The 72,089-nt window shown below is 32.9% G+C and overlaps 1 protein-coding gene across 1 annotated transcript; it reads left to right on the top strand.

The window, feature by feature from the left end:
* The first annotated feature begins 23,065 nt into the window (after positions 1 to 23,065).
* LOC111032175 lies at positions 23,066 to 45,838 on the top strand. The gene is made up of 2 exons (XM_022312408.1): positions 23,066 to 23,147; positions 45,369 to 45,838. The coding sequence occupies exons 1-2, from the start codon at positions 23,066 to 23,068 to the stop codon at positions 45,836 to 45,838; spliced, it is 552 nt and encodes a 183-aa protein (XP_022168100.1).
* The last annotated feature ends 26,251 nt before the right edge of the window (positions 45,839 to 72,089 follow it).

Genomic DNA, 72,089 nt, shown 5'->3' with positions numbered 1-72,089 from the left:
GCTCAAGCGGGATAGTCGTGGACCAACGCTTTTCAATCTCCCTGTAATTTTAAAAACGGGGATAGAACCGATTAATACTACGTACTCCCGTAGCAGTTGCACAAACATTTAAGGGTGTTTTAATTATTGCCGTACATGTATTTTTCAATCCATATACATCTACCTTTGATTAAGTAACAAAAAGACCTTGAATTAACCGGTTTTAGTTTTGTTATCAAAGGTAGATAGAAATGCGAAATATAGTACCATTGTCCTCAACGATCATAAATTAATCGATTTCAGATCCGACTCAAACGTAACAAGGTGACACCAAATATAAGCAACGACGTAAAAACTTAAAACCCTTTATTTAAACTACTTAAACTTACACACATAGCAAAAACTGTTTGCTTTTCTCCCTCTATATTCATAGTAAAATAAATTGCCTCCCCGGTTGAACCTCTCCGTTTTTAAATTAGTAAAATACGAGAAAATCTAATATTCAATGTTTTTTTTTTTTTTTATAGGGATTGAAAGACTCTGACTCTGACTCTAACGTTACTACTGAGTCCTCACCACGATATGTATATGTGTGGAAGGACATTAAATCATTAATTGAGCCAAGTACCCCGGAATTAATGAAAGATACAATAACAAATTCGAAAAAATCCAGAATATATCACAACAATAATATTACCTATAATAACATAACCAATATTTACTATAATTGTAACCATTCGAAAAATAAGAGTAAGGTTAGGTTGGCCATTGCCAAGCGCCAGCAGTTGTATCGAGAATTCAGCAGCCGATGGGTCGTTCTGCAACGCAACTCTCATATTCGTAGTCAATTTCAACTTCTTGACATGCCGCCACAAAAACGACGAATTCAGGCATGCATTAAGTTCATCGGCAGCAGTAAATTTCGGGATGACGGGAAGTGTTTGACGAAAATCTCCGGAGAGCAATATCATTGCCCCACCAAATCGTCTCGAATTACGTGTATAATTTTAGACCATCGTCAAAACAAAGCTAATAGTGTATTATAAAAGGCTTAAAATATAAATATTATATAACACTAATTTCATTGAGCTCGGACTTTGGAGTAAGTATAATAATTAATATAAAGACTGATATCCGCAATAATATATTATAACATGCGAGAGGAACAAATCTGTAAACGACGAACAACCGAACACGACGTCGAGCGATTATCAGGCAACGATTGTTGAAATCGCATCATCGTTTTTGAAATAGAAGACAAAACGATTTTAGTCGATGCTCGCACATAGGTTAAAGTCGAATTCGCTCTAGCACTCTCGACACTCGATAATAAAATCCCGGAAACACGCCAAATTGTCAAAAGTATACTCGTATAGTACTAGTGATAATGTAAGAGTAGTTTGTGCACAAATTACGTGTCGAACGTGTAATAAAATAAAAAAATCATAATAACTTTATGCGTTATCTAGCTGTATCATACACGCAAACACCAATCCGTTTTTTGAATACCTAGTAGTATAGTATATTGTTAACGCGTGTTGTTAACGTTATGATTATTAATTATTATTAGTTTTGTCATTATAAGCATTTAATAATATTATAATGTTATGGGCGAATGAAATAAATTGTAAAAAAATCTATATACGAGCGTGATATCATATAGTTGAAGTATTTTGTACTGCAGCGTGAAATCAGACGGTAATTTTCACGGACAACTTAATTATGTCATCCGACGTCCTGCGGCTGAGGGACGTTTTTTTTTTTTTTTAAGGTTTATCGATTCGGGCCACCGAAAGTCGTATAATAAAATTGTATGTCTGTCCGTATGGTCGGACAAGTGCATCATTGCACGCGCGTGTTTACTATATATATAGTAATTAAATGATCGTGAGTAATAGCTGTAATATAGTGATTATTATATTATTCGAAAGACAATCACTATTATTACATGCGCAGAACAATCCATTAATCTTTATTGTTAATTAATCGTATATAAATCAATAAATACGAGTCTGATTTAATAAATCGCGCGAATAAAATTACGATGAGGTATTGAATGAAATAATAAATTGTTATTTCTCGTATTTATTATACGGTGTGGTGGTGTTTGTCGGAAATCTGTGTGTGAGGGGTATTTGGTGACTAGATTAAAATTACGGCTAAAACATAAGAATAACTCAAAATATTATATTGTATGGATTTTTGACCTTTTGATTTTTTGACCTATATTTACAATAATTCCAATGTATAGCATGTAACATTCTGATTTGCCTGCAGACAAACAATATTGACGAAAATACGACATGCCTATAAATTATATTGTTTTCAAATACAATTTTTTTGGTGATGTAGTGATAGTTGGATAATATAACGGCTGACATTAACAAACACAATTTAACGATATTCCCGTTGATGGAACGTATATTATAATATAATAATATATAGTCATGCGTTACCTATATACATTATACGTATATATATGTATATTTACAATATTTGCACAGTATAATTTATTAATATTCAGTACGTGTGCCAGTCATTGCCACCGACGCTTTTTTTTACAAAACCTATTTTGTGGCTTGCCGTGTGTATTTTGTAAGCTAGGTTCGGCGATAAGTGACTTAACGATTGGTTCAACGTACCTAAATATAATAAATAAATTACGTCAAAAAACAGATGCATATACCATATTATAGTTTTGTGTTAGTATTTAAATTATAATTTATAGGCGCAGTGTTACATGCATATATTGTACTGTACCACCCCTAAATATATGACGTACTATATTACACGACCCAATTGATTCAGAATTGAGAGGTGATGGAAATTCTTCAGTTTCCTACAAGTTTTCTCTACCAGCGATGTTCAATTATAACTCAAACCGTTTTACATTTATTACTACGCAAAAGCCTTTTAAAAAACATAACGGTCAATGTGTAAATAGATATCATATTATATGAATGCGTGAAAAATGATGTGTTTTGAGTAATTTGTTTTTCGCTCGCGGAATTTATCATCGAGTACTTCCGATCCGATTAAAAAATAAATATCACAATACAGCGACATCGTCTGCAAAAAATAAACATTTCGTGCTTCGTATTTAACCGTATATTTCTCAAACTACCTATATGTATACTCGTATCGTTTTCGTCCCCCGAACACGTGCCCGCGACCTGCCCGCGTATAACGCCTGCACTAAATACGGCCCTGCCAGTATATAATATGATATAGAATTATTATTATTATTACTCATAAAAATATCGGTTTGCCACAGAAGCGTCGTCGGCGGCGGTGGGGTGATAAAAATATACTCGTTGCAGGTTTTTACTGCACTTTTAGAAACCGACGACGAAGAAAATAAACCAGTGGGTTCGTCCGGAATCCGAGAGGGAAGATATTATAATATATTAATGTAGACAATACCTGTGTGTATAGTTAGTGTTACTTCTTCCATTTCACCGATCACACGCGTTATAAACGACTAAATTAGTTAAGTTATCATTGTTTTCCGTTCTAGACGATTTATGTGTGATTTTGAAAGCGGACCGTTGCAGGGTCGATAATAAACTAAATATTGTACACGGTGATTCATCACCTGCAGGCTCACAATATACTTTATTGTATTATTTTAAAAATAAACATTTCGTGTTTCGTATTTAACCGTATATTTCTCAATCTACCTATATGTATACTCGTATCGTTTTCGGCCCCCGAACACGTGCCCGCGACCTGCCCGCGTATAACGCCCGCACTAAATACGGCCTTGCCAGTATAATATAATATGATATAGAATTATTATTATTATTATTACTAATATTATACGAGCAAACGAGTAATAAAAGTTGATCCGAGGAATCGTCGCGCCGCGACAGTCCGGTGTGTAATTTATTCGACAGTAATTTATTATCTACGAGACGACGACGACGACGACGATATGTTATAATATTTTATATTATTATTATTATTATTTTATCCAGTGTTGTATACCATATCATACGGTTTATTCGCTCGACCGCGAGAACGGTATATAAAACATATATTACACACACACACACACACACACACACACACACACACACACACGCACACACACACACACACACGCGCACACTAACCTAGGTTTTACGATATCGGTTATTATACCTCTCTTGTGCACTGCAGTTTGACGTTTGAGCATCTCGCGGCAATATAACATATAACTCATAAGAGTTCGGATGCGTTTCGACGTGCGGTGCGCGTGTGCGGTGGCTCGCGATTTTCGACCCTTAAATGGTCATTATGACTTTCACCGTACTTTGATCCGTTCATGTCCAAATTCGGTATGTTGCCGTAATAACTCATTGGTGCAGCGTCTGAAAAATCTATAATAATAATAATAATAATAATAATAATAATAATAATAATAATATTATGTGTTTATGCGTATATCGGCCGGGGTACGCGACTCCGACGATTTCTCAAACATCCATAACGATATATAATATATTATTATATCGATCACGCGTCTCGATGTATTGGGCGTAGTTATTTTATTTTATTCGTTCGTTTTATTTGACCGGCGGCGGCAAAGGCCATTGGGATGTTCATACGATATTATAAATTATAAAAATGACGACAGCAAATAAAAGATTATGTTAGCCTATATGTACAGGTATTGTACATTAATATAATAATTAGCTTCACGATTTATTTATTGATTTTCACGAGATGGGGATTCGTCATTATAGTATTGTTACAATAGTGTGAAAACCTTTCAATTCCCACTGTTAAACAATACCTAGTATGATCGACGATATCTGTTATAACAATTTTAAAGATGTTAAATCTTTGCACCGAAGTTTAGTTGATTAATGCCAGGGAAAATTAAACACAGTAGTTATTGATTTTTTATCGATTTAATAACCGAATCTTTGTTTCTTTTTCTTTCGCGTGTTTGCGTGTTTATGTCGGATTGTCGTCGTCGTCTGTTATTCGTTTACAAAATTATACATCACCTTAATAATATGTGAAAAAGAGTGATGCGCCTCGGTATATATACCATATTTTCTAATATGTATATTAAATAATTTTCAGAGCGTATTTTAATACATTCCAACAGTTACTGCGCTGTCGTAACAACTACATTATATTAAGTTTATTATAATTTATAATATCGTGTATGTTATGCGAATACAAGTATAATATAACCTAATTATTCGTCACACCATATTATAGTACTTAACTCGATTTTTTTTTAGACGAAACGTTAACTTTGTTAGAAACATGCTATGTGCCGTGAAAAGTATAAATTGTAAAACATGCATTTCGTATAAAATACGCACCCAAGTGGCTGAGTCCATCCTAATAATATCAGGCTTATACGAATTTCGTATTAATTACGAAAGTTGCTACGAACCGTAAATAGTTCACTATTATTTTAAAAAGTAATCAATACCTCAAGATTTAAAAAGAAAAAAAATCAATGTACCGGTGCATTAAAACCCTATTTAAACTATGTACATGGAGTTCCTAAGCGTGAAACAAATCATATAATTAGATAATGTTTTACTTAAATTTAGTTTAAAGTTAGTTTGTTTAATCGGTAATCAAATGAAAAAAAATAGGTTGTATTTAGGATATGCCGGGCATGTACCGAAAATACACCAATTATTCACGAAAATTAAAAGCTGCGTACTTTAACATAATCATTCATCACCAAACACTGAAAATACGAGAATACAATAATTGTATCAGGATTAAGGATAAATAAAAAATAAAATAAAAACAAAAACAGCACATTTCACAAGAGGTCTTAGATAAGCCACTGGTCCAGGTTCCGAAATAGGATCTTCAATCAAAAATAAACTTAATTAATTTTCCAAAAGAAACAAGTAAACTACTTATAAAATTCAATTTAATTCAACCATAGAATTTTTGTTTAAAAAAATATGTAAATTAAAATATGTTAAAACCAATCTTGTGTAAATATCATAGTAATTGCTCATTTACTCAGAAGCCAATGTTTTTCTGATCAATTATAATAAAAAAAAAAAGTATTTAAAGCATTACGACTAAACAAAATTATCAAGTTTATCTGTAAATGGTATAATTAGCAGGAATCTACTAATTGATTATCATTGTTATAATATTATCTGTTCATAATTTTTAAATTCGTGAAATCTCGAATTTTTAATTAAATTCAAACATTGTATGCACTACTACTGAACATCCATGAAAAAATAATTAGTGAAGATAAAAAATATTAACAATATCTGTTGAATAGATATAAAAGTAAAAATACTACACGTTATTATGTATACCTACATGTCATTCTTCGATGTGTAATATATTGTTATATATCATTTATGAAACATGATAGGAATTATTTTAAAAATCCGGTTTTATCATTTATGCTGTTTTCTATAATAAACGTCGCCAAACGTTTAATATTATATTTTTGACCGATTTTGTACAAGACAATACATTATGTTATTATTTATCATCGGCATGACAATAGTGAAAAGTTGTATTGATTTATTATTTCATACTTCAAATTCACGGCAATGATACTTGGACCCAATTTAATTTTTTTTCTTTTTGTTCGAGATAAAATATATTTGCGAAACTATCTATTATGTGTGTTGAACAGATATATATATATATATCGGTAGCTGCAGGTGCCTGCAATGTCATATTATTATTTTTTTAATCTGTAGATTATTTATCAAGTATTATTTTATTGTTTATATAAGTAGAATATTTGAAATTGTGTTACAATTTTTTATATTAAAATGACGAAAAACGACGGTAGTCTGTGGCTTCATTCATAGTGTTTTTTTACGGGTAGAAATCGATTTCACATTATTTCAAGAACTAACTTGTTGTTGCTAATGCACAATGGTATGAAATATAATCTTAGCCCTTAGGAATTAGTAAGACTACGTGATACCCGTTTATATATAAGTATACTGTCTCCGTCCATCTAATGAACCGTAAACAAAATTTCCCTAAGCGAACTCGAAATTGAAGCGTCTATATTCTAGTATTAAAGTTCAAAGGCCTATTACCTAATTTGAAGTTGATATTATCTTTTTAGATATTTAATATAATTTTTTTTAAATAAAATATAGATAAATAGTACTATAGTTTTGGCGACGTGCACAGAAATAAATAATTACATTATGATATTAGAGCATATTATCTAAAAAAAATATTTTGTGTTGAGTACGATCTCAGATAAAATTGTGTAGGTGATGAGGTGAGTTCATTTCAAAACTAGCTGCAGCAACAGCATAATATACTGCAGAATCGATGGACTTTGCCCCTCCCCCTCCGCCACAGTAAAAATAATATTATTATATCGGCTGCTGGTATACCAAATTGTTTCTCCTTTAACTACGCACATTTTCCTTCTCAATTTTACAGGATTAGGACTGTCAACTTAAAAGTCAAAAATGGTTAAAAATGTGCGGTTATACGTGTTAAAAAAAAAAGAAATATAATTATAAAAATAATAAAATATAATATTATATGAAACAATGTTAAACAAATACATTATTTGCAGCGAATTTTTTTCGAATATTAAATTCGCTTAAGTTTCTCATTTAATGTACTCAGTCATACGGTTTTCCGAGTATCAGTAATTTTTTTCCCGTTTGCTGGTGAGTTTCCTCGCGTCATTACTTTGCAATTTAATGTAACGCCAATACAACAATAATTTATTGCCATTGTATTGTATAATAAGCTATGGAGTGTACATTCATATTTCGTACTAATCATACATGAATAATATGATGATTTACTATTGCAAAAGAATGCTCGGAAAACGAAAATTATTACTATTCGACCGCGGAACCCAACCAATTCGGCTCGACCTGCAAAAAATTACCCTTTTCGAACGGGAACGAATTCGGTCATACTCGCATCGTATCGTTGCCGTCGTCTTCCCGGTCGCTCGTCTTCCAACCATATAATAAATACTATTATACTCACCGCAGAGTGAACATATACGAGCACGTGTACCGGGCAGTGCTGATGGGTGTCGGAGGGTGGTCGGGCGACGACTACAAATTGTTTACGAGAGAGCTGTGCCCGTGCGGCAACAGTGTCCGGACGCATAGGTGCGCGAACCAATTACCTGGCAATTAATCTCGGCGGCTGCACTACTACCATGTATACCATAAATGAACGGTAGTTATACACGATATAATATGTATGTGTCTATAATATAATCGCTGTGCAGCCGGTGTACGCGAACGTGGCGATGGTTCCCAAACTGCGCGTCGGACCGACCGTGGTCAGCGCTGTCTACGGTGGTGCTGCAGCTATTAAAATAGGTATATTATAATTAATTAATAATAAATATTATGCGCAATACAGACACGACGTAATGTTATAATTATACCGTAATTATTTGTATAGGTACACACGAGAGCATAATACTTGTGGAACGATATGTAATCATTTCAGATATTGTTGACCGACAGTGTAACCAATAGGGGTTATACAATTTGAGGCTCTCCACTCTCGGAAACACCTGTAGTCAAACAGCCACGAATCCAAACCATTTAGAAAATGTTGAGTTACATGTAGTGTACATTGAGCTGCAGTAGTCCACTAAAGTATTATGTAAAATACAGGGTTATTCAACCCCCTTATTTCTCTTCAATAATGCAGTTATTCAAAATCAGTTATTTCTCTAATATTTTGAAATATGCTTTAAGACCGTATTTTCAAATGCTTAAGATTGTTTGTAATACTTAAGGAGTGTCCTGTGTACTTAAGGAGTGTTCTGTGGAGATACAAACTTATGTTTTTCAAATGAGAACACCTTATTCGACTATAAATTATACAGCAGATAATTTTTCTGAAATGTTTGACGTATCAGAATCAAAATTCGTAAGAGTAATTTTTGAGTTATTTAACTTTATGTTCTAAGGATAAAAGGTCCGTAGCTTATGATATATTATGTGGGCATGGTGATTTTGCAAAACTGCAGTCATTAATATTATAATCTATATCAATATTAATAATTTGTAAAACTGGCCCAAGTATAACAAATACTAGATCCAATTTTAAGTCTATTTTATACTTATGTAAAACCAGTGTTAAGGACTATTATTATCCTTAATACAGACATTTTAATAACTCAGAAACTACTCATTTGAATTTTGAATATGGTACCTACATTTAAGTTTTCAACAAAATTATACACTAATTAAGTTGCAGTAAAAGAGAGGGGGGGATTCTCATTTGAAAAACAGAAGTCTGTATTATCACAGAACACTCCTTATAAAGTAGGAACAAATTTAAGAATTTGAAAATATGGCCTTTGAGTATATTTAAAAATTCCGAAAATCAGAATTTGAATAAAATCATTATGAAAGGAAAAAATGGGAGTGAGCATGGTTGTAGAATCATCCTGTGTATTATAATAATATAATATATTATTTTAATTTAATTATTATATATAATACATATATATAGGAAAGCTAGTGTCAATGAGAATTACTGCGATAGGTTCGACAATATTATAATGTAATATACGTGTTTTTACATTTTATATTTTCGTAATCATTTACTTCCAAACAATACGAGCAATACGCATATCTAGACATTATCATCTTGGAGAGAGCCGGGAGGCTTGGAAACAAAACGGACTTGATAACTTTGCCTCTTCATGTTTCCTCGGGAGAAATTTCACATCCCCCCCCCCGTGACTATTCTACTGACTTCTTTAATATAATATGTATATTATATTATCAAGCGCGTAGACACTTAACAGCTGGTTTAGTGCATACCTATAAATAGTATATATATGACATATCATGTAGTAGATACATCAATATAATAATATTATACATTACGCATCGCGAGGTCTTGTTGGGAATTGTTAATTCAATATTCCGATATTCTCCTCGATGTGTCGTCGTCTCAGAGACGAAATAGTCGTACTCAATAAATACGGGTAGGTGCGTGTAGGTATATCGTTTGTAATTAATCTCTGCAGTGCACATCATGTCTCTCTTGTGTGCGCTGCAGTGATATCGGTCTCACACCATATATATATATGTACTATTAATATATACATAACACACAAGGTTTATGTAAATGCTTCCTCTGGACGACCACCTGTACAGTCTGCGGGCGAGGGCGAGGACGACCGCGGAGGTGTAATAAAAACTTCCTCGAACGAAGATGATTATCGACACCACAACATCAGCAGCATTGGTCCTGGCGAAGGACGAGGCGGCTGCTGCTGCTGCGGCGGCGGCGATAATACGGCTGATACAGCGCCGACAGCAGCCGCCAGAAAGACGCGTCGAAGTAAAGGGGGGAAAAAACGAGATTCTGGCGGCGGCGGTGGGCTGTTAACTTTTATTTAGACCGTAATATGTCAGTGGCCAAAAAAGCAATGACGAGTTTTTTTTTAATGTTTTCTCCCCCGCGGCCCCTTCCGACACTGGCACATGCACACACACACACACACACACACACACACACACACATTCACTCACTCACTCACTCACTCATATGTACATAGCTCATTTATGTGTGTGTGTGTGTGTGTTTGTATAGTATTTTCCCTCTTATATAGTCGTTTTTAACGAGTCTGACGATTCAATAACACACACGCACGCACTCGACGCGGACTCGTAAAAATATCGGTTTGCCACAGAAGCGTCGTCGGCGGCGGTGGGGTGATAAAAATATACTCGTTGCAGGTTTTTACTGCACTTTTAGAAACCGACGACGAAGAAAATAAACCAGTGGGTTCGTCCGGAATCCGAGAGGGAAGATATTATAATATATTAATGTAGACAATACCTGTGTGTATAGTTAGTGTTACTTCTTCCATTTCACCGATCACACGCGTTATAAACGACTAAATAGTTAAGTTATCATTGTTTTCCGTTCTAGACGATTTATGTGTGATTTTGAAAGCGGACCGTTGCAGGGTCGATAACAAACTAAATATTGTACATGGTGATTCATCACCTGCAGGCTCACAATATACTTTATTGTATTATTTTATTTACTATACTTTAATGGATGATTAATATATATAATTAAATATACAGGTACCTAAAGACCGTGTATTTTTTTTTTTTTTTAGTATTCAGACTTTTTAAACCATTTTCGAACGAGAACCATCTTTTTTTACTATTAGTCGTTACTCAAAATAATTTTTGAAAAAAATCGGTAAATCTAAATTTGTAATTTCAAATACCTAAGGGGTTTTTAAGTTATTAAACTTTGTGTGATAAGGATAATAACCTTTAATATCTAATGGCTTTTTATCAAATAAAAAATGCCTAAACGCATGTAATTTAAGTGGATATTATATACAATTTTTACAAATTATAAAATGTTAATAGATTAATGTTAACCACTATGATTACTAAAATGTTCAAACAACCATAAATCCCACTTCTTCTATAATCCTGCAATTATCGTGATAACTTAGGAACTATTTGTTAAAAATTTTATTTAGTTACACATCCATTTTTAGTGAAAAATCATCTGATATATTTAAAAATTCTAAAAATCTCAATCTGAATGATTCCATAATTTTTTGAAGGATACATCTAAAATGAGTATGTTTGATATGTGATATGTCTTGATTACGTATTATCACTGTAATAACCAGTCGGTGTGTCCGTGACAGTTTTCTCTTTTCACTGCATTTTTGTTTTAAAAAGGATTTTATCCTATCCAAATAAGAATCGTTAAATATTATATTAATATTATTATTTCATATTTTTAAAATACAAGTAAATATGGACTGGTAACACTGCAGTGAATAATATATATTTGAATAATTTTTCTATTCAGAGAAAGACAATTGTACGTTTCGGTACATGTACGAGTTCAAAATAATTTAATTGTGTAACGATCAATATGATTATTAAAAAAAATAAATACCCCTACTCCTTTATTATACGTTTTATTGTAGTAGTGTTAATTAGTCAACAGGTTAAAAAACTACTTTGGAAATAAATCCTCGAAATAATTAAATTATGTATATTATACCATGTATTAATTAAATTTTCAACAGTCGTTAGGAAGTAAAAAAAATACATTTAGCGCTTTTAGGTTACACATATTATGTAATAACTTAGTATTTACAACAAAAAATGAAATTCCCACGTTATAATAGTTTATTTTATGACTTGAAATATAAATTATATTATATACGAGTAATATATTTTTTCGTTTTAGATTCTGAGAGGAGTGATAAATGTATTGATTTTACAATTATTTATAATTTTGTTTTTGTATACACGATAAGTAGTTAAAATAATTCTTATATTTTAAATTTCAGTATCTTTTCTAGTAGAAAAATGAATCTAGTTGCAACATTCAGGAAGCCAAAATATAAAATTTACTGTAATTTTCAAAAGCGCTGAGAAAAACAGTGAAAAAATTAAAGAAAAACGAGAATATTCACTCAAAATAGGTGTTAGACAAAATCGATTTTGGTTCTTGGTGTAACTCTGAAAAATGACTTTCAGTACATGACATTTTCACTGGATTTCTATAATAACATTTCATATGTACCATAACATTTTCAAAATATCTTGATTCGTTTTTGGCTATTTATTATACAAACATTTAAAATTACCAATTTTTTTTTTTGAGTGTCAATATAAAATTGTATTTGTTGAAAAAACTTGAAAATTTAGGATAAGCTTCTTCATTCTTCGCACATTGACAAAATAAAATATTAAAAATAAATAGGCATATTTTTTTTTTATAAGGATTAAAAGTTCAAATGTTGACAACATTTATAAAAATTCAAAATGTTCAAATTATTTTGTAGTTAAAAAATTATAAAACGTCCAATTTGTATAGCTTGAAATTGACAATTCAAAACAAAGTTCCACGTAAGAAGTTCAACCAAGAAGTTTCAAACCAAAAAAGCTTAAAAAATAAATGAACACAAATATTTTTGTTTTTAGAAATGTTGTGTTCAAATTTAAACGAAATTAGACATTTAAACCAAGAATAACGGTTATATATAGTTATAACGGAATATTATTATTTATTCCTGGCTACTAGAAAAGCAGAGAAGCAAATTAACGTAAAATTAAATTTTTACAAAAAAACGCTTATTGGTAGGTATCTATATATATTTATTTTTAACTGTATGGTTAATCTCGTTTAAAAATGTCTGTTTATAATATGATATACCTACCTAATGAATTAATAAACAGTGTTACACGGTTGCCCATAAATTAGGTACGTAATACACGCATATATATATGCACGTCTTATCAGACGTAGTTTTTACTGTTTATTGTAAAATATAATATGTTTTTTTCCCTTAAACCGCGTAAAATATTTTTATTCTACAATCACACGTTCGTGCGTTCACCTACCTATAAACAAAGCAGCAATATCATTTTTCCGATAACCTTTTTAATCATATTATGGCCATAATATTCTACACTTTGCCTTATTCCAATATCGACTAACGTTGCTCGCGATCGGGGTCAAGCCATAATAAGAGAGATGTTAAGCTTTTACGCTATAAATATTAAACGCCCACGTGTCATTCCAGATTATAATTATTATTATAGGCATACCTACCACTTGCGCTTTATGAAAATAATAAATCCAATAACATGAGAAAATAATATACATATTTCATTAATCATTATTATTATTTCGTAACAATGATGCTGCGTATGATGGCGCGTATACTACGTACGGCAGCGTTTCTCAAAGTGTGGGTCGTCAGTCAATTTTTGGTGGGTCGGGAACATTTTTTTGAATTATATAGATTCCAAGAAATTTATGTTAGGTACCTCATTATAAAAAGTACATTTTAATTATATTAATTATATATTTATTCATATTAATTATAAACCTGTAAAGAAACTAAATACCTAATAAAAATGTATACCTACATATTTATATAATACAAATTTTGTTTTCCACAAATTGTTGATAGGTGAAACAATGTGGGTCGCGAAAGATTTTTCGGGGGAAACTTAGGTCCCGGTATTAAAAAGATTGAACTGTGCTTTTTTTTCCTTTTACCTTCGTTACGGTTGTACGACGGATCGGGAAACGGGAATATGTATGATGACTATTTATAAAAGTGCGTATAATTAAATATCGTTTTCTTGTTTAGTGTCTACGGTAAACTTTAGAAACACGCCTCGACAATTATTATTATTATTATTATTATTATTTAACTTGCGTATAATATACGTGCACTCGCGTAACGCAGTGCATTAAATTAATATGAAAATTGGTTGGACTCCTCCCAAACAACGGAATAAAAAACAATTACGATCGCAGACGCGTCGAAATTATTTTTGAATTCGTTGCAGGCCGTATACTTATACTTTGTTTCAAAAGTCTTAACGGACAAAAACTGGCGGCCCGGCGTGGAAAAAACCACGCGAGAACCGTATTATAATAAATAATAATGTACATTATTATTCATATAATCTTATAATATATTATGTTATATAAATATAATAATGGTGCTCGGGGCGATAAAGGAAAAACGTAATGGGCCGTGAAAGCAACCGCATGTCTGTGACAACAACAATGCAATAATACTCGTGAGGAAAAAAAACAAACATATTTTTTGTTTTGTCCCAACTCCAGAGTCCTATATATATATATATAGACTTCAAAACTTGACTGCCGATTATTTTTCTTTAATTGCCCAAAGGAGAATAATAATATGTTTACCGGAGCGTCGCGCGTAGCAGTAGACTCGAGAGGAGCCCACCACGTGATAGGGTTGCGTTCGCGTCTATATATATATATATTTATGCACATTGTATGTGATAAAAAATACTGTATTTTATGTAGAACATTGTATTGTGTGTAGGTATATAGCTATCGGGGCGCTTAAACACGCAGAAGACGTCACACGGTATTGGGTTGAAAAAAAATTACGAAATGTTCGGCCTCCACCTGTTGTCAAAGTTTTTTCGTTTCGACGTCGGATATACGCCGTTCTTGTTAAACATTATACTTAAACGTTTTACACTCACGAAACAAAAATTATTTTAAGGATTGCTATTCCGAATGCCGGCATTCGGCGGGAGTGAGAATATAATAATAATAATAATAATTTCTATTACGGAATTACATTTCAATTTACACGATTAAATGAAATAAAACATAATAGTAACAGTTGTATGTATAATCGACTGCAGAAAAAATACAATTAACTATAATTAAACGCGAGGAGGAGATGTTGTGATTATTACAGATCAGAAACAAAAAAAATAAATAAACAAACAAATAACAATATTAATTAATGAATACATCGAACTAGAATAGCTGAATTGGTTCAAAGAGTGACGAATGAAAAAAAATCATAATCATTTAATGTATTATTATAGCAGTAGACATTAAAATATGAGACGGGGATAGAGACATATTATTTTTTTTTTTGAATTATTAGGTAAGTAAAATAATGTGTTATTTCTGTCTAGCATTAGGTAAATGTATTCTAAAATTAAGACGTCCAATTAGTTCAGGACAACCCAAGACATTATATAATAATTTATGCAAACATTTCAATGTTAATTACTTATATTATAATTATCTTTTATCTAAACTCTAAAGGCATAATAGAAAAAAAACCATTAGCAACATCACAACCGGAATAAGGTGTTCTTTATATATTACATTGATACCATAAAAACCGTAAAAAATTATTATGTGCAACTATAATTTATAGTAAGTACGTCATGTTATAATATATAATAATTCTTATATATATTTTGTACACGAAAAACCGGAGAAAATAAAACTCGCGATCGCTATTTTATATAGTATACAATGATTATAAGCTCCTTCTCAGTTATTGTATTTTTTTTTTATTATTATTATTTAACTCCGGAAAAAAAAATATTTTATCGCATAAAAAGAACGATTTATTCAGTGATTCGACTTCGCATGTTATATTATTATAATATTAATATATGCTAAGCGTACGATTTATGTGCGTAAAATAATAGATGAATCAAACGTACCATATTTATACTCAAATATTATATAAATCACGATCAGTTATAATATTATGTTGATAAATATGACGGCATCTGCGCTGCAGTGACATGTTTGAATATATTGCAGTATGTGTACAACAATATAATGTGTTACAGACGACATTGTAAATGCATGTTTGTTTTTGATTGTAAGTACACTACGCATTAACGTGTTTGAATGGCGTCGTTTTACTAAACAAATCTATACAAACCCGCTAGAACCAGATGATCAAACGCGACTCCGGCGACGATTATTTTGCATAACTCGGGATAATACGGGTCAGGGGATTTGCTACACCCTCCCCGTAGAAGGCCTTAAGCTCACGATTTGTATGGGCGCGTTGAAATGAGGGCGCTGTAGCTGCAAGAATCCAAAAACGCACACTCGACAAACTCGCACCACATTATCGTGCTGTCAATTTATACATATAATTTATAACATATTATTATGCTTTGTTTTGCCCGTCGAAATAATGTAATTCGTACAAGTATAATCAATACGCGGCCAGTAATTCAGTCGGAGAGATAATTTTCGTACGTTCGGTCGTCTAAGTGGAGTTTCCTTACACCATCGTGGTATGACATTATTACATTATTTTTTATTGAAAACAGTTTGTAAATAATTGTACTGCATTCATTGATTATTCGTGTAGGTTGTTCAGGACTATACCGTACAAAGTACTCAAGCTGTAAGCAAAATGTATTGGCTAAAGACTGCAACCTTTAAAGGAGGACTAACTTATTGACATTATATATGTGTATTATTTAATTATTATCTATTTTACTGTGAAACTAATGGTTTGGTTAAAATTATACACATTTTTTTTTAATGTAGAATCGTAGAATCTATGATTGACAACCAATGACATTTTTTTTAGTTTTAATTTTTACTAAAATAAACGAAAAAATTAAAAATATATCCTTCGATCTCAATTTTCAACCAGCTTGAAGCACGGGAACGGGTAGAGAAATCGAGTCCAAATGTTGGAGATATTTCTTATTTCGTATGTACAACAATATAAAAGGGTACCAATATACATTTATTGTTTTCATCCATGGCAAATATAGTAGCGTGATTAAATTAAATGATGTACGTTTAACACTAATATATGTACCTACCATACGCTATATACAACAGGTCGCACGTTGTACGAAGACGAAATTAATTGTTTAGTGCTACTGCAGCCTATAAAGTAGAGTGACCTAGCACTGCTGGTGGGCGGATTCTTCCCTCAAGACTTCCCGCTGCACTTCATTCTGGTATATCACTTGAGATGATTGCTTGATAAAAATAAAAAGTAAGAAATTCGTTCGAATAGATATAAGTAGGTAGGTACTGACCGAAAAAAACACTCTAACACGGCTGGTTGTCGAAAGGGATGTTTCGGGGGAAACGTTTCTGTAGCACACTCCTGCTTTTTCGTTTGCGATGAGAAAACTGTCAAAGGAGAGTAAACTCGGAAAATAGACAATACCGAGTCGTGCAAATTTACACAAATCGTTTAGGGGGTATTTGCAACAACAAAATTGTGAAAATCGTATGTATAGGGGTCCCGGACCCGGGGTAACGCACGCAGGAGAAAGGCGCATGAAGAATGCTCGTTTAGTTATTTTTGATTTGTCTATCCGTTAATTAATTGTGTTTACACATGCATGAAAAATACCATCATTTGATATGTGATAATTAAATAATAAATGATTAGTTTACGAAAATAATAATTATATATTATCATCGACCATTAACTACGATCAATAAATATTAGCTGATGTTAAATGGCGTAAAATAAACATAAAACGTATATATACATAGGACATAGGTGCAATATGTATATAATTATTATTAACTATGCGTTCGGTATACACTATATAGGTAGTTGCAACACAAATTACATACACATATACATGCGTCCAACTCATTTTTATGTTTATTAATATTTTATGCACAGGTATACATATTTTTTGATATAATTCTTACTTAGTGCAACACGACTGTTCGATAAGCATAATAAATACTTTTAAGAGGATTATGTCAGTGCACGTTTATTTTATCTCTCTGCAGGTAAACGCGCTACATGCGGACAAAATGCATTCATTTTTTGTTATTCTTCTTTATAAATGAGATACAGAGACATACATCTACCCCCTTAAGTCGAGGGGTAGAAATTATTACAGACAGAATTATCATAAACTAAAATTTAAAAGTAATGATTATTGTATGAATTAAAATTGTATAAAAAAAACTGACTGTTTTTATATTTTTGAGTTACCTTAGAGTAAGATCACCAATTAAAGATATTATTTCTGAGGATATGATGTATTATATCGATTCGTTTAAATATTGTCCCAAAACAATTTATTATCTATTTAACTCCACAATTTTTATTTTTTAAGTCGAATATAAAGCCAAAATAATATTGCAGAATATTATACGTCAAATCCTTCTAACCTATAATTTTTGCGATAAGTGATTTTACCCTAAGATTACTCAAAAATCACATAAAAACGATATATTTGAATGAGTTTTATCTGTGTTCCACTTGGATCTGGAAGAGAAAACAAACATTGCGCGCGCTGGCATTCTCTTATCGACGATAATTATAATAAGAGTTACGGCTTATTACGTTTTTTATAACAATATATATAACTCTCCTGGACATTAAGATTCGGTCTTATATAGGCGGGCTGTGAATTGTAGCAAATTCATAAAAACATCATTTATTAAAATATATAATAGCCGGTTGAAAATTAAAATTGTTTGATTAAAGACCAATTCGAAGTTTTCAGTTTTTAATCTTTTCGTGACAGGATTTCTATTTTTATACAAAAAAAAATATATATTTTAGAAGTAAAAAGGAAATTTGTTGCTGTACGAGAAAAAATATTTACGAGTACAAAATATAGTTTTTTTGATAATTTAACACATCCATTAGAGGCTACAATGAACTTTGTTCAATTACAAGGTACGCTCAAAACCAAATATAGATATACGTATCAATTATTACCTATACAGCAGAGTGAGCTTCCTTTTTATTTTATAATTTTAAATTCGTTTTGTAGTCTGCAGTATACAGAATGTAGGCTATATGTCATATTATGCACTTTAGTGCAGAGATAAGTAACTCAAACTGTCTGAAAGTTTCTAAAGGGTCATAGTTTTCAAACTTCAAAGTTATATTTTCGTATAAAAATTAATAAAATATAAATTTTAATTCGTAGCTCGACAAAAATAAAAAGGGTCATCCGGAGTGTTCTGTATTCACAGCGGACCTATGCGATTGTATATTTCTATGTGGGTACAAGTACCTACTTAGATCACGACGAAATTATTAAAAACAAATTTTTTCCTCGTCAATATTTCATCAGGCATAATATGAATAAATTAATTTTTCTTTACTTTAACATTTTCATCGGAACTAATCTTTAATTATTGCACGTCTATTTTTTGTTCGTTATAGGTCGTGATTCAATAATACTATTAATACTATATTATGTATTTCGTAGGCAGGTATACATACATAATATTCTATAATATACAAACCGGAAGATTTAGTCTCCCGTAATCATATACGACGAATAACGAATCATACGAACGTTTGAAATGGATTTAAAAAATTAAAATAATAATAATATTGTACAGCTGTAGTAAACAAGAACAGCCTGGTACTGGAACCGTTTTAATTTAAATACAACTGCGGTAAAACATTTTAAAGAATATTGGGGGAAAAAAAAACCATTTACCCCCCCCCCCCCGACTGCAGAGTACAGGCGCGTAATTATTTTAGTTATATATAGTACCTAAACATACACATACGTATAGGTACTCAAAACAATTAATTACGACGTGTAATCATATGATTTATAAACGCGTTTGTACATATTATATATATTACATTGAATTGCTTTTTAAACTGGCTCCAGCCCTCGGGACGAAAAATGGAAATAAAAAACTATTTAATATAAATAATCACGTAAAGTGAAATATTCTGTTCTGCAGGTCATTTGTTATTGTACGGCAATCTCGAGATTATAGTTCTACACAAAGTATAATATATTTAAATCATGTCCGATTTCGTATACATATTACGTATATAAAACTACAATGGAAATATATATATACCTGACACCTGTTGCTGTAGAGTTGGGAAAATAACAATAATAATAATTACAAAACATAAAATTAATTTTTTTTTTCGATGTCCGTACACAGGCTTATATTGAATATACCAATATAATATGCAATTCAGATATAGTTCTGCAGGTGGTAGAAACATTTCGGCTGCAAATGGTTTGTCAGCGAAACGCTACGTGCGACATAAATAATAATTATATACATTTTAATATTTTATTATTAATGATGGTTGTTATTGGTTATTATTGAATTTATAATTATAATTATAATTATATTATGTCCGATCCGTGCATTCAAAGGCACTGTGGGAAGATATCAACCTGGAAAATGATGAGAATGGACGAGGAACCTAGACTTGGTACTGTAAAGTGACACCTGTCACCTACAACGATAAAAAACCTCAAAATATTATTGAATTATTAAAGAACTGTGGTTTCTATTTGTGTCTACATTTATATGTTGTTATTTATTTTAAGTTTGATCATTGCTGTGTCTTATTCACGCACATTTTATACACGCATTATATCTTTTATCGTTTATTGTAAATTAATTATAACTATAAATAACTGTATTTAGGGGAATTGTTGGTCCCGCTTAAAGAACCTTTGAACGCCATACGAAATAATAACAATAAAATTGTATTGCGTCATAGTCGAGTCAGTATGGGCACGAAGTATTATTGACATAGATATAAAAGTAAACGTCTATAATATATGGACAACAACTTGTGAAGTTTAGATATATGTACAAATAATTTTTAGTTTTTAGACCATCGAATAAAAATTTATCGAAAATAAGTGTTGTATATACAAACTTGATTCAAATGGTATCAAAGATTGTACTTAGCATATAATTATTATTTGTATTATTTTAGACGTTGGTATACATTAATGAATACCTCACCTAGAAGCCAACTATTTTTAACATAGATATGTTTTCGGGGTTAAGTATAATTTTTTCCAACCGATTTTCAAAGCTCTTTGCTTGTTGCTCGAGTCAACAATAATAATAGTAATAAAAAATTTGATTAAATATAAATGTAGCATACCACTATGGATATTTTTTCACTGCATTATACCCACTGAAATACACTGTACTGCACTGCTCTGCACTATTAGATATATTTCCTCGATTTTTCTTGTGCTACATTTTTTTATTGTATATTATGAGAGGGCGAGGGAAGAGAATGTTTGAATGTCGCATTTTTTACCATTATATAGTTAATATTTGATAGAATATTTTAGTGTTTAAATCATTTTTTCCCAAGATACCTAATCATTTATTCGTTTACATAATTATTATTTACAAGTATCAATAATTGGTATCTTTCATTATTTCAAGCACTAAACTCTATTACGAATTTATATTATGCATACCATTAATTGTCGGTGCACACTTTTAGAGAATTTGCCCCCTATATTGCAGCTAATTTGTGCGTGAACAGTGCATGCACATTTCATGGTTTTTTTTTTTTTTAATAGTGCATTTAATTCACAGTGTCCCGAGTAATGGTTCTCCGAAACAGAAATATTATTCAAAAAAACGTTGAATAGAAAACAATTACTGACGGGAAAAATCTCTCTGCATATTATAATGTGAATGGACGAAAACAAAAAAAAATAAATAAAAAAAACCCAAAAGCGATTGATAATAAAAATAACAAAAATAAAATAATGGAAAACTATGGGAAATAATTTATGGCCTACACTCGTACACTTTTATAATACGACTCATACGTATGCATGTATAGATTCGACGGAGACGACGCGTTACGACACGATAGAACTAACCGGCGGCGGCTAACCAGCTATTTTTCACTAGTCACAATTTTATGTACACACACACTTGATCCAGCCTGTGTGTGTGTGTGTGTGTTGTCTGCTCCGGTAATTTATGGATTCGCCCGGATGCGAGCCAACACACACGCGTAATTACAAAACATTCTCGTCCGTTGCCAATGAATCATTTCTCGGGCGGTGTACCACCGTCACCTACCTACATATAACACCGCGGGACGACCCTCCGCGTTTATTGTAAATAATTGTTATTATTATATTAATAAAACGAAACATCATACGGTTTATTCGTAATATAAAACAATAACAATCGACGATTATAATAATAATAATTATTGTGCACATAATATACGAGCAATGCTGTACTCGCGAATCATCAGTCGTTCGCGTGCCGGCCGCAACTGTGTCACAAAAACGCTTATAAATTATAATATTGTAGCTGTAGTATTACTTCCCATGTGGAAGAATAATAATATACAACATACTAGCCAGGTACCTGTATTATTATGATTATTATTGTAATGTTTCGTAGTCGGCGGCTGTTATTTATTTTTGTTGTTTATTACAGTGTCCGTTTGCGAGACAGACCGCCGAGAGCGATAAAACGATTAAAAATGACGTCTTGTTTATAATTTCGCAAAAAACCATGACGATCGAATTGTTATTTGCGCAATACCTGACTTGCGCTCGTAGCGATTTTTCACACTTGAAACAAATCATGGTCTATGCACCACTATAATGTATATATAGGTATGCACTACTACGAACGTTCGCGAACGCTGTGCGAATTAGGATATTTTTTTTGTTTTTGTTTGTTTTTGAAGAGGACATGATAACTTCGATGATGATTTTTACCCCGAGCATTAACTATATTAAAAGCTAAAATTAAATATTAACATAATTAATTATGTACTTATTGATTTATAAACATGTTTGGAAAATTTACAATTTCCTGCAAAGATAATTATCATACGGATTGAAAAATGTAAACATTGCTAAATACATTGTTAGAGGGGTGCAGTGAAGGGTGTTGTTTAGGATGTTGTTGGCTTCGACAGAGTCGGCAGAGTATTGATCACTATATAATGCTAAATCGTTAGTATTACTTGCTGCATGTATCACAATACTGATGCTGATTTTTTACTGATGAGGTAAGCATGAGCTGGATGGGTCAATGGGTGTGGCCTATTGTTGCTCGAGTGATGATTACTTCCTCTCTTCTCTTAGTGATGGGAAAGGGTAATAGTATTTCACGGATAAAAGATATGTTATTTTTCAAGATTTATTATTTTGAAGCGTTTATTAGATTTCTAGCTCCAGAGCCACGAGTGCATTGATTTAACAATTATATGAGTTTTTTAAAAATTTTATTTCTGAAGATATTACTTTTTCTAGAAGAAAAAATAATCTGATCATCAACTTCGATTGAGGTTTTTACTTTCTAACGATAACATTTTTATTAAAATATCTATACTAATTAATATAAAAAACCAAAAAGTTATTAAATTGCGTTCAGACTAATCATCTTCAATTTTTTTTTATAGCTGTCGATAATTTTTTTTTGTTCGGTCAAGAAGCTTAAAAATATGATACAGGCGGATTTCTGATTGACAGATAGTTAATGGTAAAATTAAAAAAAAAAGTTGACTGTAAAAATCGCACACATGCTTTTTGTGAGCATTTTTATTAAGTTTACGAGTGAGAGTTGACAAAATTTAACAATGACAGGCCACCTTCACTCAGAATCGTTTTTCGTTTACCCACGTAATAACTTGATTAATTTTTGAATTTAAATTTAACTTATATATAGTACAGCGACTTTATCAATTAAGAAGTACACTTGACCACTACTTACACATCCTGTTATTTACATTTTTTAAACATATTCATGGCTGCACACACTTTTTCTGGTTCACAAAGACATCTGATAATCAACTTGGATAGAAGTTCCCGGTATACACTATGATTCATAGTTAGTACTTTCGAGAGGTCAAAATTGAAAATTCTCAGTATTTTTCAAAATAATCGGGGAGAAACATACGAATATTTATTAAACTATTAATAATATTGTTAAAATAATTGATCGATAAGAAGATTAACCTAACCTAACCTTAGTTATCAAAAAGCTACACTGCTTTGATATCTGCTTATCTAAGCTATTCGCTCGGAAGAATCGTTTTCCATCTTATTTAATGATTTATCATTGAATTAAAATTTAACACATTTCTGCAGTGCCACTCAATGTTGAGGTACACTCGATCCTCAATAATAGAGCAGAGCTTTGCTTTCCCCCTTTTTTCTAATTAATTTTTCTAAAATGATTTTTATACATTTTACACTCGTGTATATATTATAATGTTCATACTATACATGAATGGGCGTTCAGATTATTTCAACTAATTGGACGAGCAAATTTCCCGGTCATTATAGTTATTTTTTCTTTCAGACTTTCGATCTCAATTCGTTGACAATACGTTTGTCCAAAATGTGTAGGTACACTGAACATCAATATGAAATTTCTCCTTTCGTTTCTAAGCCTTTTAAATTATATTGAAGTCGATAATTTCTGCAGACTTGGTAAAATAAATTGTTGTATAATGTTAAGTTACACGTTGATTTGTTTTTTTAAATTTTTTACTCGTAATTAATTGTATTGAATTATAATTATATTTATATACTACAGGTGAATATTTTCACTGCATCACTATGGGGGCGGTATATGTATATTATTTTGCCAAATATATATATTTATTAGTGATTTTTCAAACAGCCGGTCCGGTTTGGACGTATAAAGTAGACTTTTAATTTACTGCTGTTATGTACACAATTTGTTTGTTTGTACGGAAACGAGCTTTAATAATTTATTTTGCCGGATCTCACATTACTCGTTTCTATCATATGCACACAAACAAATAAATTCAACAATGTTCATAAGTATACAATACTCGGGTAAAAGGTGCATCTGTTTGTCGAACAAAGTTGCCGTCGAGTAGTCTGCAGTGTACTCAACCCGAAACAAAATTTTGAACGAGTTTGATATAAGAATCGGCTCCGAACAAAATTTGCTCCGTGCGACAACGTTCCGATAATTGTCGAGAAGGTTTCAATGATATAACTGCTGCGTATCATATTTTGCCCAAAATAATGACGTATTAAACAGTGTACAAAACTCGATTTGTTTGCATGGAAACGGCCGGCCTCATAAGTAGAGTTAGGGTGTTGATTATCTAAAAAAACACACAAAAATGCCATAAAAAAAGTGCAAAAATGCTCTTAAAACTTCAAAAAATGACCTTAAAAATTATCTAAAATACTAATTAAGTAAGTGAAAAAACTTATTTATAAATAATAATTTTTATTAGAGATATGGGTATAATAATGGGTGTAATAGTAATTTAAAATATGAATTAAAAATATATTAAGCATTTAAATAATTCAATATATAACATTCAAAGAGTAAATCTTATCGGAACGCGATAAATGTAATCACAACAAAAACCCCACAATAATAATATTAAAATTTTTTTTTACTAATAGTCCAAATCCAAAGTTAGATTTTAAATAAATTAAATTTGTTTCCAAACTTGGGTGTAACATTTGCCCTAAAATCTATAATTTATGAAAAATGCCCCACATTGCATATAAAAAGTACAAAAAATGCCCTAATAGATGAAAAAATGACTCAAAAATGTTGAAAAATGACGTTAAAAAACAAAAAAAAATGCATTTATAGCTGAAAATGCAAAAAATGCAAAAAAATGCAAAATAAAATTAGAATATTCTGCATCAAGGGAGCACGAAACAAATTTTTAGCTAGGATAGCATTGAACAGAATAAAAGATAAACATGCAAAAGTCATCAACATCCTAACTCTATACTCATAAAGTCATAAGTCTCAATAATAATAATAATATTATAGGTACCTCTATATATGTGTATATATTCTTATAATCGCCTGTTAAATTAATAATAATTGTTCTGCTGCAATTTGTATGCGTATCGTGATCTAATTTAGAAGGTATATGTATCCGAAAACCAAACCGGAAACGTAACGTAATCCTTGGTAATCGATCTTATAATATTATACATTAATATACAATACGGTCTGCAGGGAGTACATATATACGCGTGCATATATTATTATTATCCGATATCGTTTTACGCGCGAAACGAATGCATTTTGTGAAAATAATTATACGTGGATATTATGATGTATAGGTTAATATGTATGATATACAATATCATAATAATCAGGGTACTAAATTCGCGGGTTTATCCTTAGTCCTTACCATGCAAATGGGGAATTGATTCCGGTCAAAATTTGTTTTCGTGGTAAAACATTGTCGGCCGTGAGTCGTGTCAACGTGTCCAGAAAATGTGAGTCAATGATTTGAGGACAAATATAGTCGACATATGTCTCGAAAACAATAATACATCACAATGGGACCTGCTGCAGTGTTCATGGGAAGATAACCACCACATTTTATGTAGACGAGGCAATTTTGTTTGAAATGCCTTCTTTTTTTTAACTTTTAACATCACCCGATTTTTGGATTTAAGACTTCCCAAAATGTAAGTCCCATAAGCTTAAAGTATTCCACTGTCCGGAACTTTATCAAAATGTAATACAAATAGATTCGATGGACTGCAATATATACCTATGCGTCTATAGTCTATATTAAATATTTTGGAATAAAACTAGTCTGAATGCAATTTTGCAGCTGATTTTGCTTTATGCCAATTTCAAACTATACTTTTTTGCAGTACAAAAACATTAAAAACACACAAATCATGTAATCTAAGAGTTAACCACAAATTAAATCACCTCAATTGTTGAACTAAAAAATAAACCATTAATTCGACCAGCATTGATATTTTTTGGTCTACAAAAAAATCACACTTTTTCATACGGACGCCTATGTAAACCTCATCATATAATAAATATTATCGTTTGGGCGAATTAAAATCGAAGCGTTACACTTGTTATCATTTCTATTAAACATCGCCATCGAGCACAATGTATATTTGTGTACGTCTATAGCGGTACTTCACTCGTACTTGTCTACTGCACACAATTCAAAGGGTTCACGGTTGCCACGCGGTTTGTAAATCGAAATCAAATAAATATAAATAGTGTTCACATCGAGTTATTCGAGTGAAGCGTATTCTCGGAGAGTGAACATTTCTGTATTTTATGTGCAATATAAATAATAAATATATATACATTTATACCTAAGTGTGTGTATATACATACATAATATGTACGTACAAATATGTGTCTGTCGGCGGGCCGTCACGACGAGACGATGATGAGCTTCGTTTGGAAAGCTGGCGTGCGGCGAATCAAATTTGCCGGCGGAGTACGTCACTTGCCCGCGCCAGTGGTGGCAGTTTTCGTGCGATTGTTATACTGTGTTTTATTTTTAATGATATTCATTTACACTTCAATATTGTTGCCGACAGCGGCTGCACCTCCCCCCCCCCCACCACCGTATACACGCCGGGTGATTAATTTATCGTGAATCATCAGATGTTCATCTGTCTCGGGAAATCCTATTGGCTTTTCAAACTATATTGTCTGTTTTTTCTTACCAGAATAATAGTGTAATAATTTATTGCTTAGCATTTTTCTACGATCATTTTTCTTAAAATAGAAGAGAAAAATATTCTTTGAATTTTTCTAAACATTGTTGTCGCCGGATCCATGATGGTAATGATAATGATAATGACGATAAAGTCTTTATTTTTGACATAATATTATGATATAATATCATATTATGATAAAATATATTAGAACACGTATACAGCATAAAGCTAAGCGGCGAAACCCAACCAAAAAGCCGAGCTTGCAAACGGTTGGGAATATTGGAATGAGTCCAAATCCAGTAATGAAAAATATCAACACGATAAACAGAAAACAATTTTAATGTACTTCTATTGAACGGTGTTAATAAATAGTAAAATTAAAATTAACGGAAAAAAAAACAAATACCGTCCGTGACATATTATGATTATAATATTATGTGTATCGAAGAAAGTGAAAACGTTGCACTCGAAACGCACACGAAAAATCTGCGGGGCACCACCTACATATAATATTATTGTCCTATTTACGTCTATATAGTTGTACATATTGTTGGAAAATCGTAAATTTAACACAATACCGCGAGGGTGCGGATGTCCGGGAACCCGCGTGAGACGCATCGACGTGTGTGCTGTAATGCGCGGCTTCTATATAATAGTGCCTATATATACAAGCTTGGCGGCACTCGAGACGTGCGCAATAATTGCGAGTAAAACGATAATAATAATAATAATAATAATAATACACAATATGACAATGTTCAATAATAATATAATAATATCGTCGCCGTTGTGCGTGTGTGTGCAATGTCGCCGCCGCCGGGGAAGTTGCCCGCAAGCGACGATCAAAACGAAATGACGGCGCCAAATACAGTACAGGTAACCTACCCGTATATATATAATATATATATATATATATATAAGTATAATATGAGAACGCGCCGGCCTACCTACACATGTGTATATATCATTTTATATACCGTTCGTATATCGTATTGTTATATATTATGTACATATAGACATGTACCCGCAAAACGGGAGCACGGCAGCAGTATGGTCAGCCGCAGGCCGATGCTCGGCAGTGCAGTTATAATAATATTTTATACATTATACAGGGTGTTGCTCTGATCGCGAGAGCCGCCGGTGATGTCTCGGAAAATACGATTTTTTTTGTAGTTTTTGCGTTCACCATCCGTGATATTATATCGCCCGCGACTGATAAATAACGTCAATCGCGGATACGCCTTATATATTTATTTATTTATTTTTATTTATTTGAAATACACGCCCGAGGATACATTTAGTATAGAATTATTAAATATTTAAGAGTTTGATAAAAAAAAAAAAAAAAAATATGCATAAAATAATATTGTCCAACTATAAATACAACAATATTAAGTAAATAGATTTGCACTCTGGTTCAATTAGTTAGTATGCAATATATTTAAATAGAAAAAATGGTTAATAAGAAAGTATATATTAATTTGGATCGCTTTTTGAGAGGAATGAAAGATATCCAGTTTGTTTTGTAAGTTGTTACAAGAGACTAGTGCTCTATTAATAGGGGAAAAAAGCCGTATAGTGTTTTGTGAATAGGAATGTGGAGGTTTGTTGGTTTCTAGAATTAAAAGTGGGGACTGATAAAATAATGTTGCTGAGCAGAAAACTGTCATTAATTGTCAATGTATGAGGAAATGGGTACGCCGATGTACGATTTTTTCCCGCCGACTCGTTTTTTGACATCGCGCTTTTTTTTTAATTTGCGTTTCAAATTCATTTGCAATATTGTCGCAGCCGTCGCGCGTTCCACTGATTTGAACGACATGGAATATGCATTGTAAACATATCGAACAAGTACGCAAATCTTCGCGCATAGCTGGTGAATTACAATGAAGATACCGACGCCCCCAAAGAAAAGTGTCGTAACTCACTTTTACAAAATGTTCAGGAACAACAATAATAACATACGAAAGTATATTCTAGTTCTGGATTTAAAAAATTTTAAGTTTCAAAATCATTTTTATAATCTTTTAGATTCTGTGTTAAAATACATTTATTTATTTTTCTTGTGACACTTTTTTTTTACCCTAAGAATTTGGTTTATTTACGTGTATTTATTATGCACCGTATACTGTATAACTGCGAAAATAATGGTAACCCTTACAAATTAATTTGTTCACTAAAATAGTAAAATCACACGACGAGACGAGCCGCATAGTAACTTGCACTAGCAACTTAGAATTGCACGCATAGCATTACTCCGGATATCCTGCTGTATGGTTCCTGCCAACAGATGTATTCATTTTGAGTAGGTATTAATTAATATCGTTAAGGTTTTAAAAACTCATGAAATTTATTTTCTTGAAATATTTCATCTATATGTGAAAAATAAAAAATATTGTTTATCATCGTGTTATCTAAAAGTTTATAGTCATATAAGCGTATAGCAGGAGAACATTTTTAAAGATTTCGAGACGAGTTGAATTTTCAATTTTGAAATGTTTAAATTGAAAAACGGCAAGTGAATTATTTCGAACTCGGAACTCTAACTACAGTGCCTACTGTATATAGTTTTCATGTCTTCACTTTTGGACATTTCTCCAGACTACGAGTAGGTACAAACTCGATTGATACATGTCGCTGCAAATATTGCGACCATAAATTACTGACCGAATTACGGCCAGGTATACCGCAGGCTTACGATAAGATTACAAAATATAATCGTATACATTTTTAGCAGAGCCATTAAATTTCGCTGGAGTCGGTCAGTTTCGAGCGTTCAAATGAAGAAAAATGTATTATTTTTTATATTTTTCCTGGAGGTTTCGCTGTATGAAAATAATAAACAATAATCACCCCATATATACCTACGTATTAACTAGTGTGCACGGTGTAGGACAAATGATTTTTTTTTCTATATTATGGTATGCATATTCACGCGTACTGCAGACGAGTATTTCTGTTTTCGAAACGCCTTCGGTATGCGCACGATGTCCGCGTCCGTGGTGGTGATCGTGTCGTTTCCTGCGACACAGAAATTTAGAAATTAAGTTGGAAAAACGACTTTCGACGGATATAAGGATATGACGACGCCGGCAACGGTTTCGCATATTACACGCAGGTCATTATTTTGTATTCTCCCTGCAGGCTCGCTCGCCGCCGTCGCGCGCAAATCGACCGGTGGCGTCATCTCGCCGGGCTCTGGTGTGGGGGTGTGAAAGGGGGAAGGTGTGAGGGGGGGAGTTAGGTTTGGGACGTGGTTGACATTTGACCGTTTCTTAGACACAAAGACGAACAGAGACGAGTGGTTGTTGTGGTGACCTAACTGGATTATTATCGGCTGATTTACTCAACCTATTCGTCCTTCGATTTTTTTTCATAGATAGGTTATATTGTATAGACTTACCTATAGCTGCAGTTATATTTATTATTTTTGTTGTTATTAAGTTAATTTTATTATATTTACATGAATTATATGTAAATAATAAATATATGTGCTTTATAATAGATTGTTCATTTTTTTTGAAAATATATTTTTATTTTTTTTTACAAAAATATTACCCCTTTAACATAAGAATAACAGTATACAACAATGAATATAATAGTACATTATTGGTATAATATAGAAGTCTTTATTCATTATGATATATCACAATTACAAAAGTATAAATACAAAAACATTTAAATATTTTTAAAAAACCATCATCAAAGGATGGCTCCTCGTTTCGCAAGTGACATAGTACAAGACGTACTATATTGCTCATTTTTTGAATAATTTGTAAGAATGAGGAATTTTTTTTGAAGACAAAATGTTTGCGAAGGGACTATAAAGTGTATTTGGGATGGTAAAGATTATATATGGGTTTATAATATATGTTGTGAATATTAGATAGGTACTTAAATAACAATTAGTTTTTATTTAATGATCAAAATTGGTGTTTTAATGAAAACTATACCAGTGGAAAGAGTTTATCCCCCCCTTAAATTAATGACAAAAAATTTGTAGCAAATAAGACAAGCTACGATTTTTTTTTTACTGCAGTAGGTTACAATAATACATTTTGCCTCTTTTCAAAAAATCAAAATGTTGCTAGTGATGCTACTGGTGTCGACCGCGTACAATTTATTAGACAATGTCGGTTATAAATATCTATTCAATATGACAATATATAGTATTCATGCGTAATCTTTCGATCGTCCTTACAATATCTTTGACGTATATAATATTATATTCAAAGGAATTTCGAACAAGATAACCTTGGACTTAGGAATAACTATACCTGTTTAATTCATAGAATTATTTATAACAATAGCAGATGAACTGGAAACATAAAAAAAAAAATAAAAACAATAAATAGTTACGAAAATAGTTTAATCAGATAATACAGCTATATGAGTATCTAATGTTATAACTGATTGTGATGATCACGGAGGTCTGGGCTGCCTGTATTAACAAAAACAAGTATAGTCAGTAAGCATAAAAATATACTTTATTAATATCTATACATAAATATATATAATAAATGAAACGTCGATATGATTTTTAAAATTGTTCATAATATTTATGTATAATACACATCTAGGTGGAAAAGTTACTCAGAACGTCTTGTGTTTAATATGTGTTACGAGCGTATATTACATTGAGGTACCTATGCATATTTTAGTGCACTTGTCGGTTCATTTTCAAATTAAAATCATAAAATTTGTAATTGTTAGTCAAACGTCGTTTTGCGTATGATAAATTACACATAATAGTTATCGAAATATAGCTGTGATGCATAGAAAACCGAGTTAAAAATAAAATACGATATTAATTCCCTCGACTTGCCATCATAATTATTTTATATTTGCCCGAAACCATCACTCGCTACCTCAGGTAGAGCCACAACAAACAGTTTGAATATAACTCTCACCTCTGTATTTATAATATTGTGTTTATTTCCAATTTCGAACACGACCAAGCATTTTTTAATATTATTTGTACCTACTGTTCATGAATCTATTGAAACTCACACATAAGGTAACCTATTACGATAATAATATGACCGTAACATATTATATTATGTACAATAATTTGGCGTTTTCACGAATCATTTTTCACACGGACATGTCCTCGATAACACCGCGACTTCGACGGTAATACAAAAAAAAAATCTAACATTATCGGACAGGCTACGTTTCCCGCGTCAATTAGTATAGGAAAATACGACGTATATAATATATTATAATAGGTTACCACCCAAATCGACGATATTATAATAATAATAATAATTTTTTTTTAGAGGACACGCGCGCCTACACCGAATCCTTACTTTCCTCGGAATATAATAAAAAATATAATAACTTTTATAGTTCTGCGTATACGCAGAGGGACATCATAATAAATAATAATGTATCGCGAGGCATGATCGACACCGCCCATTTCCTTTTTCGAAAGTCCTTAAAAAAAAAAAGCGTATTAAATCAAACAACCCCTATAATAAGGACGCGCCCTTGTAATATTATTATTTACACCGAATCGTCATTACGTCATACGCGGACACGACGATTTTTCCATAATTTATGTATGTGCAGACATGTGCGCACGGCGACAGTGTTTCGCCAGAGACTTTGTGTCGGTCGACGGCGAAAAACTTCGCGTCCTTAACGTCACATAATCATTTTACGACTGTGTATACTGTACTACGTCGTATTGATTTACGGGCCCGCACGAATATACCGCCGTGTCGATTTTCAACCAAAAGAATTAATAATAAATAATAATTATGTACCTATAGTACAAATATAATATATAATAATAACGGACTTTGGGGGTCTGCGGTTTTAGTGTCCAAAAATAATAATTGGTAGCACGTGTGTCGCAGTCGTCGGATCGCTTTTTTTTCCGCGTTTGACTTTGGTCGTTACGTGTCGTGTGTGTGTGTGTGTGTGTGTGTGTGTGTGTGTGTGTGTAGGTATTTACGCGAACGAAGACCTGCACGCCTAATTAAGAGCACGCTAGCTATTACCGCTCACGCTCGCAGACAGGAAGTCTGACCCCGATGCGGCAGAGACACGGCGAGAGTCGTAAGGGTGTGTAAGAACATCGAATTTTCCCGTCCGACAAGCCGTCTGCGGGGAAGAGAATATAATAAATGTGTACGCGTATGATATATACATGGGTAGGTACATGCGCCCACGAATTATTGATACCGGGCCGGTGCTCCGACGTGTCTCGGTGTGTGCGTGTGCGAGGAAACGTGATATCTTTTTTCGACTGCTCTCGTCATTAGCGTCGAGTCCGTCCGAAGGAAGTCGCGAACAGGACTCTGTGTGATATGTCCTATATATATATGTGTGTGTGTGTGTGTGTGTATATCTGACGCGAGGTAAACCTATAGGATTTTAATGCACAAAAAATGCACTGCAGCTGCGATGCATATAGCGCGACCCAGTGGCGTATATGTATAAGGGGGAGGCCCCCTAGGCCAGAGCCCATAGTGAAATTGCAGGTTCAATTAAAGTATTGCATGCATATTTACACTGTTTACAGTTTTTCACCATGATTAAGTTAGCCGGTTGATTAAAGTCATTTTTGAGGAATCAACAAGGAAATGTTATATTCACGGGACTTGCTTTAATGACTTATTGACTTTGATGTTAAATTCAAAGTAAGATAACATTAAAATATATAAACGACACTGTCAATATTTTTAAAAAAAGAAACAAAAAAATAATTTTACATAATAATTAAAAAATTGAATTGCGCAATTTTTATTTGTACTGTATAATATGTCATAATTATTAGTTATATAACCTCGCAGCTGTTCCCTTAAAAATGTACCTATAATTATGGCTATGCTTGACTAGTGATAATTGATAAATTGGCCCATAGTGAAAATAATTCGTATATACGCCACTGCAGGCGCGACCTGTATATTATGTACATATACCTCGACGTGTCCAAAACAAAGAAAATATGTGACGTGCAAGTCCTGACACGAAATATGTGTTGTAATCCATCGAGTAGGTACCTCATTGCCGTTTTTCGGTGCTGGGTACTTGATTTTCCACTCTTGTTTTTGCAGTGCTTGAATATTTTGCTCATGGTGTTTACCACACATCTACTTTTTTTTATGAGTGCATATAGTTATGTTAAAAACTATGGTACCTATACATTTAACATAACTGTGTACTGACATCAGTGTAAGCCATAGATTAAAGTGTAAAGATTATATCAATGAGTGTTGTAATCACAATGTTTCATTTTTTGTCAGAATATTCTTACAATTTATACCAACGAGCGTAAAAGACCATATCGTTAACTTTTTATTTTTATGAAACACAGTATTATGTATTATACAGAACAAGCCACACAAAAAAATAATTTCAGGGGGGGGGGGGGGCACTGAGAACACTCTGTCTGGCTGCGGCACTAAGGTGTCTATATAGTACAATGTGTTATGTTTGTAATGGGTGATTGCCGAAACAGTTATATAAAACATAAGCACATATTATTTTAATTGTCTATAAGATATTCAAATAATAAGGTTCTAACCACGAGGCAACCAATTCGTATACGTTTCGGATCTTTTTGAAACAATTTACACAAGTATAGATTATAATATAATATGCTTACACCTGCAGCGCAGTCGTCGCAAACCTCAACATTGGCTCAACTGTTGAGTTGAAAATATATAGGAGGTGCTAATAGACTATATGTAACCGTAAAGGGCGATTTTTTCAGGATGTATAAAATTTAAATTCGATAGGCGGTATAATTTTATTCCAATCTCGGCAAATGCACGAATTAAATGCCTACTCACAGGACAACACCATAGAAATCCGACCAATAATGAAATCACCTGATTATTACAATAGTTCTTAATAATTTTGAACTTGCAAGCTATACAATATCGAACTATATATGCTAAGACTTGCTGTGGGGTACCCACGAGCACCCCTATAGGCTTAGCCCCAAATATTCACCGCCATGTGTTTTTATGCACATCTACCGCCCACGACTGCAGGTGCAGCTTGCAGGTCATTACGACATATTATATCTATATTCTATTCACAGCGATTTAATAATCATGACGATATGATAACACGGTGATGGACGGTACAACAATACAATAATTAGACTCGCTGCGTGCAGTGTACAATATAACGTATTATAATAACGACTGACGAGAAACTAATACGACCGCCTCCGTCGACGAAATATCATATTATTATAGTATCGTATACGTAAACTCGCGGGTTCACTCTACACAAGCGGCGCATTAGTCTGCGTGCTGGTCGTGTGACGAGTGCTCGCCTAAAGTAGCTGCCGTGTTCGGTCGGACGACGTATTATAACAATAATGAGCGTTTAGCGTTTAAAAACGGACGTCCGGACCGCTGCCGCAGCAGAGGGGTGAGTCATCCGCCGCACGCAGTACAAAACGTTTTCGCGTCGCATAAAGATCGACGCGCATATTATTATCGCACACGACGCGAGTGCACTTCCGCATCATGTCCGGTAACACACATCGCGTGCACGCCAAGTATCCGCCAATTATTTCCTCGGCGAGACGCTTTAACCCAATTCTACACGCCGGATTAACCCGTCGCGAGGTCCTCTCCGTGCGCGTATATATATTATATATATATTATATAGGTATTATATATTGTACGCGCATTATACGGGAATAATGTACACACATGAACTGCAGCTGCACTGTACACTATTGTGCGACAGCCATGTCCGCCCGGTAGACCGGACTTTCGTCGCATTATGAACGGTAGTTTAGCGACACGCCCGTGCATATTATATTATACAGAAGTACCTACACCCCGCGAAGCGAGTGCGACGTGGCCGGGACAATGAGGCCGCCGCCGTCGAAGATGAGCCTCCCCGCACTGGTAAACGACATGAACTGTATAACACACACCCGCACACACTGTGCCCACCGGGCTTAATTATAACGAGTAAAAATACCCGGTCGCATCGGCGCTCCGGAAATCATATCGATCCCGGCGGTCCACTGCGTATGATTTTTTTTTTTTTGGGGGGGGGGGGGAGAGGTAGCCGATTGACGACCCCTTGGTCGTCCCTCAGCCGACCAGCAGTATAGATCGGCGCGTTTTGTTTTCACTATATGAGTGTACTACTGCAGTGGTCGATCGAACATATTTCCACTCGACTATCGTCTTTTTTCAGGGGTAGAGCTATATTACTTACACGATATATTGTATGAATATAGATAAGCAATAATGTTTATTAAACGCATCTCTTCCACGTATAGTCTATATTATATACTCTAATGATTGTCAAAATTCTATGAGATGTTTTTGCTAGGTCAGCTAGTGTTTAAATCGAATTCGACAATTTTTGAGTGGTCAAAAACGAATCAAGATAAATCAAAAATTTCGCACTCGGGAGAGAGCACCGTAACAGTGGTCGGCAATTATCAAGTCTTCTTTCGGAATTAAATTATAGCTTTCGGCGGAGATTTTGGAAAAAAAAAACAAGTTAATACATTTTCCTTTGTACATGAAAATCTTTTTCACTCGTCAAATTGTTCATTTAAAACTGTGATTTGAGTTATTTCATCAACCCTTCAAACGAGTTATTCAAACATGGATATAGGTATCATAAATTTGATTGTTTGAACAAAAGGCCTCCTCGTGCATTGTTAGTTTTCGACATTTCGCCTAACGAGTTTTGCTTATATACAATAAAGGTTGCCGCGGCCACCTATTATACGTGAAATACGCGCAACGAACTACGCTGGGTAGTATCCGATATTAATCGACACTTTGAAAAAGACAAAAAACAACCCTTAGACCAACGAAGGGATGATTTCACGAAATGAGGGGTATGTAGTATTACCGTGTGCGGACATACGAGCACCAACAGCAGCAGCAGTAAAGGCAGATTACGCACACATATATGTATATAGGTACTATATATTATGCTCGCCGTATCAATTATGATATCACACAGACCGAAGGGGTAGTCGTACACGGCGGGTGTGTATAATTGCATTGTACTGATGAGTGGGGGGGGGAGGGGTGCGAGAAAGGATATTATTGCACAACAGTGCACCTGCACTGTCCCCGCGATCGCCTCGCGCATATTTCACGGTTATCGCCGACACACATCAGCTCTCGTGTATTATTATATTATATTATATTCATAGCTACCACGCGACCAACGTATCGTCATAATAAATACGAACAGGGTGGACGGAGGGATGTTTTATTATTACGTATTTTTCCCCCGCAACATGATATACGATCTATAATTGACTGACTACCCCGCGACCGTCTCGAATGTCGACGAGATTTACGCGGCCGCAACCGTCGTAGTCGTCGTCGTCGTCGTCGTCGTTAAGGGGGTAAAAAACGACAGAAAAAAAAAAAACGCCCAGAGGAGTCACATATTGTTACTGCAACCAGCTCGGGTAGTAAAATTTGTCCGGGTCGAATGAGATAAAAAATAACATTTTACGGTTCGGGTCTATTATTGTAACGTAATATATTATTACTATCACCGCGCGTGCAATGTGCGGGGGGGGGGGGAGGGGGGGTTGATGGTAGTACCGTTCGCGAAGAGCGTCATCGAACCACCCTTCCGTGTCATCACTTCACGTCGAGAGTTAAAAATAAAACACAATAGATTTAGACTCGGATATAGCTTAGGGGAAAATCGTACGCACGGCATAATGGAATATTATGTCGTAATTGTCAATTAAACAACGGACGAGCCTGCAGGTGTACTTAATGACACACAGTTACACGATACATTATGATTTGGTCACAGTTCGTATATTGTAATATAATATTGTTGAGATCAATATTATATTTTCGACTCGCGCGCGATAAAAAAAAACATCGCGTATGTATTTCTACTATATTCGAGTCTATAATATCGGCATCTGCGGGCACGATGATTCTCCGGGGCTTATGCGTACACGTGGACAATCATACAGGTTCTTATAACTTTCGACGTCCGATTTCGATGTGTAACTCTGTTGACAGGAGTCATTTCTATATTATATTCGTCTAATGTACCAAAATCGATTTATTTGGTGTTTGGATACTTCGCTGAGCTTTTCGTGTGGTTTGGCATGCCTATATAAATACAAGCAGATATTATGTGATGGAGATGCTACCCCCTTTTTCTTCTACGACACCACAACTCCTGCCCACTCGCCGCCCTCGTTACACGGCCCATACACGTTCGAGGCTAATCTGAATTAATCACGTAAATACAGTGATCATCTGGAGTCGTGCAGTGGAACAGTTCGTGTTCACCCTCCTCAGGACCGTATCCTTAATGCGCATCGAGTACCTTTTTTAATACAGGGTGGCCCGCGGGGCTTTTTACCGCAGCGTTTCTGCGATGCACTGTGTAAAACGATGACGGTGCAGATGAACCATCCTGTATAGTAAACATTATTTCGAGCAGCTTAAACACGAGCCGGGTGCATTATGTAAATATTAAATAATATTTTATAGACACTCATCGTCGTCTTTCCGTCGGCAAACGCGGCAAACTTAGGGCCAAAATCAGTTTTCGTTCGCACAGCTCACGGTCACCCGTATTGCATACTATTGCAGTGTCTCCCGACTTGAATATAATTTTAGCTGTAAGTTTATAAATGCCCGAGTTATGTTTTATTCGAAACCCCTACGCATAGCGATAACAACGTGAAGTCCAACCAGCATTGTAGACTATACGGTTTCCGAGCTATGCAATTATTGAAATAGTGCGACCAAAATGCGTCGTATGTGAAGAAGTTTAGTTTAATGAGAGTTTAAAACCGGTATAATGCCTTATAGGCATCAACGGTGAAAGAATATTTTATTCGGCCCAGTCAAAATATAATTCTGAAATAATCAGTTCGGAAAGTTCGATATTGGTACCCATATACCGATCTGCAAAACCACACTTTTAGTCTCAAAAACAGTGGGACCATATTATATTATATAATATAGGATTAGTAATAATAATTCAGTGTGGATTAAATCATTTTAATATTCCGTATACGCAGCCCGTGAAACTCACCCTAACGGACAACTCAAAATAGTGGACATCTATATGAAAATAGCGGACTTTCGTTTGGGGACAAACTTACAAACTAAACCCTCCGAAGAACGAGGGTGAATAATTTCTGCCACCTAGAATGGTGCCCAATATTTACTGTATATTTTAAAAAAAAATTGAATCGACCTGGTAGGACTTAGGTAATGGTCTTAAATTGTTTAACATTTTATTTTTCAAATATAAATACCGTTATAGGTGCATTCCAAAGTTTTGGGCATATTATTTTGGAATAATGATGCATATTTTCTTATTTAAAGAGCATCCAAGTTTTTTTTTTCAAAGTTATTGTAAACACATTAATCATCATTAATAACTAGTATAGATACCATATTTTTAATATACATTAAAAATTTAAAAACAACATTTGTTTGATAAGTACCTACAGTAATATTGTTTGTATATTTTTAAGTACATTGTACAACCATACCTATTAAGTGGTGGGTATTTTTGAAAATAATGGTCTAAAAATAAAAATACAATTTAAATAACTATTTAAATTTAGGAACAGATTAAGTTTTGTTGATAAAATGAAAAAATACATCGATTTATTTATTTTTTTCATATCTTTGTATGACGAGATTATATTAATTATATTATTATATTATCTTCAAAATTAAGTGTATATTTAAACATTTTTAGGAGTATAGTAAGTGGCGCCCAACTTATTCATATTCAAACGTTTTATTTTTAGTAAATATAGTCACACGAACTTACATGCCCTAGTTGTAAGTATACTAAGCTTGTTGTAAAAAGTATTCAAAATGTATTCTTTGTAGTTTTTAAAATTATCTTCATAACAAAAAAAAATCAAATAAATAAAAAATGAAAAATAGCTACAATTGTAGGATTTCATACCCTTCTGGCGATGTAATATGCACAGCGATTGTGATACATATTAATTACAAGTCTCTGCACATGAGCTACAGCGAAAGCCAATATAGGGTAAATTCCACGAATATAATTTCTAGGTATTTCATAGTTTAAAACTTCTTAAAAAAAAAAACATTTGGGCTATAACATATTATTACGCATTACACAATACATAATATCTATAATGACTCAATTAACAATAAAATATATGGATTTTAAACCTAGTTTTACAACACGATTACGGGTGTGTCGTGTTATGTTAATTAATTATTCATTGCATTTCAAAAACATTGCGATGCGTTCGAAATACCCATCTAAATTTGATTTGCGCAACAATAAAATATTGGCATACATTTTTGACGACGATTTATTTTTTTTCTCACCGATAGTCAATTAAAAGAGATAATATATATAATAGCAATATTTCGTCAACTCGATTCGGACTCGGTACGGTTACATTTCGTTTTAAAATCTACCTCATTGAATGTACACCTATCTCAAGGTAATTGTAAATAAAAAGACACGCGTTTTGACACTGCGGAAAGTATATTTTAATACCGCGGTACTCGAATACCTCATTACACTGTACCAGTGGTACCATGCACCTGCACGGGAATACCGAGACCGTATAACCTATACACGTGTCCAATCGGGCGGAGACGTGTGCACGTTACGACTATATTATAAACATTGTAATTACGTCGTCATTGCGTCCGGTCATAATGGTATAATATATTGTGTGGAGTGCGCACGGATTGCAATGTACGATTTTCCCGTTTGACCATCGGCTGCACGATCGGGCGGGCAGATTATCGAGTTTGTACGACGAGCGTATGTACGGTGATTAAATCGATTAATTACGAACGACCGCGAGATGTACGAAATATTTACAATGCAATGTTAGACTTAAAATATTATACGTAATAATTATTAAATTACTTAATTCCGGGAGCGATACCGGTATACAGGTACGACTCGACAATCATCGTGTTCCGAGCGCTGTAATGGACACGTCATCGAAATGAATAACAACCAATGAAATAAAGCGAGATATATGCTAGGCGTAGTGGTATTGGAGACTATAATAAGTCTCAGTCCAAACATTTTCAGAGGTCCCTCAAACACATAGGCGCCTACCTATATCGGATAATGTTCCACGAAAATGTTTTTCTTCGACGAGACGACAAATAATTGGAGAAGATAGTACCTACCAATATATATGCTGTAATACTGTTTCTTAAATTTGGCTAGTCTTAATATATTACTACGAGAGAAATGATTTATGAAATTTATTATAAAATTGGAAGTATAAATAATTCAAAGGCAAACCGTTTGTATTGAAATAATCTAAATACCTATGTACACATTTTTTGTAATAAATATTAATAAAGGCACATTAATATTTATTTTGAACTATACTTACAAATACACAAATTCTTCGCTTGGCATAAAGGAGCCAACGGTTTAAGGGAAATTCACACACAGATAAATAAAGAAAACATGTGAGAACTACAGCCTCCCCCCCCCCAAAAAAAAAAATGTGTCGTTTAATTGCGCCTACGATGGTCAAAATAATTCTCGCAGGACACACAATCGAAACTCCTGCAATAGTACCTATTGTAATAAATAATAATAGGTAGTTTATCAAGCGCATTATATAATTTTTTGCGCTTAAGAATTAATTTATATAATATGTTACTTATTTTATAATATTTATTAGAATTTTAATACAATTGTACAAGATTATTTTATATTATAGTGTAAGAACACAATGTTGCGTAAACACGGTAGAGCCACTGAGAGGCTAAGATTTTCGGAAATGTGCCAATAAAATGTGGCGGCGAAAAATAAAAAAAGGCCATCAGCTCACTCACTCTGCGGCGTCTGTGACGGCGGCACGATAATAATATAATATGATAGATTCGTAACAATAATGAAAAATGTGCCGAGGTAGTTGTAACAAGAAACACGCCCTCAGATTAGTTTAATTTGATATGCACCCCGCCCCCTGGTACAAAAATCCTTTTGAACGTATTTTAATAAGTGCGCTCGACCGGAACTTATATTTTACTATATATCGAAATATCTTTGTCCGGTCTTTCTTCAAACGCTTTTTTCACAGCTCAATCTGTTTCAACATCACACTGTCATTTCGCATTCACTCCCATCTCCGTAAACTAATTTAAGTTGCAACTGCCTCGGTCGATTGCGATTAAAAAAAAAAAAGAAGCATGCAAGTTCTAGTTTTGAAAACGTATAAAATATTGTATAACTAAGTTTAAATTTAAAACTGTATACACGATGCGCGACGTTTTCTTTCCCCCTATTAATATCCGAGAATACGACGGGTTTGAGCTTGTCATCACTGGTCGACACTTTTTCGGAAAACTCGATGTTTAATGCATATTTTAGGTACCTACAACAGCGGTATCATCTCTTAAACTTATTAAAAATTCAACAAAATTTATTTATTCCAAAATATTTATTTTACCATTTAACACGTCCCCTGGTCCGTTAAATTGTATTTAACAATTTTAATTACCAAACTGCAAGTATAATAATCGTACACTTCGTTACTTTTCCCCACGCGTAACCAACCGCGTATAATAATATTCATTAAAAATGCTCTTAGTCTCTATATAGTTCAATATGGGATTTCTTTGGAATATAAGAGAAATTCCAAGACCATATCCGAATTCATCACAAAAACGTTAATTAACACCGACAATTTCCATCGCTTCTGTACAACGATAACCGTTTTGATCCGAGACAAAGTCCACTTTTCACCGCATATCTTAAATAGCATTATTTATTTTTATAAAAAGCAATTTTTATAAAAAATATAATATGGAACTAGTTTTTTTTTTTTTTTATTCAACACAACGGTACAAAAGCGTTTGAAAAAATGTTAAGAAAGTCAAAGCTATATTGCGGCAGATAAACCAATGTGATATGGATTTAGCTCAGTAAACTTACATGTCACAGAGTTCTTTATGAGACACAATATATACCTATACTGTCCGTTTACGATTATCTACAAATATTTCCATACCTACATCCATATATGTGAGTATTGCCACTTCTTATTATTAATATGAGATAGGGACATTTCAAACAATCTGTTGATCAATTTATTCATATTAATTATTATTATGTTATACAATAATAGGTTGATCGATTGATAATACAGTTGGATTTTGGTATGAGGCATTAAAGAACAAAAAATATCTAAAGAATTATGTCGTTCTAAAAAATAAAAAACTGTTTACTGCAGTTTTCATACCTATACCTATAACAATCGTTCATTATTATTTTTAAGCGATTAAATCGAAATGTTCCGGTCATAAACTGTATAGGTACGTTAAACTACTACTAAAGTCAGTACGTAGGGACACTGTACTAATTTTAACTTTAAAATCATTGTTGACTAAATCTTTGTACAAGTTTGACTTTGATAATATAATACTTTGTAGGTTACCAGACTATTATTAAGATGTACTAATTATGTCATGTTCAGATAAATTACTTCTTTCATATAGTCGATCAAATATAGTTAGGTAATACAAATTCATAATTTAAAGAAATATGAATTAAAATATACATAGATACGCGGGTACATTATTGTATTATAAGTGTTCAAAGTTTTTAAACAATTATTAGACTTGGTACCTGAATTATTGCAGTTACTTACTGTTATTGATACTGTTTCCCGGTAATAATGTTAAATATTAAACGGTAATAAATCTGAAAGACAGTACACGAAAACAATAGATTAAATAGTATATATAATATATCGAATGACTATGTATAGTCAGTATATGATAGTCAACTACAATAGTTACTCGCTTACACCAAGTTCGGGGATTATATTTCTAATAATCAAATTATTCCTGATCCGCATTTCCCTTAAGATATTAATTATATGGTATAATAATAATTGTGCAAAAGGGACGAATAAGCTCTGAGGAAATATGAACTTTTAAATGAAACGGTAGATTAAGTGGGCGCGTAACAGTGTAACATAAATAAATACAAAGTTTTTGTGTTCACGCGTAATACGATATGATTCGTTTGACCAGTGTGTTTCATATTATTATTATGGTCGGATAAAATTTCCTCGGTCGAAATTATAATTTTAAATGTAAAGACACCGGGGTATGACGAATATTATATAGAATAGAACCATTTATAAAAGTGTAAAATATTAATTTTCACGGCGAAATGTGTTGGATTAATTATTGCAATTGCACAAGTCAATTAGAATAATGTATGTTTAAAGTGTTCTACTTATATATAATATTAAACAGTGTCTACTCGACTCCTCCGTCAGATTTTAAGTCGATTAAAATGAAAAAAAAATATGATAATAATTACGACCTACGAACGTAGTACAATATTATATATTATCATAATTAAATATTTATAAACGGCTGCAGGAAAAAAACGCGACTACTGAGCAGACCCAAATACAAATTACAATAAAATTGTGATTAAATAGTATTATTATATTGTTGCGAAACGCATGAGGATCGACGAGTAAGCACCGATAAGTATATAATATAGCTGAGCAAAAGACTTGGGCTGTTTGCTTATTAAAATTCTCGTCGTACAAAAGTATGCATAATATAATATTATCATAGTCTCCAGACGCCACTAAACAGTTTGCTCAAAAACCTATGAAATAAAATTCACTGGCCGTTTCAATTAGTATAAGTATTATTTTCAAATCGCTTTACGGTCCGTCAAACACGCACACGGCCAGCAAACGTACTGTAATATCATTAAACTATCCGGCACTGTTTGCGCGGTATGCCTACCCGGCAACTCGCCATATTAATAATAATAACAATAATAATAATAATAATAATAATAATAATAATAATAATAATAATAATAATAATAATAACAATAATAATAATAATAATAATAAAGGCAACGAGACAGCAGACATCTATGCCAAAAGAGCCATAACTTCTCCCGACGCCATCTCGGTCCAAACATGTTCTCTGAGTGACTTCAAGGGTATCATACACTCCCTGACATGGCAACATCGTTGGGCTTCTTCACAAACAAAACTCAATGAAATCAAACTCTCCATTAACCCTTGGCCAACTTACCTTACAAAAATACGTCACGAAATTGTAATTAATAGACTAAGAATTGGACGCAGCTGGCTTACACACCGTCACCTCACGAGACGTGAAGATCCAGACCCATGTACAACCTGCGGGGAAGGTCTAACGGTTAAACATATCCTCCTATACTGTCGAAACTACGCAGACACAAGAACAACAGCCTTAGGTATTCCTGAGCATCTATATGAAGCACTTGGACTCGATCACGAAAGTAATATCAAAATCATAAAGTTTCTTAAAATTACTAAACTGTATAACCTCATCTGATATTTGTGTTTTATATGTTATATTCACATACTTAAACGTTTAACCTATGTAAATAACAATCATTGTATTTAATATGTATAATTCCCTCTAGCACATAAGTTAATTTTTACATTGTACAACATTCCAATAACCTTAGTTGTTGCGGCTTAAATTAATAAAAAAAAAAAAATAATAATAATAATAATAATGTACATGTATAATACTGCTGCTGCTGGATCGTCCGAATTGTATGACACGAAATTAGTTGGCACTGAACCCAGCTGTGTATAGTGTGTCACAAAAGCACTGCAACTGCACCACAAGTATTTCACTGTCTTCATGTGTGTACTCGGTTTTCTTTAAATCCGATGTATGAAAGGTTCATTCTTGTGCAATTTTTGTTTTCGTCATTTTTTGAAAACTCGACCTGTTTATAATGCATATATTCTAAAAGAAACAATAGTTAGCACAAAACAAAAACTGACTAAAAACCGTCTACATCCAACTCGGTCGTAATGCGCTTGCCTGTATAGTCATCGTTTTACTTAGTTTTTTATTTTTTTTTTGACTTTGTTAAGATCCCCGCCCGTCTTATTTCTGTTGAAAAAAAACCATTTAATCATACACATATTTTGCTACCGAGATACATTGTAATATAATGCGATATATTTTACGAATTTATGCGGAACATATTGACGTTGCATAGGTCGTATTAATATACAATGTGTCCCGGGGCGAAGTGACCGGCCGCCGTCATATGAAAGTATACCTATTATTCTGTAGAATAATACACAACCGAAATAACCCATACTAAATTTTGAATTATTTTGAGTAATACGAGATTTAATTTTAAAAATTCCAACTTTTGATAAAAAAAAATGTACTTTTTTCAATTTAATAATAATGATTTGCATACGTTTGGTTTAATTGCGTATGTTGGTTGAAAGGCCAATTAAATAGCTTTAAAACAAAAATAAAAATATGTTAAGATGTTGAAAAATTTAAGAGTAACATAAAAAAATCAGTGGTCGTTTTGGTTTGGTTTAAAAAAACTTAAATTGCCCATAACTCAAAAACAAAAGAGTTAGACTCCCACTTTAAAGGTTATTTCTCCGCCATTTTAGGTATATTTTCATATGACCGCGGCCTGTCACTTCGCTCCGGGACACATTGTATAATACATTTAAGTACCAATTGTAATTCATTTCAAGCCATTCGGGTTTAATTAAAACAATTTTCTATAACTTATCCGAAAGACTCTAGGGAAGTAAGCTCAGCATCCTCAACTAATTTACAACCACCAAAAAAAAAAATCCTCATTGTTAGCATCAAAGCTTGTTGTATCGAAACGATTTGTGTAGTACCTGTATAATTTTTAAATTGTTTATAAATTGGCTTCTATTTTTGTTTACTTTTGGAGTCAAAGATTAATTTATTTTTGGCCTGAACAATTATTTTACACCAAAAATGAAAAACAATTTATTTTGTAAAATGTTTAATAGAAATCAAAAACACTGTCATTTGTCCAACCTATATATTTAAGTTTAAGCTTGAATGAAAAGTGACGTTTCCCGGGAGACTTTTACTCCCGCAAAATCATTATCATTAATTTAAAACGATAAAATTGAGTCGCGGTCGGGTGGGAGGGGGGCACAATTATTTCGATGTCTATTTATAGTATAGTAGTGGTATAATAATATGTTTAAAATTAAAATATGAAATGCAGCTGCACAGGTATCGCAGCGTAACACGTCTTGCAAGTGCTCTTAAAAATCTTCATTCGAAAATCACACAAAAAAAAAAGAAAAAATAGGTTTTCCATTTAATACTATTTTTTTTTTCACATAATAAAACAGTGTTGGCCAACATAACAAAACGAGATCATTCTCAAAGCCTGTGCGGCGGAAAACCCTGCAGAAACACCCACACTACATAATATCATTACGCGGGCGGCGAGCGCGTGTAACATATACATATATACATATATATATATATATTATATATAGTACGGTTGGATGAGAGATATCGTTAAAAACGGAAACCGACCCTTTCTCGGCGGAGGTCTACACAACACACGCCCGCTGCACCCACACACCCGTCGCAGGCGATATGCATATGCGTATACGTGATGGGATATATCGTGCGGAGGGAGTCAAATATACTGCAGAGAGAGAGAGAGAGAGTGTGTGTGTATATAATATATAAAATATATGATATATATTTAGCACGCGCTAAGAAAGACGGGGACGGGGCGAGAGTGGGTGGGAAAGAGGAGTGAGTGAGCGAGCTAGAGGCACCGAGAAATTCGCATCGGCACGGACATTATAATAATATCACGACGTTTACATGCGGTGGCGGCGGCGTTTTTGCGAATATCATATTATTATTATTATTATTATTGTGCGCGTGTGCACGTGTGTAAACCGATACGGGGCGCCATCGGGTCGTGGCGCACCGGTGCAAAGGGACCGTCGTCGAGACGACTTTGACGACACCGTCCCCCGCCCGCCCGCCGTTTGTGCAACTCCTCTTCCTGTGCGGCTACGCATAACATACACACCGCCGCCGCCGCCCGTAAACGGATCGTAAATCACAGGTAACGCCCGGAACGGCGGCGGGCAAGCAGACACCGCACCACCGGCGTCGGCGGCGGTCCCTTTTTCGCTAAAAACCCGATCGACGGTCGAAGGACGGACGGACTGGTGGACGGACGGACGGACGGACGGACGGATATCGTTATGGTCGCGACTGCAAGTCATATTTGCCGGCTTCGTTTTCGTCGCCCGACCGGGATGCGGCGCTTTTGGCGCGGTCGCCTAACCCGTTTGCAGAACGGGTAGGCCGTCGCCCAGTGATATATTGGATTGTATAGGTATGGGTCGTCGGTCTTTCTCGGGAGAAAAGGATTAAAAAATAAATACCGGTACGCCGAGACGTCCGCTGGATATTGGTGATTTTTTTAAATATTTTTCGTCCCGTTTGCAGATGGTTGTGTAAGTATATATGTAGAGGATTTGTACGTTTCGAAACTTGTGTAGGTTTTCATTTAACAAAATGACGTATTTCATTGCTTTAAATGTGGTTAAAGTAATTAAAACTCAAAAAATATACACGATACTTTGGCTTCATTTTTTATCGCCATTTGAAGTTGAAAATCGCACGAAATCGGATATTCAAACGGAAAATACCATCACGACGATCACGCGTATTTTTATTATTTGCTTTTTTTAATGACATTTTCAAAATAAATTTAGCCTTATTTTAAACTACATTTATACCACGTTTCGATTTACACCGTTCTTCAACTGCACTTTGAGTACCTATTGAAATGTAAGTAGATGACAATGATATAATTACTTATTATAGGTATAGGTACCTAATATGATAAAATAAAATAAAATGTTATCATTAATTTTTACATATATATTAATTTTTGCAAAAATGAGTGATACGCCTACCGTATTACTAATTGTCTAATAAAAAAAAATAATTGAATAACTATAAAAATAGCGTCTGTCTCCGCTCAGAATCGTTATACACAATATGATTTTTAATTTAATTGAAACTATTATCCCATCTATAGCAGTGAAACGAGGTAGGTACATTTGAAACCTACTATACAGCAGCAGAGAGACTTCCCCCGATTTTTTTAAAATTGATTTGATTATCTATTGATATATTTTATTATTTATTGGTTTTTTTCAGAAGAAAAGTTAATGCACAATAAGATTTTACATAATTTAGTTAGCATAATTTATAATTTAATATGAACGTGGAATATAATCATTTAAATACCTACTTTTTAGAAATTTAATGTAATTAAAACATTTTTTCCAGAGTTTGAAATTAACTTACGCGAATGTTTTTTACTCCACATATTTTGTATATCTTAATGATAATATAAGTGATTAAAAAAATAGTAATTCGTGCATATTTTGTACGGATTTTTAGTGCATATAATTATGTCAGGCCCAAGTTATATTGATTGGCCGATGATGACCTTGAAAGCCTATATTTTTTCTAAAATCTCATAAAGTATATTATGTGTAATGCGTGTATCGTATACAAGTCATATTTCAACGTTTTAGACGAAGAGCACGAATAACGTCGTTGTCGTCAAAAAAAGTATGTCGAATTAACTTGCTTGCAGGGACTAGTTGTTGTGTTCTTGTCCTGCAAATATAGTATTTTGATACGCTTACAATCCAGAATAAACTCAATATCTTTTAATATTGTGGTACCCCCTCTAAGCCCCAAAAATATTAACACTAGTAAGTGTAGTAGAAATATAATATAGCTCACCACTTTAATAGTTAAGCTATACTGCAGTTGCCATAGGCGTTATAGAACGGGGGCAGCTGCAGGGGCCACCGAAGCCCTTATTTCTAAAATATTGTGCATTGTTAAAACGAAATCACAAAAACAACACATTATAATAATTATAATTAGTTTTCTGAAAGTTATGACATACCTCCTCCATATCTGGAGCTGCCCCCGTCTTAGAATCTAGTTTTGAGTTGGTTGAAATTCAATCAGGTTTTGCCATTGCCAGAGTGGCCAGACCCATATCGATAGGTGTGCACTCCTATATGATTCCTATAGTTGTTTCACTCATATTATACATTTTTAAAACGAATAAATTCCGTCACTTAGAATCATTATAATTAACAATAATTTATATTTTATCACGCAAATAAACATCATCATCACGTCTTTAACTTGATCATTTTAAAAGTTATTACAAACAGTGTTGTTTCAAAGGGCAACATATTATCGAAACTTTAAATTATTAGTCAGGTACTACACTATAGATTACCATTGATTTATATAATAATAACAGATCCAAATACTATTAATGGTATTAGGTTATACTTTAGTAGGTATAAGGTCGGGTCAAGACATCGAGATAATCATGTACATTTTTTAAGTAAAATTACACACGAACTATGTAATAAATATAAATATCTGTAAGCTCCGTGGTTACTATTAATTCTGACGAAAACCGTTTTTCGAAATGCTTACAAAGTTGAAAGTTTGTTCCCACTTCAGAAAAAAAAAATATCGTTACAAAATGATGTTTGTATCACAATTCCACAATTAGTTGTGTAAGTACTTGTGTCAAGATACAAATACATTAAGATTTTTTTGTGTTTTCTTCCAATAAAAAGCGAGCCAAACTGTATATGATCCATTCAATTCTTTGTATTTTGATGTTTACTAGATTAGTAAGTACTGCAGTTACCACTTACCGCCCACTGAGGATGCGACTGCCTGTGAATTCGTATAACTATGTTGAACTTAAAATTTCATTTTGCTTCGTTTTGGATTTTTTTTTCAACTGGAAGTACGTTAAAACATATTACAATCACATTATATATTATATTCGTATATTTGATGACAATATATAAGCTCAGCAACGGTAACAAAACACCATTAAAAATTGTATACTAATTAATAATATTTTAATATTGCAAAATTCTATTTATTATCTGAATGTAATAGTAAACAGCAATATTTTAAATATGTTAGATAATAACCTCAGTTGTCGAGGCTTTAAAGTAATTTAGAAACAAGATTGAGATCATCTTTATTTAATTTAAAAAATAAAACAATTGGAAAATGGTCAGTTCTAGGGGTCGACATTTTGTGACCGTATGTAGTTGAGGTTACCCAGAAGAGTTCGTGAAATATTCGTGTATAATACGCGTTAATATCTTAATTTGATGTGTCCCCTAACTGGTAAGTATAATTGTAGAAGTTCAAAATATTATTGAAATAATAAATTGCAAGTTTGGTGAGTGACTCTTTGTTAGTGTTATAGTTTATTCAGCAGGCGGGTTTTATGCGGACGAGTATGTACAAGAGCAAACACGAAATTGACGTGAATTGTCTCAGTAAATAATAAATGTTACTACCCATGCAATATTGGTTGAACATAATGTTAGGAAAGTAATATGTACTCATAATAGTATAGTATTATGTATCCTATTCCAACATAAAACCTAGTGATTGAGTAGTTCGAAAATATTAGAAACACTTAAATTTAAATAGGGCTGACTCGACAATAAACAAACTGTTGATCCGTTACTACAATTTTTAATTGTAAACCGCGATATTAGGTCATCTGTCAAGGCACTCAAGGCTCAAGCATGCAACAAGCTAACATCATTTATATATACAAATTAAGTTCTGAATGGTCAAAACCTAAAATAATATATCGACTAAAGTAAAAAAAAAAAAAACAAGTGTATACTATAATATTGTGTACACGTTCGATGTGCGCATCCTTGATGCTTGATAACGAATAAGGAATATAAATCCTTTCCATACCACTATACACATCAAAGCTTAAAATGAATTAAATTTAATACTATACAGTATACGCCATTGGATTTAATGTAAATAATATTCAATAAAAAAAATGTTTAATTAAATACAATATACATACAAAACTGTCAATGCACTATGAGAACAATTATTTATTCGCGACATCAAATTTACATACATTATACTATTATTTTAAAGCATGATGATACCATTGATTCTTATTATCGTTTAATATGTTGTAATGATAATTATAACTAGAATTTAAAATTCTTTATTTAAATTAAACATTAATTTAATAGTTAAAACAAAAATACTTTAATAATATAATACATACCTACTATGCACATAAATTATAAATAAAATTGAGTCAGATACAAAAAATATTTGGTTTAAGAACGCACAATTTGTAATTAAAAAAAATATCAGTCAGTGAAATAATATCGAACTTCATTTTTGTAAACAATATAGAAAGTCGTTTAATAACTATTTCAAATAAAAAATATATATTCATAAGTCGTAACTCGTAATTCAATTTTTTATTTTTAATACCGGGAATCGGGTTCAAAAAAAATCTTTAAACAAATATTCTTTTTCTAAGGAAGCGTTTGAAAGTTGCTAATCGGATTTTTTTCAAACGCTAAACTGACATTTAAAAATCACCCTAAATAAACTAAATATTAAATAACATTTAAAGTATTTAATAAGACAGTATTTTTTTTGCTTCTGGCCTTCATGAGTAAGCGTTTAAAACTGTTTTTTTTCGCTGAAAGATAATAAATGTCATTTGAAAAAAAAAAAAACTGTAGTGGTTTATGCACGTTTTCTAAGTAGAACATCTTTAAGGGTTGTCAAAAATGAGTCTGAAGTATTTTTTATATATTTTAATATCCGTGGTAAATGTGAAGTACAAAGAAAAAGTTAGCCTCGAGTAAAAATCGTGAAACCGTACCGAATTTCAAATAAACTTAAACGGAATGTATAATATGAATTTATTTGAACAAACTTACCTACATATATTGATATATATATATATTATACTATTTTATATACACGTGGAGATGATGATGTGGCCGGAAGGCAAATGAAAATTCAAGTAAAAATAAATGCGTTACGACGTTTTAGTTTTAGACATCAAGAAGACACGGTAGCGTCTTGAAGATGAAATATCTCTTATATTTTTTAAGTGCCTGACCAAAAATTCAAACGCGCTACATTGTTAAAAAAAAAAGTATTTATGTATATTTTTCTGAATTGTAAACATCAATATTATATTATTATAAATTATGATAGTATATTTAATAGAAATAGTATGTAAGACGACGACATATTATTTAACTCGAGGCTTAATCAATCAATGCTCAAAATAATGATTATTTCGTTACCGATATACACACGTCTTGCAGGCACAACGCACACATTATTTTCAAGTGAATTATATTATGTTGCTGCTTCGATAATCGAATTTAATATTATTTTACCATTAACGTAAAATCCGTTCTTATCAATGACACCGGAAACACGGAGCACAATATTATATAATATTATATTGTTGTGAACATGTGTTATTATTGACACGTGCAACCGATGATTAAATCGAAATTGTTTTTGTGGTCGAGGTCGCAGAGGAAGATCACCTACTGCACAGTTACAGATTGTAAAGTTATCTACAGACTTATTAAATATAAATATGTGAACTAACTGAGAGCGGACACAGAAGTTTGGGGACAACATTGTTTGAAAAACATCGCATACGTACAATACTTGATTTGCCTACAGCGACAGAAATAGGTTTGAGAACAAAGATTATAACTATTTTTTAGTTATCAAACACACATCGAGACTATCATCATAATAGGTAGTGTCCGAGTTGCGGTCGTAATATAATATTGAAGGTGAAATCACTGACCGAATTGCGATCCGTATTCCATTATCGATTATCCTATAAGAGCTTATCCAAGGGCAGTGTCGGTTTATGGCAAGACGTGTCGTATTAAAGATATACCGTGTAAATTTTACTTTAATTTGAAAAATGTCGCTGCGCCATAATATGCACGGGAATTTGCCATCTAACAATGTTTAAATTAGGTAACCTATGGCGGGGGGGGTGACAGGGTATGGCTGAGGGGACGCGAAGTCCATATTACTGATATTATGTCCATGTGAGTTCAACATGTACTCGACACGTGCACGAACGGATTCCGCCTGGTCCACGTCGCTACCGGGACATTTGGCTGCTCGACGGACGGGTTTGATAATATTGTATTTACCTATATTATCGCGAAAACGTTTACAAAAAAAAGAAAAACTTTTTCAATCTTAATCCACGAATAAAAGGCACCTATAACATTCGAACGGCGTCGTTTTCGAAGTTTATCGATACAACTGTCCGTGAAAATATTATGGAGGTAAACGATTTGGTTTTCAGATTAGTTCCGTGGCAATCGGATGCCGCTGCAACCGTCTGCTGTCGTAGAACAAGTCAAAAAAAAAATCGGGATGACCGCAAGTTACAGCTGTTTCCGTAACGGGCACGACGACCGCACTTTCTATAGTTTCTACTCGGCGATCATCATAACGATCTGACAATAGTAGAGATTTATTGTGCCGGAGAGTGGTGGAAACAAGTATATACCTAATATACTGCTCAAACATACTTAATCCGACCCGGCGACAGAGGGGCGACGATATCGCGTGATGGCATACCTACCTATACATGTACACGGGGTGGCGATGAGTTTCCACCACGAACACCCATAAAGAAATGGACTGATAGGACTCAGTCGTTACTTCGAAAAAGACTAGACCGTTCGGAAGAGATCATGACGTGTATATATTGACATGTATAGTATATATGAAAGAGTAAAGTTATAGTTTAAGAATATTATAATAGAAAAAAAAACTATACGTCATGGACTAATGAGTAAATTGTGAACACATGGCGATCAATGGAAAATGATTTGTTCTTCTATGATTATATCTTTTTTGTGCTTTATCAGCTCCTTCTAACAATGTTGGATTCAATACACCTCTCTTTCTGCTAGCAATCCATTTATTTGTCTTTATGGTTTCGACGCAGCATCATATATCGACGGTGAAATGGTGAATTTATGTAACCCTGTAGATGTCAATAATATTTGGGTAACCCTGTTATGGTCATATTTTTGCGGAACTCAAATTTCATTCCAAAAACATAACGAAAAAACCACAGCACGCTTATTATTTTTCCTCTTCGAGGAAAATCTATGAACCATAATTAATATCAAATATGTTCCTGTTGATAATAAACCACGACCAATAGAAAACCTTATGGAAAATCAGTCAAAAACAAACAATTTGTATCCAGCCCAAAATCATATTTATGTTAAAATTGTTTAGACTTAGGCCGCCCCCCAACCATGATGTCACTGGAGACGTCACTGTACAGAATGCTTCTGATTGAATAGACCGTTATTAAAATGGATGGGCGCACATCGGATAAAGCATATTTTGCACAGCCACATAGATGCACATTTTACACTGTGGGTAGACATTAATTATTTTCAAAACGTATCCTGTTTGATATACATATGTCCCAGGTCTAGATTGGAGGAAATTAATAGTCTACATTTGGCATCACCTGCAATGAGTTTAGGAAAAAAAAAGCAAGTGAAAAAAAGCAAGTGAAAAAAAATCACATGGAAAAAAAGCATATTGGAAAAAAAAGCGAAAACCAATTATTATTATTATAGGTATAAATTATTACAAATAGTTTGTTAAAAAAAAAAAATCAAATAAAAATAATTCATAGATTAAATATATTAAGTATGTATATTATAATATTAAAATAAGTCATAGTGTAGGTATTACATGTTAAGTGCATCAACATAATAGTGCTATCTGAATCTATCTCTAATCTAATTTTTTTAATCAGTGTTTAATAGAGGGATGATTATAGCTAACGAGTTAAGAAAATCGATGATTAAATCCTTCTGTTTGATTATTAGTATGCTCTGCATTTTTAATAGTTGTTTCGTGTACGGTGTACATTCCACGTAGCAGGTTGCAGGTGGGAAGATTGGGTGAATATTTCGAAATTTAGTTTTTTTACCTGGCCGTGAAATTCCAATTGGTCTATTTATTCCCGAAATATAAGTTTGATCAGAATAATTCACTAGCATGCTATAGCATAGGTTATAATCCTAAAATGAATACTTTAGTAGTAATTTTTGTTATAATGTAAAATTTACACCTAAAATAATAATAATTGGTTTTCGATTTTTTTTTCAATTTGCTTTTTTCCATATGCTGTTTATTCAATTGCTTTTTTCACCTGCTTTTTTTCCTTTGCTTTTTATTCACTTGCTTTTTTTTCCTAACCCCGCCTGCAATTGTAGGAGTAAACGGCAACAAGTCCGCACATATGTGTAGGTGTAATCTGTCGGTACTTGTGTAATCAAGCCTCGGCACGAACGAAATGAAATGTTGAGTTAATATTATATTATTCAAATTTAGTTTTCGTTTACTTAATGTTTAACTTAACTCTTTTGTATTGGTATATCGACTTAATAAATAACGAATAACTTTTAGTTGAATACAAGTTACGTTGATTTATAAATAATTAAATACTTAATATAATAAAATTATTATTGAGGATGCATACTGCATAAACATTTACTTTTTATTATTTTAAATCATATTACCGGCTATTATTGTGTACTAATAATTTGATTAACATGATAAATTAACTGTAAGTGTCCATATTACTTTTAACTTAATCAAGTTAAAAAAAAAATCAGGATAACTATTGACTTTAAACTCTTTTAAATGTTTTATATCAACTTAACTTAAAAATTATCATCAACTTACCAGCCATAGGGTTGCATGTAATAATCATTACGGAGATGGGAGATTCGATGACCACTAGAGTTGTATACCGTTCAAAAATGTTTGAAAAATCTCAGCGGAGCTACACAGAAAATAACGACGCATCAACACTGCAGCCCTCAAAATAATAATAATACAAATGTAATAAACATATTATTATACAGTCTCCGTCTGCCCGTTATAGTCCTTGACTGACGACGATGCACTCCGAGACACGCAGTTGCCCGAGGTCCGGGTCGGTATTTTGTGTATTATTATGATATTGTGTACCTACACATAATATTGTGTAAAATGTTATTTACGAGTGCCATTAATTCCCGTTTAAAACGCATACGCGGGTTTTATAGGTATAGATATGATGACGGCCAGTCTTATATACCTACGTACGACTCGTATATATAAGCCATAAGGTATGAAGACTCACAATAGGTTTTACGCGATATTTACAAATGAGAGCCGACGGAAATAAGCTCGTAAAATAATGTGTGTTATTATGTTTTCCTTGCCGACCCCATCACGGCTTATACATATAAATATACATACTTAATGATTAATAAGTATTTAAGACACAAAAATCGAGATGGGCACTCATTCCGTGAACTCGTGCTTGGTCAAACATTAAAATATAACCAAATATTACAATACATGTGCTTATATTTTTTTTAAAGGCCCAATTATACTTACTTTTGTGTTAATAATAAATTACTGTCTAAATGTTATGTGAATTGAGAGGATCAACTTACGCCACATTTTCTATGTGAAAAAAAACTTTCCTGGAAAAATGTCAGCCATGGAGGTTTTTCACGCGTAGAAAAGTTATTATTTAAAAATATCGATAATATATTTTTAATGTTTTCATATACAGTGAAACTTCCATAATATAACGAACTTCCATTTGACGAAATTTTGCATTTAACGAATTATTTTTGAGAACCACGACCTTCATTGTTAATTACACGTAAATTTATCTCCAAATAGCGAACCGCGGATGTTTCTATATAACGAAATAATTATTCAATAAAAGCTGGTTTTTTGTAAATGTGGTCACTATCAAATTTCAAACATAGCTCTAAAATTGTACATGAACAATGTATCCGATAAAGATAAGATACCGCAGGTAGGCAAATACTGATTAATTTTACTGCAGTATTTCAGTTCCGACATCTATGCAAATGGGTGTACATACAAATTTTTTTTTCGTTTTCTCTTCGTGCAAAAAAAAATGTCGAAACGCAAATGTTTATCTATCGGCGATAAATTTTAAATTTTAAACGAAGTCGATAAAGGTGTTAAAAAAAAGATCGCCGGAAAATATAGTATTCCGACAAGTTCTCTATCAACCATTTTGAAAAACCGTGAAGACATTACCAAGCAACTTCAATATTCTTCTCTCCTCAGCAATAGAAAACGAATGAAAATGTGTGTGTACATGTTTTTTACATGACATATATACAACACAGAAGTATATACATACATACAATAACATTTCAAAAAAGTTGAAAAAAATACGTAATTCTATTTAACTAATTCCTCCATATATTATTTTGCTCCTTATCCGACTTCGTTGTATGGACGTTTCACTGTATTTATATATAATTAAAAACTTATTGGAATTATATTCAAATATCTATTCCCGCTACGTTTCAATATTATATTTAAAAAGAATATACTACAATAATAAAAAAATGTACTATTGGTATATGTATTGTATATGTTTTTATTGGGGGTTTGGACTGAACTCACTAAAAACGTTGAAATGTGCATTAAAAAAGTTTGAAAAAACAGTTATTATGTTTAAATTAATGATAGTTGGAGGAAAAAACTGAAAAAACTTTTGAATTAAAATTTAAACTTTAAGATGACGTTACACCCGAACGTCCACATGGTTGTCTCTGTCTTGCAAATGTACAACATACCCAAAACTGTTTTGTCAGAACCACTGAATCTATAGTTTTGTAGTAGGTACATCAATAGATTACAAAATTTAGAAGATAATATTTTCTGTGCTGTAGCGTTATTTTTATTTGTTTTATGTCATTAATAAGAAAAAAGTTGTAATACTTTTAATAATCTGATAATTGTAAGTTTTCAAACTTATATAACTTTTGAGAAATTAGTCTTATCGAAAATATAATAACTAAACGACACAGTTAAAATTCTCCCCTATTCATGGTGAAAATTTGGTTTCTTAGATAGAACTTTAGCTTGAACTTCTCGGTTCTTTCCCGCGCGAAGCAGTTTTTGCTATGTTTTACACCTGTAAGTAGAACAGACAACACATGCGGATGTAGAGTCCTCTTAAAGAATGAAAAATGTATTCATAATATATATTTTTATTCCAGTAATTTATGTACACATTTCAAAAGTGATGAATATGTTTATATCATTGTGTCGAGAATCTATAAAATGTTTCGTTTCACCAAAATGTTTGTTAATTTTATGCACAAAAGTTGGATTTTTTTTTTAATAACTCATCTAATATTTTTAATACTAGACGAGTTATGAAATATGCAATTAAAACATTCAAAACAACCGGAGTAGTATGCATTTATAGAAAAATAAGTCAAAACATACGGAAATAACTAATAAGGACTACAAATGTTTGAATTGTAAATTCAGTGGTGACAAGACAAATTTCTTCATAGACTTAGATTTTTACGATTGGACACTTTCACATGTTTGGAATTTAATTCACTTTGTACGTACGCTAGTCCTATCGTTCCAAAGCTGCGCAGTTTTTCCAATTTTTTTTTTTGGAATAGAGTATAGTAAATTAATAAGTCCTGTTTCATAACCACACTGCGCTTCAGATTCATCTAGTTAAGGTGCCAATGTAATTTTGTCCAAAAAACTTCGCTTCACGGAATAATCATCCTATAGCTGTTCTGTAGAATCGACCAAATTTGATAATTTTTTTTTTAACTAATAGAAGGTAATATTCCGCAGGTAGCGTTTTTCAATATTTTAATCCCAAACAGCAGCATAGAAAATCTCAAGAATTTGAAAATAATATTGTTTTTAAGTTTATTCAAAAAACCCAAAATTCAGATTTTAAATAACTGCTTTATTGAAGAAAAAAAAAGGGCTTGGGGTTTGGCCCTGTATACCCACACTCCAAGCAATAATAATAATAATATTCTGATGGTGCCAGTTAATTATAGAATAATAATATATTATCCCCGAAGTCACTGCAAGTCCAACACACGATCGTTCCGATATTGAACAATTTATTATATAATATAATATGAGGTGGTCTTATTAAACCTACCCAAGTGTTCTCAGCGATCTGTAAAATGTACACCTATATTATACTATTACGCAGCACTGTACAGTGGTGAAACATATTTTAATATTATTATTATTATTATCATCTTCGTTGTTGCTGTTGCTCTAATACGTTTTTTTCTAAACATTTTATCATTGTTTATTTTCATTTAACCCGTCCGCCGGCCTCGAGCGACCGTCGCGTGGAATGAATCATCGGCGCTCGTAGTATTATATAGGTATATAGGTATAATATTATGTTTAATACCTGTAACCGGTGACCGAAGGCTCGGCCGCCGCTGAAACGAGACAATCAGTAGTGTATACCTAACCTAACCTACCCATATAATATAATAATACTCGAGCGCATACGATCAGCATGTCTTCCGCACATACATATATACGTAGGTAATATATGAATGCGTAAACATATTATATTTTGAGTAATGAACCGCGTCAGTCAATGTTATGTGTGTTTGGTCTATCTCCCCCCCCCCCCTCACCACCAATGCTCACCCCGCGAAATGTGCAGTAAAAATTATCGTTCGGGTAATTTATTTCGAGTTTTGGCCCGACAGGTTTTTGATGACTTCATTATCGCGGTCGTGTTCTTTTTCCGTTTGTTTTTTTTTTTTTTTTTAAGCTATATTATTCGACGCTTTCTATGGCTACTTTATGCATCATAAGGCTACATGCATATACAGGTGACATGTCATTTCAAACCGTCAGCTACGACCTCCGTCCCGAGCTTTAATAATAATAATATATTATATTTTACTGCCCAGCATCAAACTGTAACTTTTCATTTTCGTATATTACATAATATAATAATATATTATTTAAGGCTGTTATTATTTTTTTTTCCGTAACCCAAAAAGTGTACGGACGTTGTGTACATCATGTCGCCCGATATTGCCATCGTCATCGTCGTGCACTCGACGACTGTGTGGCCTATATTATATTATAATACGCGTGGGCTTAGACGGACGAGTTAGTCTACGGTGGTTTGTTCACTGTCGTTGCCGACAGATCGTCGATAATAATATGTAATACGACAATCGTGTCCGATACTTAAATGGTATTGTTTTCAAAAATACACTCTACGCGCTCTATACCGACTGTTAAGTATGACGTGATTGCATGTTTATATTTGATCGTGTTCTTTATCGAATGAGCCAGTCACTTTATAACGAATTACAATGATTTTTACCGTTTGTGAACTAACTGTTTTAAATAAAACCAAATATGATACGCGTATTAGTTCAAAAAGTGTTTCTAAAAAAAATTCGTATTGTATTCACATATATAGGTATTTTGGTGGTAATCTGCAAATAATGTTTACGGCTCTTTCGACAATATTATTACAGTGATTGATCATTTCAGTGAAAAATCGTTAGGTTATAAAATATATATACAAATGTCTTTTCGATATCGCTCGGCGGAACGGTAAAATATTCAATAATTTAGTGAGCAATAACAAACATGTATTATACCTATAATATACAGTGTGAATAATACACGCGTATAATTGTATGCATAGTGTGCAGTGTGAAACTTTTTTAAATCGATTTACCGGGCGTAGTCTGTCTATAAGTCTATTACAACATAAAATATAATATTATGTTTATGTGCACAACAATATCATTCAGGCCGTGTAATGTGTGCGCGTCGGTAAAAAACCAATATATTATGTTTAAGTACATATATAATATCGTACACAGGTGCTTCTCGGCAAAGTCCGAGCAGTGAAATCGGACGTCATAATATTATCACCACCGGCGATTTCAGTCTTCGATTGGTAATAATAATAATAATAATAATAATAATAATAATAACGCATTATCGGTGCCACACGAACCCATTATAATATATTAAATTGTATATATGTTGTACGCACGCAAGTCGGACGTTGGAAAATGGGGATAAACCACTGACGGGCTGCCATGGGAATCAAGGGGGGGGGGTACCCGAGCGATTTGTTTAACGCGCGTTGAAATATTATAATATATACATAACAGTATCGTCTAGAATGCATATATTTGTGTGTGTATATGTTTTTCTCGCTCCGCGTCTCAGGTCTCTCGGTCTTTTCCTCCAAAACGACATCATAAATAATAACACAAAACGGATTCGAACGTTATTCAAAGAAACCAATCGCCCGAAACTATTTATTTAAACACACACACACACACGCACACACGCGTAGCATAAGGTTCGTATACATTCGATTGAATTCAAACCGCACTCGGCTCCGGCGGGTATAATTGGTTTTCCTCGGTGTACATATATAATATCATTATGTTTTCGACGACGTTATTATGTGTGTATATATATATGTATATCGTAGGTATATTATACACGAGCATTATTAGAAGCATATACATATATACGCTGCAGTAAATGTGGATATTGGATACACAGAAACAAAAGAAGGGACGTTGCGGGTTTTGCATTTAAATTGAACTGTAAACACCCGTTGAAAGCAATAAATATCTCGAGAAATACAATAATAATATTATATTATAGGCACTCGTTTTCGTGTCGACGTAGTCTTCCCTCTACTCGTACCTACCATATTATACCGCGACCGCGACCACGGTTACTGCAGCTAGCTAAGCATATAATAATAATAATATGATATACCTAGGTACAACATTAAAACCGACACGCTCACTTCGTATCATTATAATGTAAGCGCACGGACGACGATAAATGATAGTATAGCGTTTAAGACCGTGCGCACACACCTGTAGGTGATTTTTTTTTTATTATTATTTTTAAAAAATGTTTATATTCCGCGGCGTGGGCCCAATAAAAAAACCGAGTTACGAGTGCTCGGCCCGAGTATGATATTATTATATGGCACTAGAAGAGAGGCGAAAATTCTCTTATGGACACTACACACAATGGTGAAAAGAAAAGAAAAAAAGGGCGCATTGTCCACAGGTGTCGGGCCTGCAGTCGGTGGTCGAGCCGCACTATGACCGTCTTCGGTGATTCGGTTTTTAGTGTTTTACAACACTCGCGCGCATGCCCTGCATTGTATCATATTTTATAATAATTGTTTTATTGCGATGAAGCGTCAGAGAGTTCCTTTTCCCATACGTATTTATAGGTTTTTACATTAAGTTTTTTTTTTTTATTCGACGGCTGTATAAGACTAGCGATACCTACACCTATATACTTCTCCGAAGATATGCCTATTTATTATTATTATTATATAGCTGCTACGAAACGGTCCTACTAACCCATACATATGTAATGTATATAATATAGACATATATTATTATATCCCGTCGTTGCGCTTTTGCCCCCTTTGCCCCCGAACTCGTCATAAAAAAAAAAAACCCACAGACACCGTATATAGTGTGGGAACATATTATTATTATTCGCTCGCCGGATGACGCCGAGAAAAAACAATTCGCATCGATCGGTAATCGATATACATATTATTATAGATGATCGCGATACAAACAATCTAATAAACAAACGAAATGTATTATCATATGTGATTACCGTTCAACCTCGTGACGTGGTTTTTTTTTAATGAAAAGGTACAACACTTTTATAATAGGCGTTAAGATTATTGTATAGGTGTTAACTGTTGGTCGTAGACATATTATAGTACTTAATAGTTAATATATATTATTATGTACGCTGTCAAGCAGACGCGCAACAATATTAATGTAGCTGACATTAATAATGTGTAAATATTTAAGATATAAAGATTAATAATCTATATATATATACATATTATACTATAAATAGTCAGAAGTCACGATGATGTCGCACGAGTGCATGACTAATATTATATATTAGGTATATTATCTATTTGTTTGACATTTTAACCGTCGGAAGTCGAAACCAAGTCAATATTACGTGACAATTGTAAATTGTAATATATAAATTAAATATTAAAGTATTCAGAGTTCCGTCAACCGATGGATTTTCTCCGCCTGTTTCGGACAAATTCAATTCTAATAAATTAATTAATCACAAACATGTACTTATTAGTTATCATCTATACAAAATGTATGCTCAGATTGTTGATGTATAAAAAATATAATAAATAATTTACTATAAATATTTTTATGCTAAACTCATTAAAAAAAAAATTATATAATATAGGTAAAATTCATTTTTCCGCATAATAAGTAAATATTTCATTTGTATTATAAACTAAAAAAATAGTTCCAACTATACAACTCTAGAGTTATTATTTATAGTATGTTTACCCAATGAATTAGTAAAATAAATTAATAAAACCATAATAATTTATGAGTGAAACAAATTATAATATCTTTAATGGTCTGACGATTAATCAAAAATTATTTTCAAACGCGTTTATGTTTTAAACAGAGTTCCATAAATAAACAGTTCAAAAAAAAAAAAAAACAAGATTCACCTCAAATAAAAAATATTTGACATATTTAAAAAAAAATACTATCTAACATTATTCAACTAAAAAAAATTACGCAACACTTCACACTGTGCCAATTATTTCTTATCACACGATATTATTTTACATCTATAATTGATCTAATCTATTTAATTCGATTCATAGACCTTAAATACTTATAGACTTAATTATTTTAGGCTATACTGAGTTGGTCATTATAATCTATTAAATCATTACCTGTACTGGCTGTACTTTAATTCCTTATAAACGAATAAACGGTACTTGTATAATATAATACATAGGCTATTAGTTAAATATCAATGTATTTTCATATTAAAGTGAAGCGATATCAATTAACGTAGGTATATTATAAATCCAACATTTGTTGTGTGTGTGAAATAGTTCATTTTCCGTTGCATATTAAATACCATATGACTATTCAACTAATACAAAAAACGTGTGCAATAAAAATTTTCAATTTAATACTATAGGTACATTTTATGTAAATTTATATGTAAGTAACAGATGACACTAACTACACGATAACTTACTTATCACCTATAATAATTATTATATCCTAAATGAACGAGCCAGGAAAAAACAATGAATTGCCATAGGTAATAATATGGTATCGAAATTAATATATACATAATATATTGGTATATGTAATAATCATAATTAACTACCATTGTGTATAATTAAAAATGAACAATCATAATATTATGTACATACTGCTGCAATAGTAATGTATATAATCTATAAAACGATGATCCAATACCATACGCTGTATCAATTTATGTACTATATTTTTACTAAATGTAATGTCTAGCAAAATATTTTCAAACAGTAATCTAACTGCAATAACATATTTCAATATTTTAAATTTCAACATTAATCTATGATAAATTATCATTAATCAGTATAGCCCACATAAAGATAATTGTATATGAAAAGACAGTTAGTGTCGTCTCGTTTTTTGAACAGAACGAGACAATTTATAGCTAAAGGCCGACTTTTGGACTACATGGCTACATACCTACTAGTTGCTGGGTACGTGTAATGTCTTACGTTATTTACATATCATATTAAGACCAATATCAACAAATCCGATACGTTTTATTTGTAATTTTAAGCTTCGATATTACACGCGCATTAATAAATGTGCATCGCCCTATAATATGATTCTATACAAAATATTAAAGTAATAGTGTGTAATAGGTACAATAATATACTTCAACCGTACTATCTCGTATACGCTCTTAGTAAAACTTGTCGACGGGGTGAAGAAATCACTTGCGAATCTATATACCTATACCTATACCTATATAGTGGCCTATTGGTCGTCTGTCCGTTTCGGTCATGCGATGGCCATAATACGTGCACATAACAAGCTGTACACAACTTTATATTATACAGCTGAGGTAAAAAAAAAAAAACGATTCCTCGACGAACACAAGTGAAAATAATAATAAACCTATGCACGGTATATACGATGCCGGACGAGAACGCACACACTCGTCGTCGTCGAGCGACTACATTGGTAAAATAAAGTTTATTACTATTATGGTCGTAAAATCGGTTATAACAACCGGCACGGAATATTCCTATTTATTATGTATACGCATACGAGTGGCTATCGGATTATTCGAATGGTATTATATTATGCGCATCTTGCATCTACAACAGTAATGTCGGACATGGTCAATATTATATTATGGTCATAATCTTAAACAGACGAATAACAATATTATATCACTGCGATTTAAATACCTGTATAAGACGCGTGTAGAACATATAACAATATGAGTTACAACCTCGATCGCCGCATACGCCCATTTTTCGTCCTCCGCCGTGTGGGTAATATTGAGGTAATGGCATGCACTTGTTTTTTAAATTTGGTCCGTAGCAGAGGTTTTTTTTTAGTAGCTGTATTTTTTTCTAGACATCGCTAAAAATTTGTTCGCGTTAAAAATAAAAACCACATCGAGTACCCAATAATCGTTTTTATCGTTTGAAATTAATTTTCATCCATGCGGTTCGGTTCGTCAACATACCTACCAGATACCAGAATCATTGTTATCAACGTGAAGCGGCGAACAGTTTGTGGGACGTTTCTTCCGCCGTCGTCACCTACATTGAATGCATTTTTTTTTTAATTCTATATTATAGCTGCTGCTGGTGGTGCTGCGGCGAACGAGCACGCGAGGGAGAGACCTGTATCATCGCTTTGGTGTTAATAGTTGTTATTTTTATTACATAAATCACGCCGCGGAGTTTACATTACCAACACGATCTCACGAAACAATAATAATAATTTCGGTCACGTTAAAAAACCATGCCGAGTCTGTGACTATATTACATGCCACGCAAAGGGCTAAGTAATTGGATTTTATAAATTACACATAAATCAGGATGCCGCTGGCGGGCGTTTTTTATGATAAACTGTGGGTGCGTGCTTCAAATGTAAATATTATTCTTTCACGTAAAACAATTATTTCAAGGAGAGTAAAAAAAAAAAAAAACAAGATATTTTAAATACTGTACATTTGTTTTTTTTTCTTATTATTATATTAAATCTTCGCGGACGTCGGATTGTTAGAATGATACTGTTTGTTTAAGATTATTAATACTCGGTGTGTATAATCTTACACGGCAAACATAACAAAATATTTATTTTTTGTTATGCATTTCTGAGACAAAACTAGAGGCTGAATTGAAATTAATAATTTAAACCCAAGTTTAATTTTACTTTCATTTCTTAGATAGTATTATAAATAGGTCTTAAGAAAATTATATTAATATTAGGTATGTTTGAATTATTTTGAATTTGAACGTCTGCCATTGTTACCACTACTTTGCATTAAATCAATTTTATAATATTAATACTCATACTTTAGAATGTTAACAAAAAACCATAGTATCTTGGGTGAACTAAATCGCTGTGTATATACTATTATTCGAGATATTTAATATTATTTTTCAGAGGGCAGGCAATTTATCATTTTTAAAGAACTGCAGTATAATATATATTTAACACTGCAGTCTCCTAACGACATACGTCTTATACTTTTTAGATCATTAACGCAATCTGATGGACCATAATTTTTCGCAAAACCTCACACGTGTGATGCATCTGTTTTACAACAATTCGACCGATACATCGTTAAAAGAAAGTCGTGTAAATAATATAGTATAGTGCAGGGCACCTATAATATAAGCTATAAAATATATTGTCATCATTTTACTGGCAGCCTCCTGCAGGTCTATCAACATTAAATCGGGAAAACTGGAAATATTAGAAATTCTGAAAGCTCAACGAACGATGATCATTTATTATAGAATACGTACTTTAAACTCACATCGTAGTTTAGAATTTTCTATGTACATTTAATAAGCGTTTGATAGGTACTTGAGTAGTAGTTTAAATGTTCGGGTACAACAGTGAAAATCTTTAACATATTTTAATAATTCTATTTTGGGTGCGTTTAAAACATATTATTATATGAGGCTTGCACTTATAATTAAAGACTACTTAAACTATATATATCTGTTCTATTGCAGATAATAAAATCTTCAAAATGTACCTATACATATATAGATTTAACTATATGAGTATGCTGTATGTGTTATTGTAAAGGCGGGTTTTCACTGTTTACGTACTTTTAAATCCTTAGCTGTGATTGGTTGATTAGAGTTGTTGGACATAGCTGAACATTTTTCGTGTACACTGCACACGCGTATAACAATGTCTTTGAGGTTTGTGGGCTGATTTCATTCCGTACAAGAATATCTATATAGGTACACTTCAGACACTAACCAAATAAAACTGACGAACGAAACGTCTATATATGTGTATAATGTCAGGGACAATTTAATTAGGTATTTTATAAATTCACCGTCATTGATATTATGATATAATCAAATAGATATAGTATTGCATTATTGGAATCGAGTCGACTTTTGAGTGTAGGTAACTCCAATAACAGCGAATAATCATTAAAGATTATCATTTTCAGCAGGTATGAGTTGTTTATGTGGCTAAATGTATGTCTCTTGTCAGTATGCTCCACGCATATTATTTATATTATAGGCAGGTTTTTTTATAAATTATATTACATCTTAAAAATGATGTGTTATGTGCAATTCAAAATATCATCAAAATCAATTTTGTACTAATTTAAATAATAAATTATAATTTTGAGAAGTCCACTTGTTTATTTAAAAATACTGTAAGAATTAATGATGATAATCAGGGCTGTGAATTTAATGCACTTAAAAACTATTAAATATGCATGCATATATGCACTAAAATCTGACAAAATATGCTCTAAAAATTCTTAAAATATGCAAAAAAAAAACTATAAAAATTAAACTTTTATTTTTATTTTTTTCATTAGTATAATTTTTTTAATTATTTTAGTTTAAATATTAGTGTTTTTACTTCTTGGTATAAGTATATGAGTTATTGATCTTAACTAGTCTTGGTCTTCATCGTATACAAGATCTATAAAAGAAATATAAATTATATAAGTAATATAATTAAATATTATAATTAAAATTATATATTTTACCTTTAAAGTAGTTATTGCATTGTAAAACCAATGATTTCTTCAGGTTTTTGAACTTGAAAGACCTCCTGCTTGGTGCCAACAAAGTGTTATGTAAAGAAAAGGAGCGTTCTATGTCTGACGAAGTTATTGGGACAAACTTTAAATACGTCATGTTGCTACTGGTTAAATCTTCTGGTATATCTAAATCGACGTCATTTTTTTCGCCAGTTAATATTTTTGAAATATTACACATAATTTGAAACCCTTTGTTTTGGTTGAGTACTGTTTGTAAAAATAGAATAATTCCGATAAAACTATAACAATTATAGTTTATACTATAAGATTGACCGAAAAAATGTAAATATTACGAAAAAAAAACATTTAAACAAAAAAATTATTAAAACATGCATTTATATTTTATATGCCCTAACCCATGAAATATGCAAAAATATGCAAAATAAAATTTGGTATTTGAACTACAAATAAGTCAAAACAAATTTTGGCCGAATCCATTTTTTTTATAAAATGTAGCAAAAAAATCATGCAAATGCATTAAATTCACAGCCCTGATGATAATAAATCAAATTTAAGAGGATTTCAGCTCCCTATTTGTTTTCTCTCCCTGACCAATATACGGGTAACATGGTACTAATTTGCATTCATCAGATAAAATCTTGTGATATTAGCTTTCATGTTAATGAGAATTGGTTAATCATAGAATATCGAGACTAGTATAATATTATGTATTAATATTTAATTGTACCTTGAATTTTTACGATGAATTAATTTGTATGCAATTTATGAGTATGTAAAATATTATATTTTAAAATTACACATTTATCGTATACAATATTGAGTAATCGTTAAAAGGCTAACGTATACACAGATAATGTTCTTTATTTTAATTTATTTAATTGGTAAATGTCACTCAGTCCACAATAATGTTAGAAATAACAACACAATATTTGGTTCTCCCAAGCAAATTTGCTACGGTTGCGCTTGGACCAGAGAGAAAAAACAAATATTGCTCCAACGTCCTGTTAAATTAACTTGTATTGTGGTATTTTGGATTTTAAAATATTAAAAAAAAATAATTACATAATAATTAGGTATTAATATACCTGTTATAATAAATAAAGATGAATTAATTATCTAGCTAATTAGTGTGTTATTTAGTGTTTCAAAATAATGGTTAACTGCAAAAATAGAACTAATATTAATTTTGTAAAATCATGATGTATATAATTTAAACTTCAAGTAATAATAATAATGATTCTTATAAGTCTACCTTAATTTATTTATTATGTGCCTAAATACTTTACCAGCTCACAATCTGAAATCTGAAAATAACTAGTTATCTAGATAGAGTATTTATATAATTTTAATGTAAAATATGTATACTTTAACTACGTCATTACGCTAAACCTGCATAATGTATGGAATAACGGGTATAGTGTTATACAACATGAAAACTAAACGAAAATTAATTAAAAATATTTATAAGGAGAAAACGAAAACTTGTGAAATACGAAGTGAACACGAAAAAAAACACATCGACATGTTATCGATTCGCCAAAGGTAAAAAATTGTATCCATATTTTTTTGTACCCGAGGACAAAATATTATTATTATTATTATTATTGTTATACCTATATGTACCTATATAATAATATTGAAACATGATTTTTGCAATTTTTGCATTTTCGGCGTTGTGGTGGACCGTGGGGAGGATTTATTTACAGCGAAAAAACCTGTCGGCTAATAATAATAATAATAATAATAACACGTTTTCGGGGTTTGAAGACGGAATAAAGCGAACGAGCGTAAAAATGGCGCGACGACGGCGGCGGCGGTGTCGGATGTCTCAAACGAGAGCGCAGGACACCGCTGGCGCTAATACACGTATTCGTACATTATATTATTATTATTATTATTATGCACGGTGGTGGGGATGGGGAGGGGGAAGGCCGAAGACGATATTTCGCCGCCGCCCGAGTCCCTTGTTATTCCGCCGCGCTGCATAGCCGTGGTGGTGGGCGTGGTGCCGGTCGACGACGAGCCTGGGCACGTGTTGACCCCGGACTGAGCCCACCCGCAGGGACGCGGACACCGCGCGGCGGCACGTCCACTTAATACCGTAGTCGGATACATACCACATACCCGGTCAAACGGGGAGACCACTGTCGGCGGCCGCGCGTGGACGACGACGTATACCATTATTATAATCCTCGCTAACGATCCCGCGGCGTGCGTGCCCGAGCGTAGTATTACAAATAATAATCGCAAAAACCGTCGTCGTCCGCCGCCACGCGGCCGCGCGTGCAAGTGTCCCGCCTCGCGCTGCCTTTGGAGTCGTGTTGTTTTTTCCGACAAAGTCGTTGACGGCGGCGGCGGCGGCGGCGGTCGAGGATATGCTGCACAATACACATTATTATTATTCAGTGGCGTAATTTGGTCGTGTTCGTGGGGGGGGGGGGGGTCAGGTTTGAAATTTCAACTATTACCCCCCAAAAAATCCGCACCTCTTAACGTTCAACCATCGTGATAAAATGTATGATTTAAGTACATTTTACATGACGTATAACATATGTATATACACGTCATGCGTAAACAAATAATTACGATATACCTTCAATTTCAATATTCATTTACAATTGATAATTTAGTCATACATTATACGAATAGTAGTATTGTCTTAGATGTGTATATTGTGGTAGCAAGAATTCGGGTTTTGTGTTATTTCTGTAAAATAGACTATAGTAATGTTAATATAATAACGATGATCATGAATGATAAATGTGGGGTGTGCCAGTCTTAAAAAAATCATGTGGAGGGTTTACAGCACATTAATTTCCCCCTCCTCCATCCT

Source organism: Myzus persicae, unplaced genomic scaffold, assembly GCF_001856785.1.
Source record: "Myzus persicae strain clone G006 unplaced genomic scaffold, MPER_G0061.0, whole genome shotgun sequence".
Classification (NCBI taxonomy): Eukaryota; Metazoa; Arthropoda; class Insecta; order Hemiptera; family Aphididae; genus Myzus; species Myzus persicae.
The sequence above is the reverse complement of the archived record's forward strand: the minus strand, read 5'-3'. Positions and strand labels throughout refer to the sequence as shown.

Excerpts from the sequence above, each read along its gene's own strand:
- LOC111032175 (XM_022312408.1), top strand. The coding sequence starts at position 23,066 with ATGAGCTGGATGGGTCAATGGGTGTGGCCTATTGTTGCTCGAGTGATG. Across the intron at positions 23,148-45,368 it reads TCTCTTAGTGATGGGAAAGG|GCAACGAGACAGCAGACATC; the intron begins GTAATAGTATTT and ends ATAATAATAAAG.